A 72,089-nucleotide genomic window follows, 5' to 3' on the forward strand; every position below is an offset into this window, starting at 1 on the left:
CACCACAAACCACACCAAATGCTGGTCTTCAAACAAGGAAGGTGATGTTGTGTATATGGTGGGATGGGAAGGGAGTCTTCTATTATGAACTCATTCCGGAAAACCAAACGATTAATTCCCACAAGTACTGCTCCCAATTAGACCAACTGAAAGCAGCACTCGATGAAAAGCATCCAGAATTAGTCCACAGAAAACGTATAATCTTCCATCAGGATAACACAAGACCACGTGTTTGTTTGATGACCACACAAAAACTGTTGCAGCTTGGCTGGGAACAATCTGATTCATCCGCCTTATTCACCAGACTTTGCACCTTCAGGTTTCCATTTATTTCAGTCTTTACAGAATTCTCTTAATGGAAAAAAATTTCAATTCTCTGGAAGACTGTAAAAGGCACCTGGAACAGTTGTTTGTTCAAAAAGGTAAAAAGTTTTGGGAAGATGGAATTATGAAGTTGCCTGAAAAATGGCAGAGGGTAGTGGAACAAAAGGGTGAATACATTGTTCAGTAAAGTTCTTGGTGAAAATGAAAGATGTGTCTTTTATTTTTACTTAAAAACTAAAGGCACTTTTTGGCCAACCCAATGTAATGTATTCAGTCTTACTATTGCATTGTTTTCTGTTCACCAGCCTTTTTCTTTACCTTGAACTTTCCGCTTTCATGGTTTTAATTGGACTGCTAAATCCTATCAGTTAGAAATTCTTGGGATACTGGAATAACCAAACCCAAACTGTTGTTGCTTCAAATCGAGGTTATGTTTTACTCATTCTACAAGATCATTGTGGGGTGGCTCATTCACTCACAGAAACTCAAACCAATGCAGGCTCCATCTGGACACGTGCTTCTGTAGGAGAGGCAGAGAAAAGAGAATATGCCCAACACCACAGCTCTTCAGGCTGTCACCTACAAGTGACACTGGCCACTTCCACCTCCATCTCACTAACCAGAAGAAGTTGGTCACTGTTAAATTCAAATGGGCTGGGAAACGCAATGCTATTGTGTGTCTACATAGAACAGGATGTTTGTACCTGGTCATACTGACTCTGTTCCCCTCTGCTGGGATAGAAGCTGTAAAATGTATTATTATTTTAATAGTTTTCCTTAGATATGTTTTAAACATGACCACTTAATTATACTTATTTTCCTAGTAAACTCTAAAATGCATGTAATGTTTTTATCTTCCACCCAAGTTCAACAGAAACGCTAATGGTCTTTAGAACTATATCTTTTTTTTTTTTTGGCTTTGGTTTTTAAAAACAATTTGTCAATTCTTTTTTTGACCATAGTTCTACATTAATGATCATATCTTTTATTTCAAGATTTCGAATTATTTTTCTTTTTTATATCTACCAGTTCCTCTCACAGTTCTGCCTATTTTTGTTTCATAATTTTATGTTTCTTTAAATCAGGAGCCTGTAACAATGGTTCAGTCCCTATCTGGCTCACTGACGTTTCTATAAATGCAGTCTTATTGGAACACAGCATCACCCACTCATTTATGTATTATGTATGGCTGCTTTCTTGCTATAACAACAGAGTTGAGTAGTTACGGAAGAAACAGAATGGCCAGCAAAGCCAAAAAATATTTACTACCTGTCACTTTACCCAGAAAATGTGTAGAACCCTGCTTTAAATGAATAATAGGACCTCATTATTTTTTCCTTTGGGTCATCTTAAACATACTTTTAAAAAGTCTTTGTCAGGGCTTCCCTGGTGGCACAGTGGTTAAGAATCTGCCTGTCAATGCAAGGCACACTGGTTCGAGCCCTGGTCCAGGAAGATCCCACCTGTCACGGAGCAACTAAGCCCGTGTGCCACAACTACTGAGCCTGCACTCTAGAGCCCGCGAGCCACAACTACTGAGGCTGTGAGCCACAACTACTGAAGCCCGTGAGCCTAGAGCCCGTGCTCCGCAACAAGAGAAGCCCCTCCAATGAGAAGGCCTTTGTGGCCTTTCCCGTTGCGGAGCACAGGCTCTGGACGTGCAGGCTCAGCGGCCATGGCTCACGGGCCCAGCCACTCCACAGCATGTGGGATCTTCCCAGACCGGGGCACGAACCCGTGTCCCCTGCATCGCCAGGCGGACTCTCAACGACTGCGCCACCAGGGAAGCCCCGCTAGCTTCATTTAATGCCTGGTTCAGATCCCTGTTATTGATATCATTCAGGAACAAACTCTTACTGAACACTGCCTGCTTCTGCACTAGGAAACCACCAGGCCTGTAGCTTTCCCTTGCTCATTGATTTGTATTTCTACTATTTATGAACCACAGAATTGTTTATCATATCATATTTTTAAACCTGGCTATTATTTTTCTTTAAATTTTCTTAAATCATTTTATTGGCATGTGTTTGGAGCAGAGGAGTGTATCAGAGTATAAAGTTATGGCACTATCTTGACCAAAAATTTCCATTATATATTGTACGCAATGATATAATGGTATCAGTTTATTTGTAATTAAAGTCATAAGCATTGAATTAAAATGAATTTACCTGAGTGATTGTGATGGAGTCATTGTAAGCCATAGTTCAATTTAATTTTCTCATGGGATACATCACATTTTGAAAACTCTAAGTTTTAAATGGAATTGTTAAACAGTAAATCAAATCTTTAATTCAGCAGAAAATAACATTTCATAGAACACAATAAAAATTGATTTCAACAGAGAATATTAATTCTGCCTTAGAAAATGGCAAAAGAAAAATACAATCTGTTACTTAGTAGAGCTGTAAGTTTTTCATCAAGGCAGAGATGCAAAGACTATTATATGGACAATTATGTGGCAGCTCATGAACTATGCTGCCTTTAATATCCATTAACAGTTTTTCATTTCATCCCCAAATCTTTAAATTTAGAGCCCTAAGCGTTCATATCCACCTGTTAGTTTATTGCTTATTGAATGAGGGAACAAAAGAAGAGATAATCCAGTTTTTAAAAGATTGGATTGATTGTCTTATATCATCTTTTTTGTTCTCTTGTTGATTTCCAGATGAAAGTTGAGAGTCATATGTTGAAGGTGGAAGGAAGCTGAGTCTCTGGGTCACTGAGATTAGAAACATCCACAATGGGTTGTTGGATGAGTGAAAAATAAACTGTATGACACCACTAAGTGTTGGTGGTCAATCTGTGACTGTAGCTAGTGTTACCTAAACTAACACCATGCTGGAGGGTCAGCTGCCATCTCACACCCATTGTCCCAGTAATGATCTTTTTAAAATGTGTTTTTAGCTTAAAGACATGATTTTCTGCAGCTCTAATTCATGTATGTTAGAGGAAAGCAGGAAAAATTTGCCTTATATTCATGAAAGCTATTCCTACATAACCCACTCATGAGTTTTTACGACTGAAAACAAGCCATATTTAGGTAATGAAATTCTATTTTTATTTTCCATTAAAGCAAAATAAAGACAGTTTATTTATTAAATGGTATCTCAGTGATCTCTTTCTATTGCTAAATCCTAGATAACCAAGGACAGGGCTTGCCTAGTGAAGCTGGAGAAAGACTAATTTAGAACCAATAAAATAAAAGAGTTTTAATACTTCTGGAAACCATTTGCACTACATTTACTTGAAATTGCTTACCTATTTCTTCAACAGGTGTTTACCGAGTCATTGAAATGTATAAACTACCACACTGGACCCTGTAAGCAATGAGAAAGAAATATGAGTCACTGTCTTACAGCCTGTGTCCTCCAGGTTCTTAATTTTAGAGGCAAGATGTACTCAAATACATCACGTGAAATAGTGTATGATAAATACCAAGAGCTGTAGAGCAGTAAATGATGCAGGGATTAAGTCCAGAGAAAGGATACAGAGCCTCCAGCTGCAGCAATTACAGGAGGTTTAGCAGTGAAGGCAAGACTTGACATGCAACTTGATAAAAGGAAAGATTTGGTATATTTGAGACAAGTTGAACATCCAGCGCCAAAACCAAAAAAGCAAGGCAAGATGATTTATGGAGAGAGGGTCTCCAGACCCTCCTACAATCGTAATAGTGAGGTTGAGGCATTCTTATCTAATTTTACAATGACATGATTCTGGGATTGCATGACAAATTCATTATCCATAAAAAATAGAGATTTAGGGTTCCTAGTACACATTGAGCCTGAAATAGAAATCTTTTGCTTTCATTAGAATATAGATAATAACAAATCTAGATTTGGTATTGGAAAAGTTAAAGTCAGGTTCTGACATCATAGGATAAGCTGAGATAGTCGATATCTCTGAACCTCAGTTTCTTATAAACTGGGGATAAATATTTCTATCCTTTCTACATGAATGGCAGGTGTGAAAATCAAATGAGAAACATATGAGAAAGTGTTTTGTAAACTATCAAATGTTATGAAGATGTAAAGGGTAGAGGATGGATTAAAGGGTAAATGGTGGATTAAAGATAGTCTTGGATTTCTTTGGCACTTTTCCCATTAAAAGGTGAAACTTTTGCCCTGTCCCTTGACTCTGGGTGGATTTGTTGACTTTTTGAGCAATAGAACACAGCGCGAGTGATGCTGTGACTGTTTCCAGGACCAGATTTTAGGAGATGGGAGACTTTCATGTTCTGTGTTATGCGAATGTTTGCTCTTGGAATTGAGCTACCAGGCTGTGAGGGAGCCCAAGCAGCCACACGGAGAGGCTCAGAGTAGAGGAACGGAGGCCCCCAAACAACTGCCTCAACTAAGTCTCCAGGCAACAGCTGTCACCAGCTTAACAGTTGTGAGCTTGAACCACCTTGGACGTACATTATTTAGCACTAAATGAGCTACTCCAAGCTGACATTGTGTGGAGTAAATATGAGCTGTCCCTGTCTCACAAGGACATGAAAAATTGCAGATTTGTGAGTAAAACAGATGATGGTTGCAGTTTTAAACTACTAAATTTTGGGGTGGTTTGTCACTCAGCAATAAATGATTGGAACAGGATGTTTAGCCAGTGAACTACTATATTATTTCAGACGATGCTATAACTCATCATATATGTGTTATTTGCTTCAACTATAATTTTCATGATACATTTTGAGATATCTTTGCAAGAAATATGTTCCAGAGCAAAGAAAAGAGTCTTTAGCTAAGTCTGGCTTCATTGAATCAGCTCCACCATTTGACTCAGGGCCAGTGGATCCAATGATACTCAAAATGTTTATGGTAGATCAGGATGGGATACGGAGTGTGTGTAAAGAGCTCACAGAAAAATCAGAACAGCAAGGTTGGAGAAAAGTCACACCCTCTTCCTCAGTTTACTCTTCTTCTTTTGAAAAAATAACTCTTGGTTTGCTACTGAGACTTTGCAGACACTGAACACCTGAACAGAGAGCAAGAGATGACCACAGGACCTGAGCTGTGTAACCTATTTTTCACTGGGTATTGTCTGATATATCTAGACTGAAGAACCTCTTATAGCATTTTTTTAAAAAGATTCATTATTTATTCATTTATTTAATTAATTTTTGGCTGTGTAGTGTCTTAGTTGCAGCACGTGGGATCTTGGTTGCGGCATAAGGGATCTTTCGTTGTGGCGCGTGGGCTTCTCTCTAGTTGTGACATGCAGGTTTTCTCTCTCTAGTTGTGGTGCGCAGGCTCCAGGGCATGTGGGCTCTGTAGTTTGTGGCATGCAGGCTCTCTAGTTGAGGTGCACAAGCTCAGTAGTGACACTCAGGCTTAGTTGCCCCGCGGCATGTGAGATCTTAGCTTCCTGACCAGGGATCGAACTCCGGTCCCCTGCATTGTAAGGTGGATTCTTTACCACTGGACCACCAGGGAAGGCCCTCTTATAGCATTTTTTAAATGCACTTCTGCTAGAGCCAAATTCTCTCAAGTTTCATCTGTTTGAAAAGAACTTCATTTCACCTTATTTTTTGAAGGCTATTCTCATAAGGTATAGAGTTCTAAACTGGCAATTTTCTTTTTTCTTCAGCATTTTAAAAAGTTATGCCATTGTCATATGGCTTTTATTTCTGATGAGAAGTCTACTACAATTATTATTGTTTTTTTTTTCACCAGAACGTATTGTGTGCGTTATCTGCTTTTAAGATATTCTCTTTATCTTTGGTGTTCAGATGTTTGACTTTGTATTTATCCTGTTTGAGATTCATTACATTTTTAATCTTGGATTTGTGAGTTGATATCTTTCATCAGCTTTGGACGCTTCTTGGCCATCTCTTCAAACATTTCTTTGGCTCCATTTTCTTCCTAATATACTTCTTGGAATCTGATACATGTACGTTTGATGCTTTGGGATGCTTTTCTCAGTTATTTAAACATTTTTTTTCTCCTTTCATTTTAGTTTGGATAATTCCAATTCATCTGACTCTGAATTTACTGATTGTTTCTTCTGCTTTTCTAGGTTCCTGTAAAATAAGTTGAATGAATTCAATATTTATGATATTGTATTTATAAATCCTAGAATTTCTTTCTTTTTTTTTAAATTTGGTAAGAGCTCCTAGTACTAGACTGAAATGAAATTTCCCATCTCTCTCCACATGTCAGCCACCTTTTCCCTTAGTTTTTAAAAGATATTTATATTGAAATTCTTATTTGCTAATTCCAACATTTTGGACACATTTGGGGTTACTTCTACTGACTATGTATTGTGTTGATGGATCAAATTGCCCTGCTTGCTTGCATACCACACGATTTTTCATTTCATGTCAGAAATTGTGGGTAAAAGGACTGTCAATATTATTGACTCAAGAAAAAGGAATTCCTCTGCCTGTGTCAGGCTGCAGAGGATGAAGTAGAAGAATTCCAATCTACATTGAGCTGGGTTTGAGACTTGTTGTGGCTTTTGTTAGATCTGTCAGTTCACCAGAGGTTTCAAATGTTTTATGAGAGGGATCGGAACTAGTTGATCTAAGCACCAATGTGATTCTTTATGTTTTACAGCCCAATGACTCTCTTTCCATGCCACCCATTTTGGGGGGGTTCCTGTGGTATTCTCCAGGCTCTGCATCCCACTTCTGACTTTCTGAGCCTCACAAAATCAATTTCTACTTTGCTGATTTGCCCTTAGCTTTTGCCTGCTACTGCATTGCACTGGGATAAAGGCCCTGAGTGACATGAGGGATGATATTTCTTAGCTCTGCTGTCATGTCCCCAGCTTTCAGGTACTATGTACTTATTCACCTTCCAGGAAACCTCTCTCTCCCTTCTTCCCTGTCCCCAGGCTTTGGAGCACTGCCCTGTGTGGCTGTAAGGCCTCAGGGCCAGGATCTCCCTCTGGCCCTCTGCTCTGCTTCCAGTTGACCATACATATATTCGGGGAAGGCCCTGTGGGGTAAGGCTGATGATCATGGATGAATACACTCTCACAGGACCTCCTTGGGGTTCCCACCTATCACGACAGCCATGTGTGGCTAGTACAGGTTTATTAAAAATTTGGCTAGTTCCTCTTTACCTCTGTCTATGGTGTATCTGCCCCTCCTCTTCTGTGCCCATGGGTTGGGCTTCTTCTCTCCTAGGAAGTATTCTTCCCTTTCTGGAATGTAATTCATTTATGTATCTTTTTATCTTCCGTTCTCTAAAGGAATAAAAGACAAAACCATAATTTTATAATTTGTCTGCCTTGTTCTCTTTGTTAGAGTGGGAACGGTGGTTTATACATCCTAACCAGAAGCACCTATACCCTTATAATAAATTCCCTTTCTGCTTTGAATAGTCAAAGTTATTTCTGCTGTTTGCAAACAAGGGCCAGAATTGATATTATTCATCAAATATTAAAAAACAGAAATATGTAACAATCATAATCACATACATTGAATTATGAGATTATTGAATTTCAGGTAATATTTAAATAATATTTATAGGAAATCACTATAACCAAATACATATGTGTATGACTAATGTTTCAAGATCTTAAATCTTTTGATTCAACTAAATTCCATTTCTTTTGATTCTGTCTTGAAGCAAGATTTTTTAAAAAAGTATAACTTATAGTTAGCCTTCTTCATAAATATAGGAACATAATCTTTTTATATAGCCTCAGACTTTCACTTACTATATATAATATACATGCAATATTTCATATACATACATATTTTGATACCATTAGTAATTTTTTTCTTCCTCTTTTCTGGGACCTCTATAATTTCTTATAAATCTATGATCATAGGAAGACCAAAACAAGATATTGTGTTTAAGAGAGTGAGAGAGACAGAGTGCAGTATATTTACTAGTATTATTATCTTTTATAAAGCTTCTCTTTCCTCCATGGGTCACCATATATTCCACAGACAAAAAGTTGTTAAATTATCATGTGTTGAACTTGGAAACAGATGCTTAATCCTCTATCTCCCATCCTTGCATCTTATTTTATGCTCCTTATCCAGTGGACACATGATTGGAAACAAATGTTTCTAGGTTGTCAAATATGTGTATGAATTTTCCAGCTTGAGTCTTTCTGAATGACCACAGTACATTCATCCAATGATAGCTCTATGCAGATATGTTTTATTCTTTAAATGATTGAAATAGTTCAAAATATGATTCCAGAAATGTTTGGTCTCTTTTGCTACTGTTGTTGTGGTTGAACTTTTTACCCATTTCCAAAGACCCAGTTGCCTTTTGTTTATCGATATCTCTTCTTAAGCTTCTAATTGTTATATTCTTTAGTATATTCATCAACCTCCATCTTTCCAAACTCCCATTTTCACTACCTGAGACCCATTTTCCATTTGATAGGAATGGCCCTCTCACTACGAGGGAATTGACTCACCACTTATTCAGTAGAGAGAGACTTGCTACTGATTCAAGCACACAGGGCAGCTGGTCAATGAAGGACATGGACCATAGAATGAGGAAGCCATTTGGTAGATTATATTAAAGTTACATTGATAATATTATATATATAAAACATTGACATATTAATGTCAGCATTTGCTACCTTTCTTTTATGGGGCGCTACTATGGGACATCCATGTGGGAAAATTATGCTTCCCTGATATCAGGTTTTACCATGTGACTTGCTTTGACCAGTGTAATATGAATATCAGTGTCACATGCCGGTTCTGGGCAGACGTGTTGAGAGTCCTGGCATGGTTCTGCCATTAATCCCCTTCCCTTTTCTCTAAGAGTAGCAATGTCCCAGGTAAGAACTGATCCTTCAGGCTACATCCCAGAAAGAAGAAAACATATGGAACGAGCTATATGTAACATGAACAAGAAACAAAATCATTTATGTTGTAAACCACCGAAATCTAGAAATGGTTTCTTACTGTGGTATAATCTAGTAAAAGTTTACTTTTACCCACAGGGGATTTTGGAGGATTAGAACATTATGGTGTGTTGATGGCTTGGTTCCTAAAGCAAGTATAGAAGTACACTTCTGGAAGTATGTAAAATATTTATATATGTTCATTCATGAAAAATATTTCTTATGAGATTAGCGATAGCAATTTCTTTAGGAATTTTCCCGGATTCCCCAGTGTCATCCAGATGCTTTCTCTTTTTACCTGTGGTGTCCAACACAAACATGTAAATATTGGTTTGCTTAAGTGTCTCATCAACTAGACTCCTTGGGAGAAGGGGCTTTGTCGTGTTTGACTTAAGCAGGGCATCTAGCATACAACCCAGGCCAGGAAGGCACTCAGAGATGTTTACTGATATGTAGGTACCAATCCACAAACTCAAAGAGCTAAGGTGGCCAATCACTTTGGCTCTTTGAAACCTGACCTGATCTGAGCTCATTTGGCAACAAAAACTGATCTGAACTGACACAAAAGTACTTCTAGTCATTCATTACCCACATATAATAAACACTTATAATTTTGGCTGAAGATGTACTAAACATTTTATTCTAGGGGGCTGCTCTCAGCCCCGCAGGTGACGTTACATGATACACAGTAGATTATTATATTACTTCTCTAAAATTCCCCAAATCCTGATTTATAAGACACATCCTGGCTCCAAGAATTTAAGATAAGCCATTGTGCATCTGTGCCAGAAAATGAACAGTTTCTGGACTGCTACCAGCTCTTTTTCCTCTGTAGTTACATCATATGCCATATATACTTCCATCCTTTATCAGATAAATGCCTTCTTGGATTCTTCATAGCCACCTAGATTCTTCATAGCCACCTTGAGTCTACCTTTCAACTATGTGGTACCTTACTGCATGAAAAGAGTGTGCGTGCAATTTCAGCAACCAAAGATTTATAATAATGTGACTTTACTCATGTGCAGATATAAATGTTGCTGGCTCTTGCTTATAAGGGCTGACACACTAGCATTGAAGAAACACACATAAATAGTAAGATGCTTTTAATCTATAGGGTAATTTCACTGTGTAAAAGTGGCTAATTGGAGGTTCAAGAGAAAGATTCACTTTGAACAAACATTTGTTTTTAGTGTCGCTATTCATGTAAGAAATAATACCCATCCTGGATTAGGAATTCATCACCAATATAGTGTTACACAATGGGTGGAAGATCACACACACACACACACACACACACACACACGTACATGCACAAGAACCACATTGTTTGTCAGATGGTTCCAATGAGGCTGGCATCTCAGTTGTGACAATGTGATTCCAAATTTCTTCTAACTTATGAGTGGCACTGATCAGTTAGTGCTGGTCATACTTAGATCTATAGAGCTACTCTATTTTCTCCATGTATGAAGTCTTATTTAACCATAGGTAAAATTGTAATGAAACAGACCCAAGAGTTTCAGTGCTGCAGTCTAAGCCATTCACTGCTTTATATTCTGATTGTGCTGCTGCTGTAAAATGAACAAAGAGTAACATGGAATTTGATAAAGACAAGAAAACTTTTATTAAACTTTTACAACAGTGAAATAAATTATTCATGCAATTGCATGAATAATGGTAACCATGCTGATTAAATCAGCCAAGAGGAGGCAAAATATTCACGTGCATGGCATGAGTTCCATTTTCAAACAGTTCTGAAATGAAAATGTAATATGAAACAACACAGTAGTTGGTCTCCTAAAATGGAAAGGAAAAAAAAAATGTGGAGTACAGTATTAATTCAGAAGAGGAGGGAAAAGTTTAAAGCACTTGCACTTGTGAAATCCACGAGCCAGAAGGAATTTTCAGAGACAGAAAAAATAATCCACCACTTCAAAGGCATTTAATGAAAGAGAGAAATAGCAAAGATGGTCCAGTGCAGGAGGGACAGATCTAGGGCTCAGCGAAGGAAGAGAATGGCTATTTATGCAACGACCCGCTGCCTGACTTATTCTATCCGGGGCTTGAATAAATAGGATTCTCTCCAAATTGGCCTGTTGGGCCCATACCAGCCTTTTAGGATGGTCCAGAAAGGAGCTGCTGTGGGTGATCGATAAGGTGCTTTCCACATCTCTGCTACCTGCCTGAAGATTTGTGACTATCCTTGGTCCTTCCATCAAAATGCTCACAAAAAGAAAGTGTCAGAGTTCGGAGTCCTTCACTTTCCACATCGCTGAGCATATGAGCTGGAGGAGAAAGTCCCTGCCACCCACAGAATTCCAAAGAGCTGAGTGCTCACCCAGTACACACTGGAAAGTGGCGGGGAGAGGAAACAGTTCTGACTTGAGCCCAGCAAAGAGGGGTGGGGAGGCAAAAGGGCACGTGGGGGGAGGAGGCTGTCCAAGTGGGGAAATTCCTCATTCCACCTTCAGAAGACCCCCTCCCCCAGGGCAGGATGCTTCCCGTGATGAGGCCGGACCTCGGATCCCCGGATCTGCGCGGTGGAATCAGGGCCAATGCGCAGGGCCGCCTGCAGACCGCCGGCGTGTGCAGGACCCACAGTGGACATCCAGACAGCCCGGCCCCTCGGGGGTGCGGTCCTCTGTCCCCCCTTGGTCTGCGTTGGTGCCGTGGCACCTGGAGGCTCAACCCTCACCCTGACTTAACGTGCGACGCCGAGAGCGCCCTGAGCAATTCTCTCCCCCCTCCCCGGGGACTGTCTACTCCGCTCTGTCCCCTTTCCCTCTCCTCCCGTGTCCCCACGCCTTTGTCGTTCACCTGCTCTTTGGACTAGACGTGTGGCTTCTCTCAGTATCCGTGGGCCTGCAGAGCCACAAATGGTCCAGGAGACCCTTGCTTCGGTCTAGGAGTAAAGACAGAGTTATGCGGCCCACCCTGAAACGCTCTGCCCCTCAGGAGGGACACTGTACCTATTTCAGTCTTACCTGAAACTTTCTTTGAGAAAAGCCATCTGCTTGTAACCCCAGTAGTAGACCGGTTTCTCCCGTTGGCCAGGGCACCTCCTTTCTTTGGACAAACAGCCAGCTGGTCCCCAGCCTGCCTCACAGAGGCAGCCCAGGGCTCTTCTCCAACGTGAATGAGCATCCTTCTGAGGGTCCCCATTTCACATAAAGCTATTCTGGCTTCGGCTGGTCAGTTCCCGTAGGGGACCGCCGCTCCAGAGCCGCAGCCCACCGGCCGTCTCTGTCCTTTCCCAGGCTCCTGCCACCAGCCGTCTCTTTCCTGAACCCAAAGCTACAGTGTTTGGCAGAATCAATGAAACCCCGGAGGGTACAGGACAGCATTTCTAATACAGGGTGGGCAACCTTTTAAAGGATCGCTGTCAGAGTCTCTGTAGGTCTTTCAAAGGACCCCCGTGGTCCTCCCTCCTTGGCCTTGAAGCTGACACGTGTGCTGCCCTGGGCTACCCTTCCTTAGGCCTCTCCTCAAGAACATGAAGCCCCAACTCCCCACCCCAGGCCTGTATGTGGAAGCAAAAAGCATGATCAAATATCGAATATCATAATAATCTAAGCAGTGTCATGCTAGCTTCCAAAAAGGCATCCAATACTTAAAAAAAAAAATAGAATGTAGTATGCATAAATCCTGTTCTGCGGTATGGCCGTTTGGATATCTCACCAGTCAGGGCTTTCCCAAGAACCGTGGTGGTTGCATGCGTGTCACTAAAAAAGGATCCGCAAACTGGTTTCTCGCACACAAAGCAAGAGGTCGCGCCAAAGGCAGCTATCAGCTGGAACCTTAGAGCCACTGAAAGTGGGTTTCTCCTTTATGATGCTGCTGGAGAAAAAAGGAGACAACCTCTAGTAAGTAAATACGTTGTAACGTAATGCTGAAAAAGGGAACTATTTAAAGACTAGAGATCCCATTTCTCTTTATTATATACCAAACTCCACTGCCCTTAGTGGCTTTGTTGTGTCATGATGCTGCCTCTGAAAAAGAAGAATGACCTTCCTCAAATCATAAAGCGGAACTAGGCTCCATGCTCACGTGGTAGAGCGTCGCGCCTCGTGAGTCTGACAGTATTGGACCACCGACAATATTTCTTGAATCCTTCATGTGCGAGGCATCAGGCTCAGTATTCAGGATAAAAGGATGATGAAGTTGTGGCCTCTGCCCTCAAAGTGCTTCTGGTCTAACAGGAGAAACAGATTTACACATACAGAGTGCCTTATACAGAATGATAGTAATGAAGATAGGGTCCAGTGAGTGCATGGTGGGTTCTAGGAGGGATGAGAAGAGGAAGAAAAGTCTTAGGATCGAGTTATGCTTAAGCTGAGTCTTGATGATAACTGCTGTTTAACCTCGTTAAAACCAGACCAGCAGCTTCAGGGTTCAGAATCACACATTCCTGCAGCCGCTGAACTGATGCCTCCAAGTTTCCCTCGTCATCACGAACTCTGTATTGTATTATATGTACCAACCACTCTCTCTAAATGCTCATGGTGAAAACACCAAAACCATGGCCAAAGAGGGGAAACAGGAAGATGGGGAAATTGTGTCAGTGATAGATATATATTTATTCAGGAAAGGCATGAGTGGACAAAATTATGAGTCCTGTCTGTCAAACTGCACTATGCATAGTCTAGTTATTGATCTCAGAATTTATAACGTGTGCTGTTTTTATATGTGAACTTGTTCATAGAAAGAAAAATGTTAAGAGTCCAGACCAGTATAAATTTATAACTGCTATATAGTTTGAAATATACTTCCATCACATAAATAAAATTTATGAAGGAGAAAATCTAGTTGAGATATGTTTAATGCATTCAAGTTCAAACATTCCTTGTCCTGTAGGAGAGGGCCGCGGGAAATTCTACATTTTGTACAAGAAGGGAAAGACTATATCCCTCGCTGCACGTAAGTGTATTAGTTTCTCCTTTTCCTCCACTTTCTGTGGCAAGAAGGCCCAGATATGCTAGGGGATGCGATGAGGGGAGAAATAGGTACAAAAGCTCAACTGTTGGGCTTCCCTGGTGGCGCAGTGGTTGAGAGTCCGCCTGCCAATGCAGGAAACACGGGTTCGTGCCCCGGTCCGGGAAGATCCCACATGCCGTGGAGCGGCTGGGCCCGTTAGCCATGGCCGCTGAGCCTGCGCGTCTGGAGCCTGTGCTCCGCAACGGGAGAGGTCACAGCAGTGAGAGGCCCGCGTACCGCCAAAAAACAAAAACAAAAAAACCCCTCAACTCTACGTAAGCTGAATTTCCTGAGTATCCGTTTCTCTGCATATATTTTAGGGGAGAGGCACCTACATCTCATTGTGATCATGGTAGAAAATTCTGGAAAGCAGTAAAGGAAGACTTTGCTTCCTTTGCAATGAACTGACAACAATCTATTGAGTAGCCTTTATACTCTCAGTACTTCCTCCGAAAGATGAAAGAGAATGACTAGTCAAATGATGGTCCTAATGCCTTCAATGGGTTCCCAAACCTTTCAGTAAAAATCGAAGGCTAGAAAGTCCTGCCCAGTTCTAGCTCTGACCTCTGTGTCTCAGCAGGACCCCATTTCCTTCCACTCCTCCCAAGCTCATTCCTCAAGTCATCCATCCTGGACACTTGAACCTGAGGACATCCTTCTGCTACACATCTCTGGTACCTGCTGGTCTCTCTGTCTCTGGGCTCTCTCACCAGACATCCTCCTGGCTCACAAGTTCTCTTCTCAGATGTCTTCTTTGCTGTGTGAGATGTCCCATCACCACATTTAAAATTTCCAAGCAGTGCCCCTACCCCCATCCCTCTGCCCTTCCTCTCTCCAGCCCCTGCTTACAATTTCTTCATTGCCCTTTTCACTCTGTCATACCAAGTATTTTACATTTGCTTATTGACTCTTCCTGGAATGTAAGACAAGGATCTTTATCTCCCACTGCTGCACATCCAGAGCCTGGAACCGCACCCGGCACATAATAGGAGCTCCAGAAACTGCTTATTCAGTGGATAGATTGTTACTCTTTAGAAGCACGACGCCAGGCCTGAGATGAAGGCTCCCTGTTACGTGGGTAAAAGTGGGACAACCTCGAATGGGCTAACACGGGTCTCCCTCCCCACGCGTGCCAGCAGATCAACCCTAGTGCTAGTCGATCAACCCTCCTGGTCAAACAGACCAGGGGAAGCTCTTGCTGGTCCCTGGGTAGTGGGATTCAGTTCCTTTCTAGCCCGTGGATTTAGTTAAACAAACCGATCACGCCCTCCTGTGGGAAGCAGGGGGCACCTCATCTTCTTGATACTACAAAGCCTGCTTCCCACAGCCCAGTATGTTTACTCCATTCCTGAGTGCAGCCCTGTGTGGCCCTGGATGGCATGGTATACCCCTCCCCTGGCCGTGAGCATATGTGACTAAGATATTGCTTTTGAGCCGTCTGCCCAGTGTCGGGGTTGTGTGTTTGGCCGTCCCCCAGGGTTACGAGGGCAGGAATTCCTCCCTCATCAACGGAGTGAATAGGAGGCAATGAAACAAGGAGCTGCAGCAGGGTAAGACATATACAAGAATCAATAATATAACTGAGTGTCTGAGAAAGCGGTCAATTAGGTGACATTAGGTACAAGTCCTGTGGGAGTTTGGAAATATTTGTAGGCATCAATAATTTTAAGTTAGTAAACAAAGTCAGTGTCCTGTTTAGTGCACATTCTTCTGGGTTATCTCTGCCTTTCATTGTCTTTGAGTTATTATACAGCTCTGTACTTGCAGAAACTGAGAATAATGCAGAAGACTCTTGTCCATAGAAATAAAAATAATCATGTCTGGTAAAATGCAACTGTGGATAGACCCACTTTGCATCTATGAGCAATTTCACTTCAAAATGCCCTTAAATATCTGTGTCTATCTATATCTACGTCTTTATCTGTATCTCTGTCTCTCCATACACCCAAATAAGTTACTAAGAATTCTCCTTCGAACTAGCTGTAACATTTTACTGTTTTCCTCATTAACTGATGACTTAAATAAAATCTGTGACATGCATTCATCTGACATTTGTATGAGAGGCATGATTTTATCCTCTTTTTAAAAAAAGTGTCCTTCAGCGATGTCTTCTCTACTGAAACAATGAGCAATGTTTCATTGACCAATGAGCAATGGCTTATTGCAATGAGCCATGGCTTGCACTATCCTATGCTTATTCTTGTCATAGCCACTTTACATTTTGAACAATGTGGTGATTTATGATGCAATCAGGCGCGTGAGGAGAGGACTATGTCTACCTGAAAGCAAACATCTGGAGGAAACATGAAAATCTCCAGCAGCCAAGATTCAGAGACTTGGCTCTGAGTGTGCAAAACATCTGGATTTCTCTGAACTGATTAATTTCCATCCGCCTCTTCTATTTCAGCTTCATCCAGACACAGCCTTTGTGCTGACCCCTTACCTGTTCCTAGTTCCAGTGCACAAACACTGTCATCTATTGTACAGAAAGGATTTTTCCCTACCTGTCTCCACCCCTCCATATAGTATACCTGATAATAGACTCTGTTTTTACTTAATTATTACTTAAACTATTGCTTGTAGCCACCATAAGGGCAAAGGAAAATAAAGACTTGTTTATATTTAGTATCCCTGAGAAGTCGCTTTATTCTAGTCTTTAGCTAGGCAATTATAGGGAGATCATTTCATTTATTTTCATAGAATTTTGTGTGTTCTCTTTCCGTGAGAGCTGTTTCTGCTAAATATTCCACAAAACAATACACAGATGAGCTAAAAAAAATGTATCTATTCATTTGTATCCAGCATCACACTCATGCAAAGAGAAAAATAAGGGGGGGAAAACACTGAAGAGTCATGACAGTCTTTAAGAAGTACCTAGATACATCACACAAACTCAAGGTCACGACTAGGGAGGGAGGGGATTGAGCCAAAATTATACCTGGACCTGAAAGTACAGCATAGCCTTCACGTCAGGACCTGGAATTGTGATTCGAAGGAGTCAAAGTCAAACTGTGAAATCAACCACTTTCCTTTCTATTTTTTATTACAGATTTACCACTTGGCAAATCTTCCAACAACTGTCACCAAATCCCAAAGAGTGCAGGGCAGTGGGTTTATATTCAGTTTTGTCAATTTGACCTTCACAGGTCTGTAATTACTGTAATCACAGCCTGCTGAACCTGCTAACAATCAAAGCATCCCGATTGGACCAGTTCAACGATAGCCTTTGTAGTCGGGGTAAAACCATGCCAGAAAGGCTGGCTGTGTCACTTGCAGCCTTTTCAGAAGATACTGAATGATAGGGAACAGGTATCAAGCAGTTCACTGCCTAAAAACCTGGCTGGGCAGAGAGTGGCCCAACTGTGTCTCTGAGAGAACCAACCGCCCCTCCCTGTGGCCGTAATTCTTCCCACGGTGCCTGGCCACGTGGACAGAGTATCATCTACTTTTCAGACCTTCACTTTGAACACCCAGCAGCGTCTATGAAATTCTCAAAGGCTGAAAAGAATTAGTAAACTCGGTCAATGTGAGATAGCTCCAAACGCCTTGCTGGTATTAGGGACTTTTTCCCCCTGAATAATAGGGAAAACTGTACTGCATCACGAGCACATAAACCTCACATTCGTGCTGCCTTTTTGGTTGTTTCCTTCTACTAATTGCCACAGATTTACCGTGAATTATCTATGACATCTTTCTCCACACTCTGGACCAAGTGGGAATGAATAGGATTCTGACTAAGATTTAGAATACTCTTTGGTCATGAAACAGAGTTTGTGGTTCATGTTTTTGTGGTTGTTTTTGATTTCCTAATTGGTTCGATTATACTTATCATAAGTACAATTGTAGAATGTCAAGGCTGAAAGGAAATTAGAAAATATCTAGCCTATATCTTTCCCTTTTTCTTTGCCCCCCCCCTTTTTTTTGGAGGTGCGCGGGCCTCTCACTGCTGTGGCGCGGCATGTGGGATCTTCCCGGACCGGGGCACGAACCCGCGTCCCCTGCATCGGCAGGCAGACTCTCAACCACTGCGCCACCAGGGAAGCCCTTTTTTGCCCTTTTAACAAGTTAAACAGTGTATAACATCAGATAAAAGCAGAGCTTCTCCAAGCCCAGACACCCAGAAGCCCACCTGCTAAGTGTCTCTTTTATCAACTGCCCCCAGCAGGAACGCAGTTTGAACACTTGTGGGTTAATCCAGGGTTCCAAAGCCTAGAGAGATAAAGGACTTTAGTCAAGGTCACTCCTCACTCCTGGAGTCACCTTGCTCCAACCAGCCGAGTCAACCTCAGATAAACATGAAGCGTATTTTGGCAAGCAATTCCTTACCACGGTGTTCATTTTTCCCCACTCTCTTCACCTGAATGTTCTGCTCCAAAAGGCAACCAAGGACTTTCCTAGTGACTCTGGGTCCAGTGGCAGCAGGAATAGTGGAATCAGTGGGGCGAGCCACTGCCACCCCTCAAGCCAGCCTTGGTCAGGAAATGAAGAGGATGCTCATAGGATCGATGGCCCTAAAAGCGAGACCCTCTTCTCATGGAGGGTACCCGGTGCACACACACTGTGGGACACACGTCCAGGTGGAGAAATAAGCTCCCCAGAGCCCCACCTCTCTCACCAGCAGAGTGCGGTGTGTGCTGGGCCCATGAGAACGTCGCAGGCTTGCACTGTCCACTGTCTCTGTCAGAGGGTGTGGAAAATTACTGCAGTTGCTTGGGCAGCTCAGGTTGTGTTTGGTAAACAATCTCACAAGCACGGTGGAGTGAATTCTCCGGAGAGCCTTACACGGCTATTAGGATTCATCCTTAATTTACTATCAAGGAAGATAACAGTTGGGGCCCACTGGAACATGAAGGTTCTAGGCCGGATCACTTCTGAGTCCAGGGGAGCCATTAAACCAGGAGCAGCTCAGCATAAACGGAATGAAAAAGGTCAGAATGGAGAGGTTACGTAGGGAACAGAAGCGAAACCCATATTTATTGACCAGCTGTTACGCAACACTCACTTTGCTGGGTCCTCTTGAGACAGGAGACGGATGGCCCCCGGGACAAATGATTTGAGTTCATTCCCTGTGGACCCATCCGAGTAGGGGATAACAGGACAATCGAGAGTGGAGGCTGGGCCCTGCCCAGATAGAAGATAAGAGGCCACATATTCCTCATTCTCGAAGTCAGGAGACCTCCCCGACTACACATGCACAGAAAGGCTCCTTGGAGGTCACAAGGGGAGTGATGCTAAGCTACCCATAGGCTTCTTCGGTAGAATCCATCTTGGCTAAGAGACATGTGCACACACACGGGAGGACCCTGAGATAAACCAGATACGGACTCAGAACCAGACAAAGCAAGATGATTGGCCAAAGGAAACCCGGAAAAATTGCCCCATAAAAGTGATTCAAACTGCCACGACGTGGCAACTCTCTCTCTGATCCTGCCTGTGTGTCTATCCACATGTACTGTACTTCTTTTTCTCCTAATAAATACTTCCCCTGTTTCACTACTTTCTGCCTTTGTGGGAATTCTCTTCTGCAAAGCCGTAGGGCCAGGGCCTTGTCACTGACCACTGGTCTAGTGGCTAGGATTCGGTGCTCTCACTGCTGCGACCCGACCTCAATCACTGGCCGGGAACTGAAACCCTGCTTCAAGCCACTGCAGACCGAGGCCACCGGCGACCACTCTCTTTATGCACTTTGTGAGTAAAATAACCCAACACGAGGGTCACCCTCAGCCCCAGAGCACATGAGGGTCGCAGAGGAAAGGGCGCCCAGCTCACGGGTCTTGGGTCTGTCTGGCGACACTCACTGCAAAGTCACTTCACAGAATGATGATGGCAGGAAGCTGAGTAACGTTAGGAATTTTGAGCTTCACGACTCAGAGGCTAGAAAGAGAAATCAAGAGTTCCTAGGACAGCATTGTTTATGTTCCTCAAGAATGCTGCAATTTAATTAAAGGCAAAAGAGCATGATACCCTCAGGTCCCAGCTCGCTGGTACATTGTTAAATAAGTTACCACCATTGAACCTCTGAGGACGGAGCAGAAAGTGCAGTTTGTAAGCCAAATGAAGCACTCTTTTTAGGAAGAGTGATAAAGATAAATTGGTCGTTGGAATGAGTGAAAACCCCAGTGCTTCTAAAATATCGTTCAAGGAGTTGCCAAAAAATTAAATTATGTTACTTATTCTGAGCAAATAATAGACTTCAATTATCAAACCAACCTTCCTATAACTATCTAATATCCAAGGTATCCAAAGGGAGCAAATAGTTATGACTATTGTAGGTAATGTAACGTTCTACTTCTAACATTCTAGAGTCCGTATATTAATCCCTAAGAAGGGCCAGTGTTTATCTACACTGTCTCAGAGTAGGGAGGAAGTGGCCTTCAGGAATGAGGAAAACTGATGTACAAAGTGAGGAAAGAACATTTAAATACAAAGCAATTTCACTAATAAAATGCTCAAGCCGTCTAGGGTAATTTGGGTATTTGGTGAATCACTGCTTAGCAATTCATGAACACTGTGGGTGCCTGGAATTCAATTCCATTGTCCTCGAGCTGAATTGCTTTGAAAAAAGGTCACATGAAAAGGAGAGGAAGTTTTGACTTTCACATGCCAGTTATTGCTAAGGAAACCACTTCCTCGGTATTCACAGATTCAGCATGTCTGCAGTTTTGGCTTCCATACAAATTACATTTTGGTGCAGCGTTAAGAAACAAACAAGGGTGGAGAGTATTTTAAAAACTCAACTCAACTATGACATGTTCACCGAACAAAAAGAGGAGACTTTTCAGACGCCCTTTGTCTTCCGAAGCGCTCTATGTATGCCTGGGTAGAGCCTCCAGGAGCGAAAAGGATGTCTGAGATTTGAGGAGAGGGCCTGTGATGGCCAGTAAACAAATGAGAAGCGAATACAGCTTTGCTGTGTTTTCTGATTGGCAATGGCTCTGAACTATCTCCTACTTGTAGTTGTGGACAAAGAAACAGGAGATGAATTACCATGTCCTAGGACTGAGTGTTCCTTTCCAATTCAAATTGCAATAAGAAATAAAAATGGTTAGTCTTCCAGTGTTAGATTATATAACTTGTCTCCTCTGTTTTTCTGGTTTCATTTTGCTTTGTTTTGCTTTCATTTTTGTCTTTTAAGGAGAAAAAAGAGTAAAATGAAGGGATATTTTAGAATGGGGCTGTCATGGGCCTTATTGCAAATGCAGCTGAACTCAGAAGTAGCTATTTTTGCTCTAGTGGGCCTTAACTATTTGGTGGTTGCTTTGCTTTTATTTATATTTCTATTTTTAACCCAAATAGAAAGATCTTGTGTAAACTACCTCTTTGTTCATCGTAGACGTCCAACTATTTTTAATTCTCTCTGCTGCTGAGAATAATGATTAGGACCCAGAAGATCACAAGTCTTAGATGTCTGGGGTCCATCTGTTTGAATATCCTGAGTCTCTCTTCTAGTACCAGGATTTATGGTTTATCTTCGGCCTTTTAGTTCTCAACCTGACGCATGAATCATAGGTTCAGAACTCAACTGCACTGTTATTAAAAGTAATCTGCCAACAGCTACTCTGTAGTGAACTTATAGGAGAAGGGAGCTCCTTTGGTATTACATGGCAGCAACTATGAAAGAGGTCACTCTTAGTCGTAATAATGGTATGAGCTGAGCATTGAGATAATAGTATGAGCTGAGCATTAAGAATTTTAATACCAATGAATAATAGAGTTAATATCAAGTGGGTACCTTAAAACTTTTAAATGTGTTGCTTTTGAAATCACAAATTTAACTCTTCTAAGCACCTAAGGAAGCTAAATAATTTTGGATTGACAGGAAAAAATACAGGAAGATGCTTATTGAGTTACTTTTTGATAATCATCTAGGCACACTCTCCAGAAATTGCTTTAAAGCTCTCTAATTCTGGGTTGACACTCTAAAAACATTGCAAACATTCTTTGGTTTCAAAAAGGACTGGGATGGTGATACTAGAAATAGCTCACGTATATGGAGAATTTAATAAGTACCAGTCAGTGGGCTAAGCATTCTACTTAAATTATCTCATTTAAATCCTCACAACAGCCCTGTGAGCTTGGTGCTGTTATTACCCTTGATCTTCACATGAAAATCTCACAGAGGTTAAGGACATGCTCAAATGCACTCATTTAGCAAGCAGCTGGGCTAATTGTGAAAACTGGTAGTGTCTCCCCAGTCTGAGCTCTTACTACTAGAGTAGGTGTTTATAGAGAGAACGCTTTGACATGGACTGATTTGAGATGCCAAAAGATTAAATTCAGGAAAAGACCCCACCGCTTCTGGTCCAGCAAGTGTCTAGGTAGAGCTCACGTCTGGCTCTTTTGAACTTAAAGTCCAGATGCCACAGTCCTCTGGGTAGGAAGAGGGTCCTCGCCAGCATCAATCATCCAGGAAAGAGGAGGCCTTGTGCAAGAAAAGGAGGGAAGCTTTGAGCAGCAGACTCATGAGAGTAGCATCTTGGTGTGAGGCTCTGGGTAGGGGGCCCCGCCCCCCATCCCTGCCTCCAGGGGACAGACTGGGAATTTGCAAAGGATCCCTGTCCTGTTGTGGGCAACAAGCTGCAGAAGATAAGTTAGGTCTTGTTCAACTGGAAAAGCAAGTTTCATGCTCTGCCCTCCATCCATTTCCCTTAGTGAAGTCACCTTGGAACGTTCTCTCTGTCCAAGAGATGCTCCAAAGCTACTAAGGAAAGGGTCCTGCAGCTGTTGTGTTGAAATAACTTTCCAGGTCCGAGGGTGCCACGTCAGCAAACTGAAACTTAGGTCATTTTCCTGTAAATGATCTGCTGGACCAGAATTGCAGGGCATCCAGGCAGCCGATCCCAAATCCAGGCCTTGTCACCTCAAGCAAAGTGGAGTCTGTGGCCCCGGCCAGTCATCTTCTCTTCCTTTTTCTTTATCTTACAAAAGCTTCCTGGCTTCAGCCTTGGGCAGCACTTCTCCAAAAGGTGGCTATAGCCTCACCAAATGTTCAAGTTTGTTTGTATCACCCCAATTGTCTTCTCTAATCATTTTTTTACTAGTTTGGATCTAACCTTAAAGGGAAATAGGAATTTCCCCTAGCTTCTCACTCTTTGGGCCAAAGGGTAAGATTTCACCAAGGGTACAGGGTGAACCTATCAGGAAGACTAAAGCTTTGAGGTCAAATCACCTCACACCATAAAGAGATCCTTCTTTCATGCTAAAGTGAGAAAATCTGTCTTTCTGTCTCCCTTCCTCCATCTCTCCCTCTTTCTTCCCTTCTTTCTTTCTTTTCTTTTCTTTCTTTCTTTCTTTCTTTCTTTCTTTCTTTCTTTCTTTCTTTCTTTCTTTCTTTCTTTCTTTCTTCCTTCCTTCCTTCCTTCCGTCCTTCCTTCCTTCCTTCCTTTCTCCCTCCTTCCCTCTCTCCCTCCCTCCCTCTCTCTCTCTCTTTCTTTCTTTCTCTTTTCCTTCCTTCTTTTGCTCCTTCCTTTCTTTAAGAAGGAGGCACTGTCTCTCAGCATCTCACCATCCTGGGTTAAGGCAGTAACTGCCACAATTAAATACAGATGTTAACAAAGCACCTCAACTGACATCCAGCTTGGTGAAATGACACCAACCTCCATCCAGTTGCCGAAGCCAAATCTTAGAGTTACTCTTGATTCTCTCATTTCTTCATTCAATTTAGCATTCAGAGGTGCCAAAATCCACATGAAAACATCTCGCATCCGCCCTCTTCTCTGCATCACCGTGACCTCTTGTAACAGCGTAGAGCCAAATCTGACTACATGTTGGATCTGTTTCTTTTACTTTACCCTTTGCTTCCCATTGCTTTTGTTCACTAAAAGGATACTGTCTATATACAATGGCCTGCCTCCGGGAACCCTGCCCCTCTGCCTGAATGTTAAACCAAAGTGTCTTTGCTCAGGGAAGCATCCTGACCCTGTCCACCCCTGGAAGGCTGCAAGAAAGAAGAAATTAACACATCCCCCAAGAAGAAATTAACACATCCCCCAAGAAGAAATTAACACATCCCCTCCCCGAGGCTGGCCTTTCAGGGGGATATTTGCAAAGCTTATGGCCTTTTAACTTTACTTCCTCATCTCCTCCCCCTTTCTGTTCTATAAAAGAAACTGGCATCCAGACCCCGATAAGATGGTTTGCCAGAGACACTCGTCTGGCATCTTCTCGGTCGGCCAGCTTGCCGAAGAAAGTCGTATTCCTTGCACCGACACCTCGTCTCCGATTCATTGGCCTGTAGTGCGGCGAGCAGAGGGAACACTCTCACCTGTCCAGCTGCTCCCATACCGTGTCCTCTTAACTCCTTCCCCGCACATCAGTTAAGGGGAGCCTTTTGCAATTTAGTAAGAGGAAATAACTTCTGCTTAAAATCCTCTGGTGCCTTCCCATTGTGTTTAGAATAAACCCCAGACTCCGACCATGACTTGTAAAGCCACATGTGATCTGGACTCGCCCATCCCTTGAAAGTCTCCTCCCATTACTGTACCTTCCACTGCCCTGTCCAGCCCTGGCTGTGGCCTTTTGATGGTTCCTAGGATACACCCAGCTCCGTCTGTTCCAGAGCCTCTGCACTCGTTGCTCTCCTTCCTGGAATTCCCTTCTTCCTTGTCTTCAGGTGGCTGGCTCCCTGTCATTCTGATGTTACTTTCAGTATCACCTCTTCAGAGAAGATTTCTCCAACCTCCTGGCTAAAGCGTCTTGAGTTTTGGCGGGAGGTCGCCTCCTGCTAGAAAGAAGGTGGGCTTCAGGAAGGCAGGGGCTTCCCTTCCCATCCAGTCTACTGTGTTATACCTGAGGCCAAGAACTGTGCTGACGGTCTTGGGAGGATCTCCCTGGATCTGGCGATAGTAGAAGTAAGCGCTTGTTATTAGCTATTATTATTCAGTTCAGCTCCGATTACAGCCACACCCTAAGCTGAAGTTTGGAGGAGGCGTAGGGCAGGGCGGTGGAGGATGGAGAGAATGGAATCCAGTTCCTTCTGGTTCCCAGTTAATGTGGCCCTAAAGAATGACAGGGATGTCGATGTTAAGGATTCTGAAGTGATTGTTTCCACCTTAGCACTCACTATGACACAGTCTAAACTGTAGCTGTTAAGTCACTGTCTACACCGATCAGCCAGGATTGCCCGAGTTAGGGTGGGGTTAAAACACACAACCCACGTTCATCATTTCTGCTTGTTGCAGGGCCTCGGGGGCCGAATCAGATAGAGGACTCACCATTTGGAACTTGCCAGTGGCTGGGCCAGAGGGAAAGGAAGGGCAGGAGTGGGATGAATTTTCTCTACTGGAAGGGACACGTGTCACCCCACTCTCAGTTGACTGCTGAGAGCGAGTCACGTCACCGGTTAGGGGAATGAAGAGAGATGCAGAGCAGCACTGATGTCGGCCGGGCCGTCAGGAAGGAGAGAAGAGGAGACACAAGGTGGTCCCTGATCCATAAAAACTACTAGAACCTGAGAGCAGAAGCGATGCCCTGGGTGGTGGGCAGCAGGGCTTGCTTGATGAGCCCAAATTCTCTAAGGAGAGAGAGACGAGCAGCTTTCTACTTCCGGCCAATAGAAGAAGGGGGGCCCGAGGTCATTTTATGTCTCAGACACTCGCTTCTTCATTCCAGGCTGTTCTTTCTTTGCTGCCCATACATCTCTCTTACAGATTTAGTCAGTTTCTGTGTTGGTTATTCTCTGACAAATATGCTCCCTTCCCTGCCTTGTTTTATGCCCAGGAGTTGCCCTCTAGGGATGCGTCACCCAAACTCTCTGACCTTCTGGTCTTTTGTCGATTTGCTGAGTGGGAAGCACAGTGTTTTAGTCTGTTCAGGCTGCTGTAACAAAACAGCACAGAACGGGTAGCTTCTAAACACAGAAATATATGGCTCACAGGTCTGGAGGTGGGAAGTCTGAGATCAGGGAGCCAGGGGGCCGGGTGATACCTCTCAGGTCCCCGGCTTCTCCTTGTGTCCTTACACGGCAGAAGAGGCCAGGGCACTCTGTGCAGCCTCTTTTATAAGGCACTAATCTCATAACTTAAGCACTTCCCAAAGACACCATCGCCTTTGGGGGTTAGGATTTCAATATACGAATTTTGGGGAGTGGGCATAAACCTTGAGACCATAGCACACAGGTAGGAAGTTGGAGGGCAGGATTTGAGAGAGGTTGGGGTAATTACCCCACCCTGAAGCTCCCTTCCCTAACCTTGCGGGCATCCTTGCAGGGGCTCCTAGCTCTGTGGTCCCAGGTTCTGTCTTGAACCCTTTCCTCGCGGCTTCAGACCCCACCAGAATCCTGCCAGCTGCACCCTCCCTCGGTCCTTTGGGCCCTGGCTGGGGGAAGTTTCCTGTTGCTGCTGGTCATCCCTAACTGATACCTTCACTCTGACACATCACTGTCAGCCACCTCCTTATTCCATTCCCTTCCGTTAAAGACTTTGTGTCTGTTGTCTGCTTCCTGCCATACTGACTAATACAACGTCTTACTTATTGGATTCCAAACAGCTGTACGTATCCTCACCCACCGTTCTTTTCTTGACGTATTTCTTAGATGTGCCTTATTTCTGTGCTTTCTTATCCCCACGGCTCTCTCTTTCTCTTCACTGTGTTGACTGCAAAACAAAAAAATGCACGTGAGAGCTGTGAGTTAAGTTTTATTTGGGGCAAAATGAGGGCTATAACCCGGGAGACATTTCTGCTAGCTCTGAGAAACTGCTCCAAAGAGGTAGGGAGGAAGGTCAGTATATATGTGACTTTGGTGAAGGGGGAGTACGTACAATCAAGCCCATTTTTTTTGCAGAGGTTTCTGCTGGTCTCGTGAAGGTTTCTGCTAGTCGCTAGGAGCAGACGTCACCATGAAGGATTTTAGTGCTTTTCTAGATAAAAGGAGATGCAAGAATCGGGCTCATAAAATCTTCTCCTGAAAATAGCTAACTATCTGAAGGCCTGTTCTGTCAGTTTTCCCAGAGCACAGAGGGCCTCACTCCTGATCTCCACCCTGGACTCCTTTCAGGGGGTGTTGAGGGTCAGCGGCTGCAGTGGCTCGTGATTTCATCCTTGTAGAGGTAGATGGCAAGTGTCAATTGGTAGGTGACACCGCTTAGAACTTTGGGCTCTGTGATAATAGCTGGTGCAATCGAAAACATGTACTGGTTTTTGTTGAAACACCTTATTTCATTCAGCAGAGTGCTGGCCACTTGCTTTGTATTAATTTGCTGAGGCTGCGCTAACATCGCGTCTCAGACTCGGGGGCTTGAAGAACAGAGCTCTATTTCTGCTCAGTCTGGAGGCTGGGAGTCCTGAATCAAGGTGCTGGCAGGCGTGCTTCTCTTGCGGCCTCTCTCCTTGGCTTACGGAGGCTGCCTTCTCTTCCCACCCGGCCTCTTCCCTCGGGGCCCTCGGCCTCTGTGTCTCCCTCTTATAAGGATACCAGTTTTACCGGACTAGGGCCCCAACCTAATGGCCTCATTGTAGCCTAATCACCATTGGAAAGCTCCCTCTCAAACGAGGGCTGTGTTCTGAGGTTCTGGGGGTTGGGACCTTAACAGATGTATTTGGGGGGAACGCAGTCCAGCGCACTCGATACACTCCTATCACAAAGCGGGATCCCAGTGGGCTTTTGGGCATCAAAGCCTTTAGCTTCACCTTTCATCTGCTGGAGGGAGGAAGTTGCCTCTTCTAACCCTTAGGCTTCCCATATTTCTGGACCCTGCCTGTTTCTCTCTTATGGGTGTTTGCAAACTGCTTGATTGTTTTGGAGGATATCTCCTTCTACGGTGCCTTGTGAAATACAGCCAATTGGTAATCAATACACGCCACTAACACTGCTTTCTAATCTTTTTCTCTAGAGCTACATTTTCTCCTGCTATGTTATCACAGGCAACAGTGTCACCAAATGTTTCGGTAAAACTCCCCTATTACATGGATGACCATTGTTCTGGTGTCCAGTGTTGGTTGGTTCACTGACCCCCGTCCAGCCCTTGGCCACCGCCGTATATTTTAGGCTTATTGGCGATGGTAGCACTCCATGTCAGGGGATCAATGTCAGTATTATCAGGACAGACCAGTTTTGCCACAAAACATTCTTATTCATTTCTTGCTTATGCTGCACGTCTACCTGGTTGACAGTGGGCCCCTGGTGGTCGCTCAGGGACCCTGACTGATGGAGTGGCCACGCTCTTGCCACGTCAGGGGGATAAGAGAGCCATTGCCCCTTAAAGCTTGTCCTCATATATGATACATGTCACTTTTTTATACTTCATTGACCAAAGTGAGTCACACGTGTGCTTTTTTAAAATTTGTTTTTTATTGATATAGTTGATTTACAATGTTGTGTTAATTTCTGCCGTACGGTAAAGTGATTCAGTTAAACATATATATATATATATATATATATATATATATATATATATATACACACATTCTTTTTCATATTTTTTTCCATTATGCTTTATCACAGGATATTGAATATAGTTCCTATAGTGCTATACGGTAGGACCTTGTTGTTTATCCATTCTATATGTACCAGTTTGCATCCGCTAACCCCAAGCTCCCACTCCATCCCTCCATGGGTGTTTTCTTTAACTTCAAGGGGACAGGAAACTACTGTCCTATCTCGTGCTTGGAAAGGGAACCAGAAATTCTTGGTGAACAGCACTCAGGATTACTATTCAGCATCCATTATCAAGGGTTGGTATTTAGCTCTGGAAATTAAGAAACTAATAGGAAAAAAACAAAAATTGAGATCATCTGTGGCATAAATCATGGGTCCATGATGTCATTTTTGTTTTCTGAACATTGTGACACTATTTCTCCCAACAGACACACACACATGCACACACACACACACACACACACACACACACCCCTTTCTTTAATGCCACAGAATTATGTATTCAGCTCTATGAATGGCAGCTGGCTGTTGTGTGTCATTTGGTAATTTCCATACCTTCTCTTTCTTACCGCAAAAGAAGCCTGCAGAGGCTGGTATAGCCCTCTTCTGCTCTTTTGTGCTTGTGATCCATGTGATATGTGTCTCCTTCCCTTACCAATGCATTTTAAAATGAAGTCATATTTAAATCTGTCATTTCTATAAAGCAAGAAAGGTACTTGTAGCCACGCACTGCCAAGCAGACTGGCAGATGCCACTAACAAATGGTAAAAAATTCTTCTCTGGTTCATTATTTCCATAAAAACAAACTCTCTTTCAGTTATCATTGCTGAAATAGAATGTAAACCTAATTCTAAATAACAAAAAAAAAAAGATCCAGTGGCCGTCAAACCCCAGCGCAATGTGTCTCTAGAGGTTAGTGAATAAGTGAAGTGAATCATAATTCCCCACATCCAGAAGAGGATTCACAATCCAGGTACCCATTAAAGTGGTTTCTAGCCTAAAACAGACAGGAATCACTAACAATGCGTTAACAGTGGGACCAGGTAGGAAGCACCCAGTGGAGAAATGTGCCTACGATTAGATGGCTTTGATCTGGTACAGCCTTTTCTCAGATCCTTCTCTGGGAATAAATTATTTTGTTTGAAATCTTTCCCCCACGATTCCATCCTTTCTTCTGACGCCAGCCGAGTTTTCTAACATACAAATCTGGTGGTGTCATCGGAGGAGTAGACTCCGGAACCGGGTTACCATCAAGAAAGAGTTCCGCCCCACGCCCCCTCCCCTCCACCCCCCCCAACCAGCCTGCGGTCATGACCTCTCCAAGCCCGTCACCCCAGGGATGCCACCGTCCCAGCGCCCTCCTGGCTGCTGCTTGGCGATCAAAGCTCCACTCGAAGCTCCCTCGGCGGCCAAGTCCGCTTTGTTTGTTCTCCACCCGGGCCCCCGGACTCGTCACCTCCTGGCCTCTGCCAGCCTCACTCTTCTGCATTCGCTGCATGGTTATTTCCTGACTGCCTTTTTTTCTGTTACGAATTTGCTCTGAGCTCTGGTCTGGGCGAGCCCTGACCGCCACTTGCTTCCTCACTGCTGACTCATTGGTCTGCTCTGTTGTCTGGCTTGGGGGACCCTCAGGATTCCTGTCGACATGGCCCCCTGCCTCACTGGGACTCCTGGCACCAGCCTGTCCTTGGTCCTGGAGCCACCGGACACCCCTGGTCCCCTCCCCATCTTTTCAGGGCTCTTTTCCTTATATACTGTTTTACTGCACAATCCTGGGTTAAGTCATGTAATCTTTCTGCTTCCTGGTTTTCCCATTTTACAAATACGAGTCTAGGTAAGCTGCAAGCTGCCCACACAGGGCTTGCGAGGAGCAGCTAAAACAAACACGTGAAAACACTTTGCAAAGTGCAAAACTGATGTGAGGTCTGATTTTTACTGCAGTGCGGTTTTCTCTGAAGCATCCTTCCTGGGTGTCATTTTCTTCATCCAGAGCTTTGAGGTTTGAAAAGGATTGACTGCTAGTTTGATAGACTAGTAGGTAAGAAGGAAAATAATAACTGTTGCTATTGACCATATACTGTATGCCAAGTCCTGGGCTGGGTGCTTTCGATTCATATCTAATCTGATCTTTACATCTACTCTGCAGCTGAGGAAACAAAGGCTCAGAGACACAAAGTCACTTGTCCAGGGATGCACAGTTTGTAAGTCATAGAACAAGAGAGTGTGTTCACTTCTGTTTTATTTCCAGTTTGTAAGTCATAGAACAAGAGAGTGTGTTCACTTCTGTTTTATTTCCAGTTTGTAAGTCATAGAACAAGAGAGTGTGTTCACTTCTGTTTTATTTCAGAGCTGTGATGCTCAGCACGTGTCCTCCTGAGATGCACCGCTGGGCTTTGCCTTTTCTCTGGTCCCACCCGGCCAATTGGATTCATGCTTTGTTTTCCCTGCCCCGTGGCAGTCATGATGTAGGGCAGCCCTCCATACTGATGGTCATGCCCTGGCGTAAGCTCTTCCCCTTGAGCCTGGGCTGGACTTAGAGACTTGCTTCTGATGAATAGACTACAACAGAGGTGATGCAATATCACTTCTGAAATTAGTTTACAGAAGACTGTGGCTTCTGTGTTGCTGCGTTTTCCTACTCCCTCTTGTTCAGCTTGATGAAACCAGCTACCTCACTGTGAGCTGCTCTATGGGAAGGTCCTGGGGAGCGGACTGAGAGAAGCCACCCGTAGTTGCCAAGGACCAGAATCCTGCCAACAACCCATGAAGAGCTTGGAGTCAGGTCTCAGCCCAATTGAACTGCAGATTCACTGACATCGTGAGAGCCCCTGGGCTGGAGAACTCAGCTAAGTCATGCCTGCATTCCTGAACCACAAAATGGTGACATAGTAAGTGCTGTTGTGGTTTTTCTTTTAAACCACTACTTTTGGGGGTCATTTGTTCCATGGCAGTAGATGACCAATACACATGCTGTATACTGAGAAGCATTACTGATGGAGTCTACTGTCCTTATGGCTGGTGAATGAGGAAACGAACTGACATGCTCCACTTTCTCACCCAACAAGCAACACCTAATAAGAGCTGAGATTGGAACTCATGTCACTCAAAGCCCAAGGCATCACATCACCCTCTAGGCTGAGCTGCTGGGGGACACATGCCTTTTTACAGGGGATGAAGGTGACAAGGCTGTTGTTTTGGCCCCATTGTACCAATGAAAGCGGATAAGAATTTTATGTCTGAAGATAGATTGGTAAGGAAGAGTTTGGGGACCACAGATCATAGAGGGCTTCCTAAATATTTCCAGGTAAGTTAATCCTTCTTCATTTGAATATAGAGCCACTTTGACCTCAGGCAGGGGTCAACATTTTTCTGCAAAGAGTCAGAGAGTAGGTATTTTAGACATTGCAGGGCACGTATGGTCTGTTGCATATTCCTTCACTAAAAACAAACAAACAAACATTAAATATGTAAAAGCATTCTTAGTTCAGAGGTCTTCTAAAAACAGGCTATGAGTCACATTTATCCCAGGCTGTAGTTCGTCAGCCCCGACTGAAATTAAGGTGGCCCTCAATGACTATGGCTTAATCCGAGTATGGTTCTCCACGGGGATCCAAGAGGGAATTAAGCCCTAATGTCCTAAAGCATCCATTATATGTAATGACTCCACTTCTCTCCTGTGGATTTAGAATGGCATTTGTTATGTACATACTTGGGAGAATTGAATAATACTCACTCAAAAGACTTTTGTGTTCTGAGGTTCAGATGACAAGCCCTGGCTAGTGGCACATGTAATCACACACTTATTCATTCACCAGTCATTAAGTAGGCACTCAGTGCTCAGTGTTGGTTTATGTGGCGTGACAGCAGAGATAAGGGACTCTGGGCTTTCCCTCAAAGACCTCATGCTGAGTGGACTACTCGGGAAATTTTGAAAATAATTTCTGAAGTCGTGCTCAGGCAGAAACAATGTGATGACTCTAATAAGGATTCCTTTTTCAGTAATCTGATATTTTTGCTATAGATTGAGGGCGTTTCTTTTTCTCCACAGGGCTGTGATCTATGCTACGCAGACTTATTGACAGTTGTCTGAGAAATGAAAAGACCCCCTGGAAATATCTGTCCACGGGTAGACCTGGGTGAGAATCAATCCTTGCCCACCACTGACTATGTGACTTCGGGCAATTACTTAACCTTTTTGAGATACCTTTTCACCATAAGATGGAGAAAATAATAATACCCACTTCAGTGAGCTGTGGTGTAAATTTAAATGAAAAAAAGCATGCAAAGCCCTGAGGGATGATGCTAAATACATAGCAAGAGCTCAACAGAAGTACCTATTACTGCTGTTTACAGGGTACGACCCATGATTTCAGGGGCATCAGATACATGCTCTTAATTTTTTAAAGTCAGATCCATGTATATATGTATATGAGATGTGCCCATAGAAAGGAAACATCTGCAGTTTTGTGTAATTGCTTTGGCCTCCTCAGGGAACTGGGTCAAGCTATGGAGGGTCAAACATACCTAATTAGAGAATCTACAAATCCCGAATAGATGCCATTTTTAGAAGGATGGTTCGATTTCTTCTCGACACAATAAACTGGCTGTGCACGAGGATGGGGAAGGGGGAGAGGGGAAGCATCACTTCAGCAAATCCCTGCTTTTAACTTATTTTTTTCCATTCCTTCTGAGAGTGTCTTCATGCAGAAAAACCTCTCTCACTCTTCTGGATTCTGAAGTAAGAATGAGAGAACCGAGCTTTAGTGAGCTCTTGCTTTGCACCAGCCTCTGATCAGTGAATCCTCACTCAGCCCTATGAGAGACGGAATATTTTATCATTCGCAATTTACATAACAGACGACTTGCACGGATTGCCCACCTAACTTGACCTAGGTCATGCGGCTGGGGCATCTGTGGTCTGGTTTAAATCCAGGTAGGTTCACTTCAGAGCCCCACTCTTAATTCCACTGTCCTACTACATGGCTACACAGTAGAAAGAATTTGAGTCACATATGCAATTAAAATGTTCTGGTAGTCATATTTCAAAAAAAAAAAAAGGAAACAGGTGCAATTAATTTTTAAAATTCATTTTATTGAAGTATAGTTGATTTACAATGCTGTGTTAATTTCTTTTTTAAAATTAATTAATTAATTTATTTATTTTTGGCTGCGTTGGGTCTTCGTTGCTGCGCGCGGGCTTTCTCTAGTTGCAGCGAGCGGGGGCTACTCTTCGTTGCGGTGCATGGGCTTCTCATTGCGGTGGCTTCTCCTGTTGCGGAGCATGGGCTCTAGGCATGTAGGCTTCAGTAGTTGTGGCGCGCGGGCTCAGTAGTTGTGGCTCATGGGCTCTAGAGCGCAGGCTCAGTAGTCGTGGCGCACGGGCTTAGTTGCTCTTGCAGCATGTGAGATCTTCCTGGACCAGGGCTCGAGCCCATGTCTCCTGCATTGGCAGGTGGGTTCTTAACCACTGCTCCACCAGGGAAGTCCCGCTGAGTTAATTTCTGCGGTACAGCAAAATGATTCAGTATATCTACCTTCTTTTTCATATTCTTTTCCATTATGGTTTATCACAGGATATTGAATATAGTTCCCTGTGCTCTATAGTAGGACTTTATTGTTTATCCATTCTATATGTTTGCATCTGCTAATCCCCAACTCCCAATCTTTCCCTCCCCCAAAGGTGCAGTTAATGTTAATCATATATTTAAGTTAACCAATCATCTTTAAGATGTTACCATTCAATATGTAATCACAGAAAATAGTCTTCTTTACACACTTCAGGAGTTATCACTTCTGCACGGCTCCATTAGGACCTTTCACGTGGTTGGGAACCATGCATGGCTGGTGGCCTCCATAGTGGAGAGTGTAGCCCTGCGCCGGCTCAGCCAGAGTTACTGGACTTTCTATTTACATCTCTATGTTTACATAGTCTTTATTCTTTTGTTTTGGTATCTTCAAAACTATTAAAAATATCCTGACTACTAAAACTGAAAGTAAGTTTTAAAAAAAAGGAAGAAAAGAAAGCCGTGGTAATAGGGTCATTGTTTGGGGATTTCTAACAATGCCTAAGGAAGCTGTATTCTTTGGTGACTTCTGTCAGATTGCTCAAATATTTTGAGTTCAACTGCTTGCCCATTTAAGAACATAAGGTTCATTTATCATGTTTCCCCCTTGGCCAAGCAGAAATCTAAAAATAAGCTCTTAAGTTTGACTGAACTCTTTATATAAATATCTGTTTGCAGTTGTTGTTTTAGCAAAAGAAAAAGCCAGTCTCCTAAGTGTTTTGGTTCTAGAAACTTTAGGAAACTGATTTTGCCCCTAAACACTTCCTTCCTCTAAACCACATACAGACTGAAAAAAAAAAAGGAAGTGAAAATTAGATTTTATTTTATTTTTCCTACAAGAGGACAGAAAAGACAATCCCTTCCCCCATACGACATTCTTTTGCCATTACCCTTCCCACCACCAAATTCCAAATGATGATTAGAGGATGAAAAATTGGCCCCTTCATATAAAGCTTAACTCTGTAAAGTCTGTGGAGTCTTGGTTTCAGGTGTCACATCTCATCTGACGAGTTTGGAAGGGCCTGCAGGAAATCACTGTGTCACATAAACCCCTTTTTGTGTCTCTGGCAATGTTTCCCCAACACTGGACACAGAGAAGACAACAGTAGACAGTAAGTGCTTGTTGAATTAAAATTTTTTAACTTATTTGAGGAAAGTCAAGAAAAATTTCTATGGACTATTATAAGAGAAAAGTGGTTTGCTATTTCCAAATATACTAACGGAAACACTTAGAAGAGGTATTTTGATTAGAAGGAAATGACCTGGGGGCAAGGAGTGATATGAAGATGTGGGGGAAAATCCTGGAAATTAAAAGGGTGACTGGCTTCTAGAGGTTCCTCCTTGACTCTGTCTTTACATGAAATTTTAATATGAATAAAATATAAAAACTAAAAAAAAAAGATAAAAAATACGTAGAAAAATATCTGTAAACTCTTGGTCAAGGGGAAGATTTTAAGGTAGTAGGTAGGAAACTTAGAAAACAGTTATATTTAACCCGTCTCTCTATAGAAATACATATATATATATACACACATATATGTGCATGTATGTATGTATTTAATACATATCTTATGCGAAACAGTGAACTGGGAAAAATATATGCAATTAGAATACTATCAGAAGATATAACAAGTTGCTCTTACTAATATACGAATGACTGATAAAAGAAAAAGCAAGTTATAAATGAAAAAAAACCAAAGAAAATAAACTCTAAAGATTTTCTTCCTCACTAGTGAATCAGAAGTGCAAACTATACAAAAATCAGATGAAAATTTTAACTCACCACGTAAGCCAAACAAACAAACAAGTAACATCATACAACTATAGTGAAGTATGCTGGCTACCCAGCTGCTGGGGGTGTGAATTGATTGAATAAAAGACTTCAAGCGATTTCTGGTGAATAATACTTACTAATAACATTAATGCTAGCTGTCTGGGCTTAAAACATGTTAGCAAAGTATCTTTCAGAACTGTGTGTAGGGTAGAATGAAATCATATTCACTGTTAATGATATATGTCCTTACAGAGAAAGACAAATATCACGTGATATCACTTATATGTGGAATCCACACACACACAAAAATGATACAAGCAAACTTATCTAAAAATAGAAATAGACCCACAGATATAGAAAACAAACTTATGGTTACCAAAGGGGAAAGGGGGAGGGATAAGTTAAGAGGTTGGGATTAACACATACACACTACTATATATAAAATAGATAAATAACAAGGACCTACTGTATAGCACAGGGAACTATACTCAGTATTTTGTAATAGCCTATAGGGGAAAAGAATCCGCAAAAGAATATATACATATGTGTGTGTGTGTGTACATATATATGTGAACATATATAACTGAATCGCTGTGCTGTACATCTGAAACTAACTTGACATTGTAAATCCACTCTACTTCAATAAAATTAAGAAGAAAAGAAAAGCAAAATAAAGCTATATGCCCTTATGTGTTTTAGAAAATGAGAATTGCTATTAACCAGCTGGGTAATTTGCCTTATGCAGTAGCCTTCAGTTTGCCTAGACGACCACTCTGGCAATGGGCTAGGGGTAGAAGGCACAGGGCTGGCGTTGGGCCGAGGCTGCCCACAGCCTCATCCCTTCCCTGCTGCAGTGGCCAGGGAGTCTGGCGCTGCTGATGACACGGGGGGGGAAGCTTCCGGATAGCATCAGACTGGATGTGAATGAAAAGGAAACCTTTACTGGCTTACACTATTGAGATTTGTGGGTCAATATCTGGTCCTTGTGGTCTAGCCCAACCCAACTAAAACAACAATACAGATAGTATTCTTTAGGGACTATAGAACAAACATAGTCTCTCTATATAACATAGAATGTATATATACATTCTCTCTCTATTATAACATATATATTTAAAACATATATATATGTTTTACATACATATATATGTTTTATACATACATATTTATGTTATATGTTTTACATATATAACATATTTACATTTATGTTTTTACACACATATACACATTTATAAAACATTTACATTTATGTTTTATACATGTATATACATATTTATGTCATATATGTTTTACATACATATATATGTATATATAAAATATATATATTCAAATGCAGTTAAATAGAACTGCATTTCTTTCTAAGTCTCCTACCTGTCTTAAGGTCTCTCCCTTGACCAAAATTGTACACATAGTCTTCTACATATTCTTTTGTTTTTATATTTAGCTTTTACGTTTTGCTCCTATTAAAATTTCATTTAAAGCATTCAGACACATCCTACACAAACTAGCATCCTCGATTGGATGAACTATTTTGGATCATTTGGAAGCACTTTTGAGATCTTATATCACTTTCAGGTTGTTATATAAATAGATCATCAGTCACCTGTAATTACACTTGTTAACCGAGCGCCAGGCTACGGTCCTGATTAAGATGCTTCAAGTCTACTTCTTGTGGCGGCGGCGGCAGCTGCGGCGGCCGCTGCGATGCTAAGATCAATGCCTCTCCCGCCTTCGAGTCGTTCTTGTTCTTCGAGTGCGAGAACAAGATCAAGGCACCCGATGCCTGTTTGTTCACCTCCAACAAGGAGGACCACGCGCTAGGAAACATCATCAGATTGCAGCTGCTGAAGGCCCCCCAGGTGCTGTTTGCTGGCTACAAAGTCCCCCATCCCTTGCAGCACAAGACCCTCATCATGTGCTGACCGCACGGGATGCCAGCCTTCACCCAATGCCATCACAGACCGCTTCCGTGAGCTCTTCCTGCTGGAAGAGCGCGTCCGACTGGCCATCAGAGACAAGCAAGAAGGAATTGAGTAGCGGGCTGCACCTGGCCCTTCTCCAGGCACCAGGTGGACAAGAACACTTCTTCCAGCCATGGGCCTCCTTGTAGAAATTCCAGAGAGCCCCTCACCCCTGACACCGATGTGTCCTGTACATAGAGTCTGTTTCACTTTCCTAATAAAGTGTGGCAGGAAAAGGCCCAGCTGCGGGCAGAGGCAGAGGTGACTTCCAAGCAATGGACCGTCAGTTCAGCGGAGCTAGAGGACCTGTTCCGAAGCCACTCGGGGGCCTCATTTCAAAGCGGCCTGGCCCAGACACCCAGATTTCTGTCTGAGAGCATGGCAGGAACAAACTCATCTGGACAAAAACTGGGAACCTGCGGCTGCCAGGCAGTGTCTGAAGCAGAGGGAAACTGAAAGCCCATGTGCTTCTAGAAGCCTCAGCTGCCGGACCTGCTTGCCTCAGCATAGGGACACTTGATGGGGCCCACAAACAGCTCTCCCCAGGCCTCTCTTACATAGTGGAGTTTAATAAAAATAGTCACCGATAAAAAAGCAATCAATCAACTCTCATACCGGTTCTGAACGTCCTGTCCTAACACCCCATTCTTTGGAATTCTTACCCTGTTTCATGGTTCCAAGTTCTTCTGCTTTCTCCCTCGCTCTCCTGGGGCGTGGTCCTCAGCCTTGCTTTCCCCACTGTCACTTTGGGACCCATGGAGCACCGTTCCCAAACTGTGATCCATGGACGATTCAGCTTCTCCTTTCAGGCTCCAGCCTTGGACCCAGGGGCCTTGTCCCTTTTGAATGCCTTAGTTGGTCATTCAACCCCAAAACCTCAGCAGTGGGGTAGGGGAGAAGGTTAACACCCTTAGGTGGTGATAGCAATAGGGTGGGAAAGCCATCATCAGAACTTCTCTCTCTCTCAAAGTCAAGGTTAATAATCCAACAACAAAAACCATTGTGAAATTCTATGAATACTTGGATTATTAAGCAATTTCCACACTTGGATTTTTCATGGGTCCTGAATTGCCAAGTGAATAAAGCTTGGAAAATTCTTGTTAATAAGTTCATTATTAACAAGTAGGTAACTTTTAACATAGCACACCTAGTTTTACAGATCCGGTTATAGTGCCTGGAAGCTGTTAGCTGATACTCTGAGATACTGCAGGAAATCATTACTTCATAGAGGTAGGCTTTTTCTAGAGAGCTAGGATTAATTATATTTCAATAACTTGTCTTTATGAAGATACCATGGTAGTCATTTTTCCTTAGTGAAAATAAGATGGACGTAAATAAATCCTAAATGTTCATCAACTAAAGAGTAGTTACATAAATTATTTTTTTATTTGTGTAATGTAATCTCATGCAACTATTAAAATAAAAACTAGAAAGACAAGGTTGGAGCATAGAAGATTAGCATGAAATAATGCTACAAGAAAGAGCAGAACATGGTGTTTCCTTTAAGGTTAAAAATCCCACCCACGGCCCCTGAGTAGGGAATTCAGTGGTATAGCTGTTGTGAATGAAGGTTGATCAAAGAATATTCTTCATGTTTGGATGGACTTTCAAAGGTCGGTGCTGCTGAGGAATTCATTGCCATGAGAACTTGGACAGCTTTCCCAGAGAGGAAATAGTTGAACACAAGGTCTTCATGGTTGATCCTAATCCCCAAGTCTCGCACTAAATATGGAGAAGGCGGGCGGGGAAGGGTTGCAGCTGCCATTGGGAAGTTTACCAGAAAAACGTGAGAGTCATGATACACAAGCTTTGTGTAGAGACACTGATGAAAATTTGGGAAGGAGGGGATGGAGGTGGGAGGGCAAGGACTGGGGTGATGGTGGGCTCTATTTTGAGCACAATATTTAACAACGACCATTTGGTGTTTTCTTCAAACACAACTTCTTCTATAGCTTTTTTCTCCCGTTCCCAAGCACTTGCGCCAAATTTGGGGTAAAACTGAAAACGAAAATGAGTCAAAGAATGAGCTGAACAATGTGTGTGTGTGTGTGTGTGTGTGTGTGTGTGTAGGGGTGTGATATAAAGAAGGTAAAAATTTCCTGTTCTGTGTTGGGAGTTTTAATGATGTCAAGGGGAGGACCATTTTTCCTATTCAGAGCAGCAATGGTTTGTGTAGAAGTGAGGCCAGAATCACACCCATCCCAGAGACTCCAGCTGTGGCCAGCGCAGATGGGATTAGCAGAGAGAAAGGAGTAGGATGGCCATTTGGAAGCCCATGGCTCCTGAACTAAATGGGACAAAATTCATCTCTCCACTGCATCTTCAGGGTGTATGTTCCCTCCGTGAGGTCTGGGGAAACAGGAGTCATAGAACCACATAAAATGTGCATAGAAGAAGGTGTTGAATAGACTTTTCTCAAAGTCCTGGAACCAGGGACAGCACTTTGAAATCGGAGGCTGTGTACTTCATTTATTAAAACCTTGGGCTTTAGGGCAAGAGAGCCTGGGTTTGCATCCTGGTTGCCTCACCTCCTGGTATATAACCTTCAGTGGATTCCGTAAACTTTGTGCTTTAATTTTTTCATCTGTGAAATGTGGTTGCTGTGAGGATTAAATGAGCTAATACCTATAAGAGAATCAGCACAGTTTCTGGCCCATAAAGTTCAGCTATGAGGACGGTGATAATGACTACGATGAAGATAAAGATTAAGGCTCAAAGCTGAGTAAAAGGAAGCCAGCTCGTGATCCGTATTTTAAAGAAAATCCTCCACAGTGGGATCAAGGTATCTCTAGACCTCATTTACAGGGGGCAGAACTGGCCGTGTCAGCTCCAGGGAACACCACAAAATTCTTTGCCTTCTCTCACAGACACATTCGATGTTAGGCTGGGTGGTTTGGGGTACTGTAACAGGATGTGGGGTTGGCAGCACACAACAGCACTCTATGTGAGTGCTATTGGTCAGAGGGTGGCTTTCCTCTGTGCAGATGTTTAGGAGCCAAAGCTCCTTGCATGCTGTGCTCTGACCATCTCTCCGGGCATAACAGTCCTCTGCATTGAATTGACAGAATGAGGAAGAGAAAACAAGAAGCCACTAGCATCTTTTTTTTTTTTACATCTTTATTGGAGCATAATTGCTTTACAGTGGTGTGTGAGCTTCTGCTGTATAACAAAGTGAATCAGTTATACATATACATATGTCCCCATATCCCTTCCCTCTTGCGTCTCCCTCTCTCCCACCCTACCTATCCCACCCCTCTAGGTGGTCACAAAGCACTGAGCTGATCTCCCTGTGCTATGCGGCTGCTTCCCACTAGCTGTCTATTTTACATTTGGTAGTGTATATATGTCCATGCCACTCTCTCACTTTGTACCAGCTTACCCCCTCCCCACGTCCTCAAGTCCATTGTCTAGTAAGTCTGTGAGCCGAGACCTGGAGGTGACACATGACCTCCACTGTCTTTCCACTGAGGTCAGTGGAAAGGGGTCAGATCGAGTCCCATAAATCCCACCTACATGCCTGTGTCTCCCTCTGGGTCATGGTCTCCCAGAGACACGAGACGGGAAGTAGCATTTTCACAGACAGTGAGTTCTCCTTTCAAGGAGGACAGAGGGACAGAGGTTGAACTGCAAGAAGGAGACCCCAGGCACCTCATTCTCATCTAAACGTTTATTGAGCTGCAAAGCTGGCAGCTCCATCCTGGCATGACCCCTGGGACAGAAGGTGACGGGGATCTTATGAGATGTTGATGTGTGTTCTCCAAAGTCAGGGGGCCAGATGTGAGCATGGAGACTAAGGCTACTTCTCACCTGTGGTTTCATCAGGCAAAAGTCCCACCAGAGCTGCGGAATCACGCAGCGTGTGGCAACCTGGCTTTGGATACGCAGGAAGAAAATGGAGACAGGCTCCCGATCCATCAGAGGACCCACAAAGGACCCTGAGGCTCTGCAAGGATGTACGTACAGTCAGAGAAGATACGCAGGTCTTCAGGCAGCAGTCTGAAGAGGATGAGAGGTTGCCCCGCTCTGAGAGGTGTTTGGAGACAGTGGTCCTTGGATGTGGTTGCCCCTCCCTGAAGGGATCCTCAATCAAGGAGAAGCTGAACAGAGCCCCTGAAAAATCACACACAGCCTCTACTCAGAGGCCATCGTATTGGTGGAGACCCCAAGGAGTCCACTGGACGGTTATCTTCTCCCATCAACAGGCAGCCAGCCGTGCCAGACCCCTCCCACTTTTCTATTTCTTCTTCCTACATGACGGCTCATAGGAAGGAGACTGGGGGAGGAAAAGAGCAGACCACGCCTCTTAGGAACCAGGGGTCACACAGGTTAACGATCAAGGCTGAACTTCGGGGAAGGGAAAATATGAGAGCAGAACTTAAAATGAGAAGGATTGAATGATACTCTTCTAATATCTGAAAGGGACCAGGAAGTTACGGGATCTTCCGGAGATAAGAAGGGACCGTAAAAGAAAATCCCACACTTTATGGTTAAATACAGCGATAGGAAAAAAAGGACAACAAAAACCTCCCACACGTCATGTCCCTCTCAAGACCAGCGCGCTGGGTGAACCGGTTTCCTAAACACAAAGGTGTAAAAGCTGCCGGGGAAGAAGACACCACTTGCCTTTTAGAATCTGTTTGCACCGATTGGCTCTTACTGGTCGCCTCATCAGTTGACTAGTCTCTGCCTACACGAGTTTACAGTGGGGAGGAGGTGGGCTGTGTGCCCCTTAATCTTTGTGCTTTGCAGAGCCCGAGGGGTCTTGTTGTGGGCAAAGAGGGGAGGCGGGAGAGGGCGGAAGAGACTACTGTCCTCCATCCGGGTGGCATTAAGAGCCTTGGGGCTGGTATGATTGACAGAGAACTGCCCTTTGGACCAGCGGGGCCCAGGAAGAATCTTGGGAATCTAAATATTTAGGGGGAACATTTTAGGGCCCAGGATCTCCTGCATGGGCAGGTGGTGACTTAGAGAGAACGAAAATCAGTTTAATGGTTTAAATGCTGTTGTTTGCAGCTGTAAACTGGGGAGACAGGAAGACGTGCGGGTTTCAAGGATGAATAATTAAAAGGAATATTTATTCATGCATCCATTTGTTATTCAAAACCATGTAGTGAATACCTACTATGTGCCACGGTCTACACTAGATGCTGGGCATACAATAGGGGGTGAAGCATCTAAGCTCTGCTGGGCTAAGTCTGTGAAAGCAAACGCAGAGAGCTTTAAACGGGCACAGGATCTGGTCTGAGGGTGGAAGAGAACGGATGGAGAGCCAGTATGTGAGGAGAATGGGAAACAGGGTTCTTCATGTTTAGGAATTCCTATAATGCTGTTTTAATACTCCCTTCATAACAAATAAGAATCATGAAGGAAATGAAAATCTTGGCACGGTGAACCAAATGGAGAACTGCTTTCGTGTTTTTCTTTAGAGTCCAAGTAAATTAAAAGTCGTTTAATGCTGACAAAGGGTCTCCATTCCCTCCTTTCGACTTTCCCTGCTGAATCCAGAGAGCGTCTCCCGTTTGTCCATTTCCCCTCCGTTCCGTTGACGCTGGGACCTGCCACATCCGGCTCATTCCCCTGTGAAGCAAGTCATGATAAGGCTTTCCTCTGCTGTAATTTCAGAATCCTTAAGTAGTTTCAGAGGAAGCCTATTTAACAAAGTAGTAGATCGCCCTTCCTTGTTATATCCTGAAAACGTAGGACAAGAGAGCTGTTGTTATCTGAGGATCTCAAAACCAGGAGTGCTTTGAAAGGAAGTGATGTCTCATGATTCTCAAGTAAAGCCTGAGAAAGTACGTTTAGACGCCCACGTGGGTGAAGCGGGGAGCTGACACGCAGGTGGGTTATGGGAGAAGCTGAACAGTCTGTGATGTAGGAATTTAAGCTAAGCATGAATTAGAGCATCCCCAGCTCACGCCTATTCCACACACACACACACACACACACACACACACACACACACACACACAGAGGGATTCAAGATGTATAGGTACTAAAAAAGATTGCACACTTCTAACTAGCCTGTGGACAGAGTAGAGGCTAAAAATGTAAACTTATTAATAAATTTAGACCTTCAAAGAAACACTTAAGTGGCTAGTGACGTAACATTTTTCTGTAGTAGAAGATAAGGGGTTTCTGTAGTTTCAAGGTCATACCAGGAGCGTCCACCCTTAATGAGGCGTATGGGATTCTCCGAGCTTCAAGGTGAAGGTAGCAGTCTAATCTCAGGGACAGAAGACGGAAGGATTCAGGTCACACTGTGGCGTTCTCGTGGACTTGCATGTGTGCTTGAAATGAGGAAGCTCTCAGAGATGTGAGTAACCTGGGCTAACTTCTGCCCAATGCACGGGAGGGGGCGGGGGGGGGGGAGTCCCCGACACTGACCGTCACTGGGGAAGTGGAACTTTTTTTTTTTTTTTTTTTTTTGCGGTACGCGGGCCTCTCAGTGTTGTGATCTCTCCCAATGCAGAGCACAGGCTCTGGACGCGCAGGCTCCGCGGCATGTGGGAACTTCCCGGACCAGGGCACGAACCCGTGTCCCCTGCATCGGCAGGCGGACTCTCAACCAGTGCGCTACCAGGGAAGCCCGGGAAGTGGAACTTTTGACCATGATTTCAAAGCGAGGGGCGAAGAAGTGAAAGAAGCACAGGTCGGAAGGAACACTGTCAGGCTCCCTCCCTCCACGGAGACTGGATAAAATAAATAATGCATAGCTCTGATGATGCCTTCGCTGATCATAAAACAAGTATTTGGCTGCTATAGATACTTTTCCCCTTGAATCGGTTCTTGGGCTAAATACAATTATCTCCTCTTTTCTAAGGTTCCATTTAACAGCCTAAAATCAAGTAATTATAGAAAAGAGCTAAATATTTTATACCAAAGTTACCGTGGTTGATACAGAGAGAGCTAATTAAAACATAAAAAATCTTTTATAAAAGCCAATAGGTAAGAATTTAGATGTAAGGTTAAAAAATAAATAAAAATACAAATTAAAAAAGCCAATAGAAATACTCATGAATATGCACAAAAATTGACCTCCATAGAACTTTGCAATGTTTAAAATATAAAAACTCTTCCATTACTCCTTCCACTTAATGTGTCAGGGCCATTTTTTGGTCTTAACCTTAAGTACTTTTGTAGCACGTACATTTCAAACCTGGTACACAGTGGCAAGTATGGGCTTGGTGTAGGGGATGTGAAAGTGTGTGGAAACTTGCCAGGACATTTCTGTTAATTAGGTTATTCAGGGGTTTGTTAGAAACTGTTGGGATCTTGGGAAGGAAGGTAGAGATTGACTGGTGGAAACCCAAAATATTGGCAAGGTTAAAGGTTGTACTTCATGAGAGATAAATGGCCCCATGAACTGCACCTCAGAGAGACTTACCCACCCTCTTTGCAATGCTGGAGCCCGGTGGGTCTCCCAGCTGTGAGGCCCGCCGGGTAGAATGGAAGGATCAAGGGACCTCTCTCCCATAGTCTGTGGGACTGAGCTCTGCATGCCAAATTTATTTTAAATTCCCAACCTGATAAATTACTCTCCTTCCCCCCCAGGGGGAAAAGGGAGTAAAGGGAAAGGGAAGCGGGCAGGAGGGTTTAGGGAAAATCCCTCTTTACTGAAACCAGAACAGCTGGGAAAATGTGTTTCCCTCTCCTGGCAATGACTCCTTAATCCCTTGGATTTTTTCATTCTACACTCTTGATGGCTGCAGTGTGTGGTTCAAGGTGGCTTTGAGGGATTAAGCATCAAACACTTAGGCCGTGTAATGCGGTGCAATTGGTAGCATTGTTTCCTATGGCTTTGAATCCCAATGTTTTCTTTCGGGTCCTAGGCTCAGAGCTGCGCTAATGTGCTTGGACGTGTTAAGCTTATTACAAACTGACTAACTGGTAAGAATGCTAGCAAATAAGCCACTAAGACCTTCATACTTGACTTTAAATGGTTCAGTTCCACAACCCAATCAATGACACTTGGTCTTGCCCTACAGATGTTTGTTCAGCTACATCAGTTACAACATCCTTCAGAATTTTACATCCCAGATTTTCTTCTAAACACAAATGAAAGACGTTTCTGAGTTCTTAGAAGCATGGGAAATGTGGTATTCTTATAAGATACAATCATTAAAATTCCTTCAGGCATTTCTCTTTCTGTCACAATATAAACCAAAACCAATGTGTATATACACACGCATACATACAAGCGCACACACACACACACACACAGGCTGGTAATTGTATTGTCTACTATGAGGATTGAACGGGTTATGAATACTTCAGATTGAAGCTGTTTTGGGTAAGAAAAGCAATCAGTGAGAGATCAAAAAGTTAAACGTATCTCCATGCCAAATCAACAAATGGTTTTCTTTAATAAAACCTACAAGTCTTAGTTTTCAAAATGGTATTGAGGAAACGAACATGACTGCAGTGCAAATATGGTCGGTATTACTGCCTCGCTTCCCGCTGACTTCTGGCCAACAATTTAAAAACAAAAGCAGTGAGGACTTTCGTGAAATCCTGTGGCCTAGGAGTCTTAGCATTTCATGATTTGGTGGCTGCTAGAAAATGCCTTACAATTTCAAGGGGCAAGTTTGTTCTTGGTGGACATCTGTGAGTATACGCAGGGCATTTCTGAATAAAAGTGTGCCCTTATAGGACACACAATACTGTGTATCAGGGCTGACCTGTAGTTATGCCTGTTTCCCCTTCATTTCGAGAAAGGTACAAGGGTGCCCTCTTGGGCCCTGGTGCCAAAGCTTTCCTCACACTTTCTTGAACCCTCCAGGCCCTCAAGTCAGGAAACACAGAGGCCAAAGGCAAGGTTTTAGCAGCTGAACCGGGGCCTGAGTAGTGATAGCAGCTGCAGACTTGAAGTCAGGTTTGTGAGTAATGGCCAATCCCACCTCCAATGGTCCCCAGGCCCTTTCTAACCGTGTGTGCCATTGCCGTACCAGCCGGCCCTACCTCCTCCATCAGAAGAACTTCTTCAGAGACAGCACGCTTATACTTTGGCTTTTTTTGGCAATAATAATAGTGTTCCTTAGCTAAAGGACACAATACTGGTTCTTCAAGTGCCTCCAAATTAACATGTCATTGTGGCTTTAGCCAGTAAAAACTGTAGAATCTGAGGGTTGAGAGACCATTATAGATGATGTAATTTAACCTATTTGTTCTATCACAGAGGGAATGGAAGTTGGGACCAATGTAACATAATTTAAAAACCACAAGAGTTGAATCTAGAGCCGGTTTCCTGAACTCCAGCTGAATCGTTTCTATTACCGACTGTTTACAACAAATCGGTGAATGTGTCGGCATAGATATTATTTCTATTTCATAGATACAGTTATTAAAGATGATGGAGGTTAGGTGATTTATCCAAGGTCACATGACCAAGTAGGGACAGAGTTGGAAGGAACCCAGTACCTTATCTTCCAGTTAGGATTTTTTTTTACACACACACGTGCATGGGCCCAAACTCAGAAACTGAGACACAAGTCTGCCCTCCCCAGTTTGTCTACTGCTAATGAGACATTTGTTGGGTATCGGGTGCTTTCCTAGTCACAGGGATGCTGTTGAACAGGACAGAGTCCGTGACATCCAGGTTGTGGCAGCCATTCTCCAGATGAACCCCCAGTGACTTTTGCCTCCGGTATTCATGCCCTTGTCCAGAGCTCACACGGGATAAGGGTGACCTGTGTAATCATAGGATATCGCCGGACCGCTGTGTGTTACCCCTCTGTCTAGGTCCTAAGACACACTGTGGTTTCTGTCTCGCTCTCTCTTGGATGATTTGCCCTCAGACAGCCCAGCTGCCATACTGTATGGACGCCCCAGCAGCCCTAGGGAGAAATCCATATGGGAACTGGAACCTCCGCCTGGTAGCCAGCAAATACCTGTCAGTCATGTGTGTCAGCTGCCTTGAAATCAGGTTTTCTAGCCTGAGTCAGGCCTTCAGAGGAGAGCAGCCTGGCTGACATCCAACTGCAACCTCACGTGAGACTTGAAGACACCCAGTGCAGGCATCCCCAAATTCCTAACTCATCAAAACGGTGTGAGATATTAAATGTTTGTCACTGTTTTAAAGGTGCTAAGTTTGGGGTAATTTATCGTGCAGCAATTGGTAACACGTAGAGGGAGTGATCCAATAAACACATACATGAATAAATTGAATAATTTCAAGTATAGTGTTGGAAGAGATAAATAGGACGGTCTGATAGAGGGATGGTGGAGGAAGTGCTTTGCTTTTGTCCTACTTGAGCTGAGACACCACTGTTCGTGAAGACGCCACCGTGGAGAGGTCTGGGGCAGGGAGAGAAACCCCCAAACAAGCCGCAGTAGGAGCAAAGATGCTGAGCCAGGAAAAAACTGAGCATGTTTGAAGCACAGAAGGAAAGCCAATTTGGCTAGAGTCCCGTGAATTAGGGAGAAGGTTGAGGAAGATGAAGTAAGAGAGACAGGCAGGGCCAGCTCACCAAAAACCTTGAAGGTCATGGGAAGTCCCGGAAGATTTGTAAACGGAGGAGACCGGGGATCTGATTCACTCTCTAGAAAGATCTCTGGCTGCTGTGTGGACACTGGGTGGTCACAAGGTGGGGATGCACCCAATTAGAGGTTGATGCAGTGGTGCTGGAGAGAGTCGCCACTTGAACTAGGGTGGTAATGGCGGAAGTGGATGGATCTGGGGTACATTCTGAAGGCAGGCTGGCAAGACTTGCTTATGGGTTGGGTTTGGAGTGTGAAGGAAAGTGGAACCAAGGACAGCGCAGAGCTGTGAGACCTGTGGTTGAGAAACCACCCTTGGCTTCAATTTTTTATCTGCAAAAAAAAAAAAAAAAAGAAAGAAAAGACAAAATAATAACTGAATCTATCCTTGTGAAATGACACGCTCTATAGGGAATTTCTTTAAAAAGTATTCAGCACTCTGTAGCTTTAAGAGTCTAGTGCCCTCACTCAAGTTCATAAGAGCTTTTCTCCCGGAGAAAGACAGCAGATGCCGGCACACACCAGGCTGGTGGTGTGAACTTGTGATTCAGGAAGGGTCCCTGCTCAGAGCTGCAAAGGACATTGTCCATGGAGGTGTAGACTAGGGGAGACTGAGTCCAACCAGGGTCCTTAAAGGAGAAACTGATTTTCAGAGAGAGAAGTTTCTTTCCTTCAGAGAAAGAAATTTGCTTAGGGTTACAGTTACGGAGGAGCTCTTTTCTCTTAAATGTTTGTGTTTTATGAGGACTTTAAGATTTTCTGGGCATCAGTTATAGTTACTGCTTCATGAAGACAACAGTAAAAAGCAGCTTATTTCTCAACTGTTATTCTTCCCACCTAGGATATTTGGTTCTTGTAAACAGTAAAATCAAAAGGCAGTTTTCACTCTTATACAATCAAACCCTGTGCTTAGGAATTAAGTACCTATTTTTAATGCCGGCATGTATTTCTAAGAATAACATTACGATTCAAAAATGATAAGGCACACAAATATGTGGACTGTTTATGTTTGGAAAACTAATAAAGAATTCTCTTACACTTGATCCCTCAAGGCAAAGACCATCGTGGGTCACTGGGGCCGTATTATGTTTCAGTCCTGTGATTCACTCCGTGTCAGCTGTTCTCAGCTCATTCACACACACAGATCCCAGCTACTTAATACACAGTTAAGCACATGTTCTAAAACAAGATGAAAATTCATCCAAACACCGAACAGATGTGAGTAAAAAGAAGAGGGGAATTTAAAAATATTTCTGTTGCTATCAGCAATTATTTTGTCTCCTGAATGGCATTTGGCTATTGGTATAGAATGTGAATAAGGCTGGTGTGGTTACTGTGGAAGCTGAAACAATGGCAAGTTTCCCATTTTCAGTCCCTGAGATTGTTTACTGAAAGTTCCTTATGCTTTTCAAACTATATTTTAAAGAAAGCATCGAATTCAAGTAGAGTAGTTTACATAGATCAGGAAATGATTCTGTTGTACACCTTCTTGTAGTTATAGCCGTATACTAAATGTTACAGAAGTTACTTTTTAAAATACTTTTTGAGAAACATTTCCTAAATCTGAAAGTAAATGCATTACTGTCTTTATTGATGTACAAATTTCTCCTTAAACAATAGTCAACCAGTTTAAATTAAGTAATTAGAAATTGTTTTTTGCTTCATAAGGTACTATTTTATTGAAACACCACCATTCGATTGCTGGAAAATAAGAAAACATAAATGTACTCCAGCAAATTGATGGCATATGCCAAATGATTTGATGATTCAGAGCAATAGTTTAAAAAGCGAAAAAGAAAAAAGAAAAAAGAAAAGATAATTCAGAGTCATATAAGGAGATGTGATAGGTGGAAATAAACTTTCCAAGTACAAAAACTATAAATAGGGACATAGTATCACAAGATGTCCATCCAAATGAAATGCCAGCCAAGTCAAGGCAAAGACAAATATGGTGATAAAAGGAGCAGAAGGATAGAATACTACGTTTGAAATAAAATTAAAAAATTATCCTAATAGAAGCCTGGAATCAGAAAGCCCGACAATTCCTATTAACTGTGAACGACACTGGGACGTATATCTCTCTTATTTACGTGAAAAATAAAACTTGTGTAAAGAAGTGCATTAGCCAGAGTTCTCGGGAGACACAGGCCAATAAGACGTGTGTATAGAGAAAGATGTATTTTAAGGAACTGGTTCAATGTGATTGTGGAGGCTGTCAAGTCCAAAGTCTGCAGGGTGGCGGGCCGGCTGGGGACCTAGGGAAGAGCTGACGTTGCAGCTGGAGACTGAAGACCGTCTGCTGGGAGAATCTCTTCCTTGGGAGGGGCCCGTCTTCTTCTTAAGACCTGTAACTGGATGAGGTCCACCCACATTATGGAAAGTAATCTACTTACTGAGAGCCTACTGATTTAAATGTTAATCGCATGTAAAAAATACCTTCCCCGTAACATCCACATGTGTTTGGCCAACTTTCTGGGTGCCCTGGCCTAGCCAAGTTGACACATAAATTTAACCCTCACAAGAACATAGTAAATCAGCTATTCACTTGCATTGATGATAGACGTATTAACTCTTCAACGACTTTGGAAAATAATTTACCCATTTTGTTAAGAACTTCAAAATGTTTACAGTCATTTTTACCAAATAAATACCTTTCTACCTCATGGAAATAAATCTAGATGCAACCACAAAGAGAAGAAACTGTACAGGAAAATATTGATAGATGTGACATATTAAAATTGAAATTTTTGTGGCATAAGACACCATAAACCAAGTAAAACACAAGCTATCAACCAGGAAAGACATTTGAAACACTTGCAGCCGACAAAAGATTAGTAGCCAAAATACAAAGTCCTGCACTCCCACAATCAATGTGAAAAAGATTTAAAACTCAGCTGAACGTCTGTGAGTCTCTTTCTGTTTTGTAAATAAGTTCATTTGTATTGTGTTTTAGATTCCAAATATAAGTGATATCATATAGTATTTGTCTTTCTTTGTCTGACTTACTTCTCTTAGTATGATAATCTCTAGGTCCATCCGTGTTACTGCTAATGACATTATTTCATTCTTTTCTATGGCTGAGTAATATTCCATTGTGTATACACACCACATCTTCTTTATGGGTACCAAAGGGTATAGCGGGGGGGTGGGCGCTGGGGCGGGAGTGATAAATTAGGAGTTTTGGATTAACAGATACACATTACTATATATAAAATAGATAAACAACCAGGTCCTGCTGTATAGCACAGGGAAGTATATTCTATATTTTGTAATAACCTATAATGGAAATTTATATATATGCATAACTGAGTCACTTTACTATACACTTGAAACTAACACAACATTGTAAATTAACTATACTTCAATAAAACTTTGCATATGTGTATGTGTGTGTATATATATATATATGAAACCCAACTGAAAAACAAGCAAAGGTTAACAGAGCAGTTCTTGGAAGAAGACACCTGAATGGCTAGTAATCGTGTAAAGAAGTCCAGCTTAACTTGTAGAGATACACAATTCAAAACAAGGTTCACTTTTCAAACTATCACAAAGACCAAAATTAAAAGTTTAATAATGCCAACAGTTTAGAAATACCAGCTGTTGATGAGAGCATAAATTGGTATAATCACATTGGAGAACAATTTGCCTATCTATACCCAGAAAAGCTGAAGGTGTGAATACCTTAAAACCTTAAAATTCCATTTTAGGTATACTTAACCTAGTGAAATTCTGACACGTGAGCATATGTATGCACAAGAAATAGCTATTATTTGTATTATTGTTTATAAATGCAAAAGGCATAAAAATGTAAATATCCCTCAGCAGAAAAATCAATAAATCTTGATATAGTCAGAGAACTGAATACTGCATGGCAGTGTCAATCAATAAACTAGATCTACATTTATCAGCATGGATTTATCATGAAAACATGTCAGGTGAAAAAAAGCAAGTTACAAAATTATGTGTCACATGATTTTCTTTATGCCAAATTTAAATACATTCAGTTGAGAAAGGCAACTATAAGTTTAAGAAATCATAATACGTATTACTACACATATACAGATGCAGTAAAGTTTTGAAAACATGGGGTGAAAGGACACCCATCAACCTTAAAATGCTGTTTACCTCTACAAAGATTGTGAGGGAAATAGGTTGCCGTGTTTGTTGTGTGTGTGTGTGTGTGTGTGTGCACGTGTGCATGCATGGCATGGCAAGATAATATTTTAAGAATGTACAATGCCAAGAGTGAACTCTAATGTGAAATATGGACACTGGGTGACAGTGGTGCCTCAGTGTAGTTTCATTGGTTGTAACAAACATGCCACTCTGGTGGGACTTGTTGATAGATTTCTTTTAAGGGTTTATGGGAACTCTATACTTTCTGCTCAATTTGCTGTGAACCTAAAACTGCTCTAAAGCTAAAGTTTATTAAGTAAAAATGTATGTTAAATCTAGGTGATGGGGACTTCCCTGGTGGTCCAGTGGTTAAGACCCTCTGCTCCCAATGCAGGGGGCCGGGGTTCAATCCCCGGTCAGGGAACTAGAGCCCACATGCATGCTGCAACTAAGAGTTCGTATGCCGCAACTAAAAGATCCCGCATGCTGCAACAAAGATCCCGCACGCGGCAAAGAAGATCCCGCGTGCCGCAAAAAGACCTGGCGCAGACAAATTAAAAAAGAAAATCTAGGCGATAGTTACATTTTAAAAGTTATTCTTTGGACATAAATGAATGTTTGAAAAATTTGATAATGATAAAATGCAGTATAACAGTTCTAGGTCATTTCAAAACTTATTTCATGTGTGTGCATTACAGTTATACTAAATACAAATATATCAATATATAAATTGGAAAATGAAAATTTACCTCTCAAAAAGCTGAGGATAATTCTAAGAGTTATTTCTTGAGGACAGGACTGTTAGCTGATACGTATTTATCATTTATACATATTTATCGCCTATACACATATGCATATTTCGATTTCAGGAACATACTTTTTGGTATTGCAACTTAAAATAGTAAAGTTTAAATTTTTTAGCTCAGATATGAGTGGTGTATGTCAAGCTGACGCTTTGTGCTCTTTGTAAGGAAAAACGTAATTTCTTAAACTTTTCATTGACTTTCTTACTTTCCAGCCCTTATAGAATCTTATCCCCAAACTTGAGTCACCCTTTCTTTCTTGCTAGCAGAACACGTACCTCAGGATAAAGGTAAAATTACATACAACTATTTGAAAAAGCAGATTTCCTTTGTGTTTACGCCAGAAAAGTCAGCTGTGGGGCAGGAAGATTTCAGGGCACTCAGGTCAGGAGTCCCATACTTGGCTGTATATGAGAACCATCTAAGAGTCCTTAAAAATCCCCATGACGAGGCACACCGCATACCAGAAAACCTAGGAATGGGACCCAGGCCTAAGTTTTTGTTTTTATTTTTAACTTTCTAGTTATGTAACTAAAAATCTCTTGATACTAAGACAATTCAGAACCATACTTTTTTTTCTTTCCTCTTGGAGGTAGATCCGTCTCATACAATTTACTATTAGTTCCCCAGAGTAGCCAGGCTATGGCCTCAAATTGGTTTGGTCTTCACATCTTTGAATCTTAAATGAGGATTCCTGGGTCATAAGTGTGACCCATCATTTTGTCAGATTTGTCGAATGGATACAGCTTGAGTTATGTATTCTTTTTGTTGCTAATGGCAACAGCACCAACTGTTTCAAGTTTTGGCCAAAAATAATTGTCACAGAAATAGATTATTTAGGGAAAACTCACAAATACATGCCTACAGGGACTTTTAAGAATAACCAGTTCCTAGATAAAAAGGAAAAAAATGCAGTTGAAACACCTCATTTACTTAAATATCTAGATATTCATGACTATAAACATAATATTCAAAAATTTCTTTGAACTTTTCATCATTTCTTAGATGTCAGTCTTTAAATTTCCTATCACAGATTTATATTTCTGTTTTATGAATAAAACAGTAAAACCTGATGAGGGGATGTTTAGATGCTTCAAAAGGCAAACTATCCTAGTGCATGATGTGTTTCATGGGAGCCTAGTTTCTACTGTTGGATGTTATAATTCAGTCTTAGAAACTGCTGAGAAACTAGAATCTGATTTAGAATTTCCAGCTTAATGGTTATAGTGTTGTAGGTCCCTCAGTATACACACAAGTGTCATAATATCACTGAAATATAAAATCTCACCTACGGTATAATGAGATACTTTATAAGGACCTATCATTAGAGAAACTGATCTCGTCAATAATCATCACAAATTTAAAGGGCTTGAAAGGTGGACCAGATGTGTGCCATGTGCAGCTATTGGTAGAGCATAAATTAAGCGATGCTGGAAAGCTATCCTGTCTTCATTCATATACTCACCTGTTTACTCAAATTATATGTATTGAGCACCTATTTCATGCCATATTTTGTATTCTCAGATTACGTACTTTGCAACATCACTACCTCTTCTTTAGAAGAAGGCATTGGATCTCCTTGGCTTCAGCTAAGAGGAAATTTGACACAGGCTGATGGAAAATCTTTGTACTTATTTGCCTGTCGGCATGAATTTATTTCACATTTTGAGTAGCTGCTATCTGGGAACACAGAGTTTAGGGGAAAAGGAAAGGGCTGTAAGGAAAAAGCACAGGGCCCCTCCACAGCTCTGTTTCACCTATTTATAGATACTTCCCTTTTGTGAATGCTCTTCCCCTCTTTGAATATGCCTCATGATTATAACTTTTTGCTTCTATTTACTGTCAATCTTATAAAAAATTGTTCTACCATCATGTTTTTGTTTCTTCATTAACAGTGAACAATTCATTTTCAAAAATTTATTGATTTAGTAAAAAAGATATATGGCTATTATAAAAAGAGATGTAAGCAATATAGAAAAGTAAAAAAAAACCTCATTTCCAGCCTTCCATTTCCTTAAGATCACCACCACACACATTTGAGGCATATCACTCAGGAAACCTCTGCATAAAACAATAGAAAGATAAATTTTAAAATGTTAGAAAAATTGGATCATATAATTCATGTTCTTAAATTAAAGGCACTCTATTTTTTCTTATCATTTCTTAGCAGTTTCTTACTGTACTTTTTTATGTACAGTAAATACATGCATTGAGTGCATATTGTGTTGAGTTTTGACAGTTGTACACATTCATGATGAGAAGCGTGTGACCATTGGAATCACTCTTTTCCTGTATGTAATGTCATTCTCTGGTCATTTTCAATATTTTCTTGTTATCTTTGGTTTTGAGCAGTTTGACCATGATGTGCTCTAGTATGGTTTTCTTCTAACTAATCCTATTTGGAGTTTACTGAGCTTCTGGAATATGTAAATTTATGATTTTCACCAATTTAAAAAAATGCTATCAGGCATTCTTTCTACAAATGTTTTGTTCAGCCCCATTCTCTAGCTCCTCTGCTTCTGAGACTCCAACTACCCATATATAATTATAGATCTTTAGAAAATATCCTGCAGATCCCTAAAGCTCTGTTTTTGCTTAGTATAACCTCCCCCTCTCTCTCTGTTTTCTTTCCTCTTCCTCCTCTTCTTTCTCCTCCTCCTCCTTCTTCTTCTTTTCCTTCTCCTTCTTTTTCTTCTTCTCCTTCTCCTCCTCCTCCTCCTCCTTCTTCTCCTTCTTCTTCTTCTTCTCCTTCTCCTCCTCCTCCTCCTTCTTCTCCTTCTTCTTCTTCTTCTTCTTCTTGTTCTTCTTCTTCTTCTTCTTCTTCTTCCTCCTCCTCCTCTCTTCCTCTTCTCCTTCTCCTTCTTCTTCTTCTTCCCCTCCTCCTCCTCCTCCTCCTCCTCCTCCTCCTCCTCCTCCTCCTCCTTCTTCTTCTTCTTCTTCTTCTTCTTCTTCTTCTTCTTCTTCTTCTTCTTCTTCTTCTTCTTCTTCTTCTTCTTCTTCTTCTTCTTCTTCTTCTTCTTCTTCTTCTTCCTCCTCCTCCTCCTCCTCCTCTCTTCCTCTTCCTCTTCTTCTCCTTCTCCTTCTCCTTCTCCTTCTCCTTCTCCTTCTCCTTCTTCTTCTTCTTCTTCTTCTTCTTCTTCTTCTTCTTCTTCTTCTTCTTCTTCTTCTTCTTCTTCTTCTTCTTCTTCTTCTTCTTCTTTCCTTCTCCTTCCTCTTCCTCTTTCTCTGCCTTTCCTTTTTCTAATTGATATTATTGATCTATAATCAAGTTCACCAACTCTTTCTACTGGTATTTCTGTTATACTATTAAGATCTTAATTTACATTTTAAATTTCAGATATTTTAGTTTTTGGTCTTAAAATTTTCATTTAGATTCTTTTTTTTCACTCTTTCTAATTCTCTTTTTAATTTTTCTATTTTTCACTTATGAGAATATGTTTCTTTATCTTTAACAAGCTAAATGCTTTAATAAGCATTTCTTGATTGTTTTTTTTCCTTGGCAAGGGGTGACACTTTCTTGACTCTCTATGCTGAATAAATTTGGATTGTATCATGGCTACTGTGAATATCACATTGTGTAGACTCTGAATTCTGTTATATTGCTTCACAGAGTGTTAAATTTTCTGTTTTGGCAGGAAACTGACATGGCTAGGCTCCAGCAGCACATTTTCATGTCTATAGTGGTTGACAGCTCAGATATTAGTCCAGTCTGAGTTGCAAGCTATTTTCTGTTTGTCTTCTGAATGTGTAGTTCAGAGATCAGCCAGAGACTGGAGATGAACTTAAGCACGGGATCTGGGATCTTGCTTCTCTGGCTCTCCACTTTCTCGGTTTCCTTCCTGTTCCCCACAGCCTGGGTTGCCCTGAAGCCTCTTCCTCTGGCATAAGGGAGATGAGTAATGCTTCTATAGGAATTTTAGCCATTTTTCTAGCCACTCAAGTTTGATTGTCCAATCATCGTTGACTCTGCCTTCTTTTAAAAATTCTATTACCTTGTGTTTCATGAGTACAAATTCTCATTGCTTGTTTTTTTCATCGCTGACTATCTTTCAGAGTGATCCTTTTCACTGTGTGAGTTGTAATTTCTGCCATAAGCTGTATGAGAAAATGTAGAGAATGATTTGTGTTTGCCTCTGAAGGGGACTTGTGGATTTTCCCTGGCTTCAGTTTTAAAGACAATTTCTCAGAAAGCAGTTTCTACTACATGGGTTGCTTTAACTCAGACTACACATGTGTGCATCACAGGTCTGTGTTTTGTGTTTCTCACAGTTAAATATTTTCTACCCATGGCTCTAGGAGGTTGGCAAGCTGCCTAGATGCCTTCCAGGGCTGGTGGGTGCAGGATTTCTCATGTCTGTTTCACCTCCAGAGCAGCCCTTCCTGATTCTAGGCTGCATCTCACGAGTTCAGTCCCAGCTTCTAGTGACCTTCCCAGGGCAAGTGTTATCATCCATCCTGATTCTTTCTTAATCCTTCAGATTCACCTCCCTGTTACCACTCTGACTTTTGGTTCAGCTCAGCTATGGATTTTATTTTGTGACTGTGGTGTAGTTTTTAGTGGTTAAAATGGGGGAGGGTATTTTGCTCAGCATCTTACTCTTCCATGTTGACTGGAAGCCTCTTCTGTTCTTTTCCCACTTGCAGTCAGTTGATGAAGTCTGACCTTTATTCCTCCCTTTGTCACCCTTCTTCTATCCAGTGTTTCTTTTTGTTCTCACTACTGTTCTAGTCCCTGGTGCAGCCTCTAGCCATGTCACACAGGATAAATGCATTTGGTTTCTAATTCCTCGCTCTATTGCTACCCTGTCTCTACCCAATCCATTTGAGATACTGCTGTCACAATGTCTGTCATAAGAGTTGGCTTTGATCACAACGCTGCTCTTGCAAAAGCCTTCAGTGACTCTTCAATGCCAAGTCTAGACTCTCATCAGCCTAACGTGACGCACACATCTTTCAAAATCTATCTGTCAGGACTTTCAGCACAAACTCTGGTTTTGGGTAAAGTTTCCCTACTCCTTGTCCTCTTACTCATGCAACTTCCTCTCATTACCACTTCACCTTTGTTCATACTAGACCCCACACATGGAAAAATATGGAATGCCTTGTCCCAATCGCACAGTTTTCCAAGTAATATTCTTTCTTTCAGACAAACTTTAAGGCACTCTCCTTCTATGGATTCTTTTCTGTGATTCTAGTCCATGTAAAGTCCATTAGTTTCCTCTGCAAATCTTTTGATGCTTATCTTGGTTATTCTTCCTTTCTTCCTTCTTTCCTTCCTTCCTTCCTTTCTCCCTCCCTCCCTTCCTTTCTTCCTTCCTTCCTCCCTCTTTTCCTTCCTTTCTCTCTCTCTCCCTCTCCCTATCTCTCTCTCTCTCATGTGCTCTCTGTATGTAAGGTCCTTGAAAGCTGAAAAGGAAGTAAGAAACTTTATGGTAAGAGAAAATTTTTTATTTGTAAAGTTTATTTTTCACAGTTGCTGTGTCTTTCACCTAAGTACTTTTAAACCATTTTTAAAATTGAAGTATAGTTAATTTACAGTGTTGTGTTAGCTTCAACTGTACAGCAAAGTGATTCAGTTTTTTATATACATATATATATGACATTGAATATAGTTCCCTGTGCTACACAGTAGGTCTTTGTTGTTTATTTTATACATAGTAGAGTATATGTTAACCCCAAACTCCTAATTTATCTTCCCCCACCCCCCCAACGCTATCCCCTCTGGTAAACATAACCCCTCTGTTTTCTATGTCTGTGAGTCTATTTTTGTTTGTAAATAAGTTTATTTATATATTTTTTAGATTCCACATATAAGTGATAGCATATGATATTTGTCTTTCTCTGTCTGACTTACTTTACTTAATATAATAATCTCTGGGATGTAAGAATTTTTTGATCTAAAAAATTAGAAGGTAATTTTTTTATCAGCTGGCTGTCTTTCACAGTGATCCATTTCACTGTGTGAGTTCTAATTTCTGTGGGAAATGTGGGGAAAGGGTATAAAAAAAGGACAGGAAGTACAATCATAATTGTCACTAAAATCAAGAAGAAACTTGAGACACTGTCTTGAGAATAAAAGCTGCTGAGAACGTCAGCCACTGAGGTTTCACCTCCTTGATTAGCCACTTGTGTTGGGTCAGCCTCAATAGCTCCATGAAGGCATTTTACTTACAACAAACCCCAGCAAAACAAACACCAAACCACAGGTCAATGCTTATGTAACTAATATTTTTAAGAACCATAAATTATAACTTGTTTTAAATAGCCATTGCTTTGCTAGCCTTATTTTCATCTTCTCTTACACAAAAGAGCAAACAAACAAATTTTAAAAATCTATTATTGGAAGTGCATTGTTTGGATAATACATTGATTAATTTTATCCATCAGTTTCTAATCCTTGATAAAACAAACAAACAAACAAACAAACAAGAAAAGACTTTCTTGCTTTCCTGCAGACTAAAAAGTAGCCCAGGATTTTGGCTGACTATGAGCTTAGTATCTGTGCACAGAATAATGTGGCAAGATAAAAAAAAAATTAGACTGCATCGAAGAATTCATACTTAGGTCTGGGGTCACTGCCACATGCGCCCCCACTAAGGACTGCAGTCCCATTGGATGCTTTTAAATAGTCATTGACAAATTACAGAGTCTTGAGGAGGAAACACAGTTTGATATATGTGTTGCTGATCTTCTCATGCCAGAAATGGTGAGAGGAATTTAGAGATAATTAAGTTTCTCTTTTGTAGAAGAGGGGATAAAGTGGCAATGTGTTGCTCAAAGATGCCAAACAAGGAGAGACAGCTCTGTGGCAGACATAGTGATGCTGGCCAAATAGTCAGTTCCTTCCCTGGACGTGTTTCCTGGTCCTTCTGAGTTTAGACAGTGCCTGTGCCTTCTTCTGGCCAATGAAATGTGAGCAGAAGAGATGCTGTGACTTCCAGGCAGAGAGAGAAAATGCCCACGATCCTCCAGTCCATCTCCTCCCCATCAAGGAAGTGATCCACAATGGCACCAGTCCCAAAATTGCATAGCCTTGTCAGCCTGTGTCCAAGTGTAACTTGGACACTCCTGAAACCACTACCGTCACATCCCTCACTCTCCAGTGAAGGACTTGTAACCACATACGTGTTGTTCCTTTAAGCCACTAGGATTTAACTTGCAGATTAGTATAAATTGTGTTTCTTAACCATTTTGCATCAAGGAGACTTCTGAGACATTTTTTTTCCTAATCATTGGCCACCATCTTTCACCCCCAACAATGACATTTTAATACCATAGATTCCAGAAGAGTACGATTTTTTGGCTCCCCCTTGAGAATTAATTTCCCCCCTGTTGGGGACAATATCATCGCCATTGAGTCAGTCTATCGCAGGGACTGTCTTTGAGAGGAGTTCCTGTGACAGGAAATGTTCACCCAGAAGCCAGAAGGACACTCACCAAAGACACTTCAGTGGATGTTTTCCATGCAAGAGGCTGAACCAGGTAACTTCTTGAGTTCTTTGAAACTCATGTTATATGGCTTCTTCCTTGTTCCTGGCCATTTTCCTCTGACACCTCTCATCGTAAGCCTCCTAGTTCTTGATATTTCTACTTTTTATGTTTTCTCTTTCATTCTGTGCTTCTCAGTTGTGAGTTTTTTATGAGGCTTGGTCTCTCACAGTCTGTTTTTCCCTCTGTATGTGCATAACAAATTCAGTCTCAAGGTTTACTTTTAAGTCTATTTACAGAAATTCCAAATTTATTACTCCAGCACGACCTCTCATTCGAACTCTGCATCTTTATCTCCATCTGAAATAAGATGTCTCTGCCTTGACTTCCAGTGGTCACAGCACAAGATCCCTTTTTAAAGGAGCCCAACACTGAGCCTCCGTTCTTTTGGTCTGGCCTGAGCCTGGTGTTATGAGAAAGGAACACATTCCACCGGCCAAAAGTATTCTCAAAAGGCTGAAATTATTTTCTTTTGGTCATTAAACATAATGAAACAGTATGTGGTCCTTGTAAATGTTTCTTAAAATCCTGTTTTCCTCTCCCATTTACTTTACCTCCACCCCATCTGGCTACTCCCAAAGATTTTTTTTTTCCCCAAAAAGCTGCTAGTTCTCCAGCAGATTTAGGTCACTCATCAGTCTCTCGTCTCTTAATTCTGCATTGCAAAAGGCAAAATTTCTCTTTAACAATAAAATATCCCTTTCTGAATGATATGGAAGGGAGAGAGTCTGAGCATTTGGTCAGAAAAACTCTCCCCATCAAGTAGCAGCAGGCAGAAAGCTGGGCACATGTGTGGGTAAACATGGTCGTTTAACATTACCTATTTCTGTCACTTATTGTTGACAGATCTCAGGCCTGAAATCTAAAAGTCTTTTTAAACTCTCTTTTTGATCAGATTCCCAGAGGACATCTGTTGGGGTCTGCGCAGCAGCACAAAAGGATGCCCTCATTTGCCTCTCTCTGTCACATCCCTGGACTCTTGGAAGCCATTTTATGTCACATCCCTGGACTCTTGGAAGCCATTTTATGACAGGATCACACAGGCCCTGGTCACAGACGATTAGATCCAAACTTAAACTGGACCAGTAGGAATCTGCTTCCAGAGAGTTTTTGAAATAGGACTATCTTGCCAGCTAGATCTATAACTTATAAGCTCAAAAACTGCTTGCCCTGGCAGATGTTAAGAGGAACCACTCATGATGCTCTGAGTAAGGACACCTCCATCTGGCCTCCATTTCTCTACTAGAAAGGGTCACACGGGAGCCCCCTCATCCTTGGGGTGTGTGATATTGTGGTCTATAATATGAAATATGTATTTGGTCTTCGTCCTCATTTCTGGCACCGAGATCCTAAAACCCTTGGAATTTCCTAAGTGATAAGAGAAATAAAGGTGTCCTGATATTTATAACAAACCCCTTTCAGTTACAGCTGAGCTTATGTCAATGAAGTGACTTTTCAAAAGTAGCTAAGGATGGGGGCTGGTAGCCAGGAAAACCAGCCATGTGACTGGAGGGTTGGAAGTTTCAGTCACTGCCCACCCCAACCTCTGGGTGGAGGTTGAATCATGGCCAATAGCCAACGACCTAATCAATTGTGCCTATGTGACATGCCTCCATAAAAATTCAAAAGGACAGGGTTTGGAGAGCTTCCGGGTTGGTGAACACATGGAGATTTGCAGAGGGCATGGAAGCTTTGTCTCCTTTTACCACACCCTGCTCTGTGCAGCTCTTCCATCTAGCTGTTCCAGTAATCTAGTAAGTAAACTATTTCTCTGAGTTCTGTGAGCTGCTCTAGCAAATTAATCACACCCAAAGAGTGGGGTCCTCAGAACCTCCAATCTATAGCTGGGTTGGTCGGGAGCACAGGTGACAACCTGCACTTGAGATTGGCATCTGAAGCAGGGGGAGGGCAGTCTTTTAGCTCTGAACGTGTGGGACCTGATGGTGTCCCCAGGTGGATAGCCTCAGGACTGAGTCATCCTGCTGGTGTCAGAGAATTGCTTGCTGGTGTGGGGAAAAGCCCACACACTGGAGTGGGTGCAGAACCGTAGGGTGAGATGGCCCTTCTGCGAGTTTGGAGCCCCATTTGCAGAATTTAAGGGGGAAGCCAGGCACTCAGTGCAAGCCCACGCTTCTCTAGAGTCCATGTCCCTATTAGCAGGGGTCAAGTGGAAGCTCTAATTATCTGGGTTCTCCTTTAAGAAACTTACCTTTCTAAAAACCCACCCCTTTGATGGGTCCATCAAGAAAATCTCACCATGGCCCGTATTTCTGTTTACGTCAACCACGGGCAGAAGCTCCCATGGCTCTGCCCCTCCCACTTCTGACTTCATCTTCCACCTGCTCTTCTTCCATGGCCCTGGACCTCGTGGTTAGTCATCAGTACAAATCCATGGTCCCCAACCCACTTCCTGAACATTTCCTTAATCTTGTCCTCACACCTGGTTGGGCCCCCAGGACATGTTTTCTTCCATCCTTCTCATGCCCCTGATCTGGGAGGGAGAACAGATGTCCTCACTGGCCCTCTCTCTTTCCTAGAAATCTCCAGTGCTGAATTTCCCCCACAGATTCTACTGGCCACTCCTTGCTGTGAATGCCACTCTCCTCATTTCTTGAAGACCTCCACTCTCCAGAGCCACGCCTGTCATTCTCCCTGATGACTTCAAAATCCCAATGACCTGGGCTTCCAGGAACCTCCCCTCTTCTTCACTCATAAAATGCCTTTTTTCAAAGTCGTGGTTTCCTGGTGTCAGTAAAAGAGATATAATAATGACACCCTCCTAGGGTTGTTGTAAGAATCGGCAAGTGATGGTGAAGAAACACGCTGCATAAAGGCTACCTGAGCTAGAACCTGATTGGCATAGAGTACTCACCCTGACGGTCCCTGTTTAGCTTGGAAACTGTGCCTCTGGTGCGATCATCTGCAGAAGCCTTACACATATAAAGGTGGAGCTGCTTTTGTGGAAATGGGGGAGGGTGGGGAGAATGGGGGGTTCTGCGGAGCACAACCGGCTCAGCCTGGAGGCTCCAGCACGAAATTTCTAGAATTCCACCCAGAACAATTTGAAAACCATTTTATCCTGATCTTTTCTATGTATGACCTACACACCAATTGATATCATTTACCTAAAAATATAATGTTAGTGCTTCAAAACATTTTTTCACAAGAGGAAGGCTTAACATCTATTCCTTGGTTGTCATTGATATTAAGTAAAAGCTGGTCATAGGATAGATTTTTGTATATTTGTAAAACTTTTATAGATTGTAATATACTTAATTTTTCCTCCTGTAGACTTTGAGCAATCAATCTTAGAGATTAGTGCTTGGAAAATGTTTGTGTCTTTTGAAGGATTACACTTCCTTTCACTGGCTGATCATTATACAATATATTATGCTTTGTTTTTTTGCCTTGCCTGGCAAAATTTATTCTAGGTGTTTGTAGCCTTTTTTGTCCTGGTACAATTATGTTAATATCTCCTTTCTTGGATTATGATGTTTTATCCTGATAATTTTAATGGCATATGTTTTATTCATTTTTTTTCATTTATGATATGAGTGGATTTTATTTTTTTATTTTTGTTTTTTTATTGAAGTATAGTTGATTTACAATGTTTCAGGTATACAGCAAATTGATTCAGTTATATCTATATGTATATCTATCTACCTATATCTGTATCTTTTTCAGTTTCTTTTCCATTATAGCTTATCACAAGATATTGAATATAGTCCCTGTGTTATACAGTAGGACCTTGCTGTAAAGGCACATATTTTATTGTGAACACTTTCAAATCCTTTTGGCGTTAGAAAGCATGTGGATTAAAATTAACATGCTCTAAATAATAATGTGTAACTAACTGTAGAACAGCCATAACTCAATTTTGTTACATATTTGCATTTTTAACTATTCACAAACATTTAAACTTCCAGCAGGTGAAAATATTGCTTAAATTCTCCCTTTGCAGCCTTTGAGTGGAGGCATTCTTTGAGTCAATGGTACATCCTTAGGAATTACAGAAATTTTGATGTTCTTGTCCAAAGTAGCCACACCTGCTCTGTCAACAAAGAGGTCCTTTGCAGAGAGAAGAGACTGTGAGCAGATGAGATGTGTTCTGTTCACTTCGGAGTGACAGGTATTAAGTTATCTTACTTTAGAATATTTGGAGAACAGGTTCTAGTTTTGTAATGTCTAATGTTCATTTTGAGGCAAAGAGTAAATGTTAACTTCTAGGACGAAGTGCCAATAAACAACACCTGATGTATGTTGCTTTATGATTAGATCACTTGCAGACTGTACTTCTTAGAGCTGACAGTTTACTGCTAACATATGGTACATTGTAACATAATGAGTAGTGTTCTAGAATACTTTCATATGAATCCATCTTTTGATAGAATTATTTAAAATGATACATTTAGAAGATGAGATTATATAGCAAATAGCATTCATTTAGTCCCAGATTGTCGTGTAACCACCACTCTAAGAATATTTCCCTCATAAAAAACATTCGTAGCAAAACAGAAAAGTACAGAGTTTCAAAAAAGACTGGCACTGAGTTTTGAATTTTAAGTACAAAAGAAAAAAAGAAAAAAAAAGAAATTTAACAAATAGGGATAAGCATCTAGGAGAAAATGTCAACATCCGAGAACAGATTAAACTATAAAAAACTGACACTAGTTATGGATTGTAATGAAGCAACCTAGGATGGCATGATAAGAATAATGAACTTAACCCTTCCATAAATAAAATAAAGAAAAAATATTTTGCTTTAAATGGAAGGCAGGGGAGAAAACTTGACCTTTTGTATTAAATGTCTCTGGCGCATTTCCAAAAAAGACTGCACGGAAGAAAATCACTACAAAGAGGCCTGTGTTTAAATATCAGGGTTGTGAGAAACGTTGACAGACACCAGGCCCTCAGACTGTCACCCCCCAGCTGGAGAAGACGAAGCAGGACCCAAAGAAAGAGGGACAGGTCCGTTCGAAGGCACTATTTTCTGGCTTTTGTCACTATGTCACATCTTGTATTTCTTTTAAAATTTGCTTTTATATTTTATACAAATCTCTCCTGGATCTGGGGCACGTGACAAGCAGTCTTGAAAATAAAAAATAAAAACAAAGACAGTGGTGAAAACTTTAAATGTATGTGAAGAGGACAAGGGAGCCGGCTACCTCAGCCTCTCACCAGCTTCCCTATTCTGCTTCAGGTCTGCCTGAAGTCTGGCCTGGATCTGGGCGGGTTATTTCTATCTCAATATTTCCACCACCATCAACTGGTAAAAGAGTGAGAAAAAAATAGATCAGAGATTGCAAAAAAAAGAAAAAAGAATTGCAGCGTAAAAACTGTGTTTTGCCATTTTGCCAAGTGTTTTTTTCCAAATATTCTAAGGAAGCTTGCCTCATCCAGAGCAGTGACACTTTGTTACTGAACACTGAGGGTAGAAGTGTCTGCTCTGGTAAGGATGCCAACCGCCCCTGAAAAGCTTGTCAGATGTGATCATTCCAATGCTCATTCTCTAGCACAGAGAGCTGTGTACACAGTAGGCGCTTAATACAAACCTGGCTGAACCTCACTCGCTCTCGCCTACGACCGACCAAAGGGCCTCTGGCACACAAACCACTGGCAGTGACAGTAGCCGTCAGGACTATATTGACCACCAGGGACAGAACTCAGCTCTTACTGACCTGTTTTCATCATCTCCTGTTTCTGAAAACTTTAGATGACCTGCAGCTGGAGGCCAGATCCAGGTTGTCAGATGATGTCATCAGCAATCTCTCTTTCTTTTTTTTTTTTTTTTGCATCTTCTGGCTCTGCTTTCCCATTTCCCTCTTTATCAGACAGGTTTCTCCTGTGCACTGGCTGAGATGGGATCAGCACATCCAGGGTTACATCCTAGCTGTTCAGTAAGCCCAGCAGAAAGAGATCTTCTCTTTGCAAAACATTCCAGTCAAGTGCTCAGGTTCACACTCATTAGATAGATTTGTGTCCTGTGCCCATTTTACACCAATCTTCGTGGCCAGAGGGTGGGAGAGCTGATCACCAGACTCATGTCATACATAGGGTGGGGCTTGGAGGGGGCGGAGGAGGATGGAGGTGTTAGGTAGTCAGACTCCCACAAACCACTGGCGGAGAGAGAATGGTGGACCAGTGGAAAATGGCTGTTGCAATAACCCCAAATTACCATCCACCATACCACTCACGCTCTTTGCTGTTAAGATGTCTCTGGACTTTAAAGGAAAAGAACCATATTTGAGTTATTTGACTGGTTAAGAATTCTCAGATATTTTTCCATAGTTCTGATCTTCACACCTTTCAACGCTACTCCATTGTACAAATATCTGATTTACAAGCTTCTCTGAATTGCACATACAAAAATTGGTCCTGTTTGCATAACTGCTGTCAATTAAGGATTCGTCTCTACTCTTCATGTATTTGAAATCTTTGTAAAGAGTAGGTAGCAAGCCATACAACTGTGTTTAACCAGATTAACTGTTCTATAGAATTAATGTAATCTAGTTACTATTCTCTTCACATATTGATAGATTCCTTTAGCACATCTCAGCTGAGTGGAGACTGAGGCTGTAACAGCCTCTGGGTCCACTGAGGAGAGGACAACCACACAATAAGTTGAACCGTGTAAGTTTTGGGTTTTTAAAAATTTTTATTTATTTGTTTTTGGCTGCGTCGGGTCTTCGTAGCTGCCCACGGGCTTTCTCTAGTTGCGGCGAGCGGGGGCTACTCTTCGCTGCGGTGCGCGGGCTTCTCTTGTGGTGGAGCATAAGCTCTAGGTGCGCGGGCTTCCGTAGCTGTGGCACACGGGCTCAGTAGCTGTGGCTCGTGGGCTCTAGAGCGCAGGTTCAGTAGTTGTGGCGCACGGGCTTAGCTGCCCTGCGGCATGTGGGATCTTCCCGGACCAGGGCTCGAACCCGTGTCCCCTGCATTGGCAGGCGGATTCTTAACCACTGCGCCACCAGGGAAGCCCGAACCATGTAAGTTTAACACAAAGAATTATTAATTACACCAGGGGATTAGAACGTGAGGGATGGGGTACTAAGAATTGGAAAAAACTCTGAAGAATACAGGAATAACAGCATAAGGACCGGTCAGGGTCCCTGGGGCTGGGATGAAGTGCCCCAAGAGGAGACCCCAGGCTCAGACACAGACCCTTTTGGAATTGCTCACTGCCCTGGCTCGTGCGTAGCATGGATGTCCCAGTGGGGTCCCACGGGCAGGATTTGCTGGCTATCCACCCTCCAGAGAGCCAGGGAGAGCTGTTCACGGGGAAGCATCTCAGAGGAGGACGTCCACCCAGAACCCCACACGGGGCCATCCAGGAGGCAGCTGGCTGCTGGGTGCCACGCACCACCATCAGCAGGAGCTGAACCCTGATGAGTCAGGCGCTCTGCTACAAAAGCACCGAGTGTGTGTGTGTGTGTGTGTGTGTGTGTGTGTGTGCATGCACCATAGGGGTGGGGCTGGAGGAAGCTGCTGCCCGCTGAGTGCGCTGACCCCCAGGCACTGCCCGGGCTGGACGCCGCATGAGCCTGGGACCCGAGAAGCCCCGAACCAGCAGGACCCTGCTGGGTGAGCACCCTGCAACCAGGAAGCAAAACTCTTTTCCTCCTGCGATGTCTCCCTGGCACCTTCTACTCACAAAGCTTCAGGCTCAAGTGGCAGAGGAAGAATATTTCAAAGGCCCAGGTTTACTTTCACAGAGCAGGAAAACAAGCGGAATCTGAAGGTGAGAGATGAGAAATAGATCACCAGCACAGGCTTGGTGCTATAATACAAATCTAAAGCATGCATATCTTTCATGTTCTTTATTTTTCCAAGTTCTTTTTCCTTTCTTGCGGGAGAGTGACAATAAGCATCTAATTCTCTTCCTCAGGCAGTGCATTAAAGATTCCAAACATCACTTTACCAGCTGTGGAGGAAGAAGTAGTAAGAAGCAGCATGGGTGGGTTTTGGAAGCAGGGATCAAGTTTCAGAAAGTTTTAATTTTATAGTAGTTTTTAGAGTAGGTTTCTCAACAACCCAAGGGAAGTTCCTCATACTTTACCACTGGAGAATTTGATCCTCAAAAGGCTTTAATAACCTTTACCACATATTTATCTCAGCACATGGTGAGGGTTTATTATATAAGTTTGGGAACAAAAAAACAATGGTTCCTAAAGTTGTAAAATTTCTCTTCAGGTATAACATGACTCAAGCACACAACTTGATGAATTTTCACTGAACCCACTTGTGTAACTGGTGCTCTGGGTTTCATAAACAGTTAAGGTGCCAGAAACTCCTTTGAGAATCTGAAGAGAGCTTAAGTTTCTTCTTCTCAAATACACACAAACACAGAAAGTTTAGCTTGAAATGTCTACGTTTTCACAGAATCCTAGGTAACAACTCTTGCGCTAGATAAACACAAAATGGGCTTTCCTTCCCTATACAAATGCAGCAATCCACTCATTATGCTTTAGTTTATTAGTCTAAAGAACAGGAAAATGATAATAAGGCACTAATCCCATGGATTTTTAGAATCAATAAATAATTTATGTGTTTTACATTTTGGTTGGCAATGTATATTAAATAATAAATTGGTACGAATTGTATTGCCTTGGTTAAAAATAGTATTTTGTTGCTGTTTTTAATAATAAATATATCAATGGATTTTTAGATGAACACAAACTTTTCTTGGAAGATAATTGAGGAAATACCTTATGTTTTCTGTACTGGATTTTGCGTCTTTTCCAATTTCACTTTAAACAACAATTTATGAATCATTATGTTCTTTGGAAGAGGCTAATCACAGGCAGAAATGGTAGCATTTACTACATTTGTAGTCTAAATTATTCAAATATTTAGACCCAAAAAGAAGATGCAGTATATATATACAATGGAATATTACTCAGCCATAAAAAGGAATCACATTGGGTCATTTGTAGAGATGTGGATGGACCTAGAGTCTGTCATACAGAGTGAAGTAAGCCAGAAGGAGAAAAAACAAATATTGTATATTAACGCATATATGTGGAATCTAGAATAATGGTACAGATGAACCTACTTGCAGGGCAGGAAAAGAGACATAGATGTAGAGAATGGACATGTGGACACAGGGGGGAAGGGAAGGGTGGGATGAATTGGGAGATCCGGATTGACATATATACACTACCAGGTGTAAAATATCTAGCTAGTGGGAACCTGCTATAAAGCACAGGGGGATCAGCTCGGTGCTCTGTGATGACCTAGAGGGGTGGGAGGGGGGGTGGGAGGGAGGCAAGTCCAAGAGGGAGGGGATGTATGTGTACATATAGCTGATTCACTTCATTGTACAGCAGAAACTAACACAACGTTGTAAAGCAATTATACCCCAATTAAACAAACAAACAAACACCCCCCCCCCCAAAAAAAAGCACAGTTCATTAATCATAAACACAGATGTTACTAACTGGAAATTATTACTTTGGCCACTAGATGGAGCTAGTATTATTTCAGAAATGGAATTGATCCTGGCATTTTCACATTTTCCCACTCTCTCAACGTAGGAGTTTTATATTTGTTTCCAATTTGGTCAGGGATTCCAGAATTACTATTATTAATTAACTATATTCTTGTTAACAAAAAAGCTGTTTCCATTATTTCATATAAACAAACACCTAAATTTCTTATGTGAAAAATGAAGGGATTGTTCTAGACCTCTTCCAAATTTAGAAATATCTAACATGTTCTAGAATGTTTTAAGAGTACCATTCAAATTCCACTTGCTACTTAGGAGGCATACTTTGATATTTCATTATTTTTTTATATTCATAATTGTGGCAGTTGACACTGACATTATAGATGAGAATTTAAAGCCTGCATTAGGGAAGAAGATAGAAACGGAAGAGAGACACAAAAGCCCTTAATGGTATCTATTACAAAAGTCTACTGAATGTGTAAACATGCACCATTTCAAAATGCTGACTGAGTTGGTCGAAGAGAATACAAGTTATATGTTATATATACATCGAGTTCTGCTGTACCCTTCTTTTCCTTCCCACCTTTTGTATTTAACAAATATCTGTATTTCAAGAAGTTGATATATATATAGAAGTTCCTATAGTTTCAGCTTCACTATTTTCTATTCACAGACTCTGGACAAATCAGCATTAGAGCCATATCTGCCCCTGAAGTTGCTGGGGAAGGGGAAATTGGAGCGGAGAGAAGAAGAGATACACCCAGAGCAGCACCAAAGGGTTCATCCAAAATGAGGCCAACACACCACTGTGGGAATATTGTGTGCGCTGCTGGCCAAGAGGTGACAGGGCTCAGCAACCGTTCAAACCCAGTAACTCGGGGGAAAGGCATTCACACAATTAGCCCGAGTGTGCAGTGTGAGAATGGATTTGACGGCACGTGAAAGGTGAAGACATGAGGCTGTAATTGATTTCACTGATAAGGGCCCAGGAGGGAAGCTGCAGATGGACAGTAGGATAGGATAGGTTGAGTGTGGACAGTCTATACACTTAACGGGCATAGTTTGGAAACAGCATGTGGTCTCCAGGCTACTGTAAATTACAGTTTAAAACTAAGGAACGGTGGCAGTTGCTAGGAGGGTATGTAATTTAATTGTGTGATGATTAGGCTAATGGAATATAAAATCTGTTTAGGCGGCACATTCTCTAGATGTAAAATGAGGGTACAAGCAAGGATGGAAAGGAATAAGGAAGCAGAGCTAGTAGCTAACAATCCAGACTCTGGGAAAGCCGTGAGTTCTAATCCCTGCCCTGTGAGTTCCAAGCGGAGTTAATTCAATGCTGTTTGTGTTATCTCATCTGGAAAATGGAATAAAAGTGATACTCTTGCAGGTGGTTGTAGTTGGGATTAATTGAGATGACGTGGAACTACCATAAGCAATTAGTGATATACCCTCCAAAAGCTAATGACAATAATAAGGGATAATATTAACCTCTCCAGGTTGTTTGTTTGTTCTAGGAGACACTTGGATGGCATCTCAGAGAAGGAGACAGGTTTATCCTAGTTACTTAGGCAAGAAAATAACAAATGACTAAGATTTGCCAAAGGACTAAGTGCCTCTTGATATGGCGGGAAAAAGTATTCCATTCGGGGAATGAAGTCCCCTGGGGGAATACTCAGAGGGGAAGAGCTGCTGCCTCTCAGAATGTACATTTACTAAGTGGTACACCCATGGATCCACCTTCCTGTTCCCGTTCATGAGCTGAAATGTCACTTGAGGAACTGGGAGGGGTGGACAAGGGACCTCCTCCTGAACCCCTCTGAAGCCTCGTGACTTGGGGAGGGGTCTGATTCTTAAGAGAGCATGTCACTGAGAAGGAAATTTTATTTACAGAAGAAAAAGAGATACACAAATGTAATGATCTGCCAGAAATATAATTCTGCTGAAAGCAAAATGTCTGAAAAGCCTTG

The 72,089-nt window shown here is 42.2% G+C and overlaps 1 pseudogene across 1 annotated transcript; it reads left to right on the top strand.

The window, feature by feature from the left end:
- The first annotated feature begins 11,650 nt into the window (after positions 1 to 11,650).
- Positions 11,651 to 37,867, top strand: LOC309831832 (DNA-directed RNA polymerase II subunit RPB11-like; annotated as a pseudogene). The gene is made up of 2 exons: positions 11,651 to 11,775; positions 37,482 to 37,867. The product of its transcript is annotated as a DNA-directed RNA polymerase II subunit RPB11-like (transcript).
- The last annotated feature ends 34,222 nt before the right edge of the window (positions 37,868 to 72,089 follow it).

The sequence above is a fragment of the Grampus griseus genome (assembly GCF_964374135.1).
Source record: "Grampus griseus genome assembly, chromosome: 13".
NCBI lineage: Eukaryota > Metazoa > Chordata > Mammalia > Artiodactyla > Delphinidae > Grampus > Grampus griseus.